This window comes from Mobula hypostoma, chromosome 4 (assembly GCF_963921235.1).
Source record: "Mobula hypostoma chromosome 4, sMobHyp1.1, whole genome shotgun sequence".
In the NCBI taxonomy this organism is placed as follows: Eukaryota; Metazoa; Chordata; class Chondrichthyes; order Myliobatiformes; family Myliobatidae; genus Mobula; species Mobula hypostoma.
Window position 1 is genome coordinate 188731411 of NC_086100.1, and position 72089 is coordinate 188803499.

The 72089-nt window shown below is 43.2% G+C and overlaps 1 protein-coding gene across 3 annotated transcripts; it reads left to right on the top strand.

The window, feature by feature from the left end:
- The first annotated feature begins 23798 nt into the window (after positions 1-23798).
- LOC134345003 (apolipoprotein L3-like) lies at positions 23799-50404 on the top strand. 3 transcript variants are annotated; one of them, XM_063045134.1, is made up of 5 exons: positions 23799-23936; positions 38051-38173; positions 38274-38386; positions 41362-41442; positions 47149-50404. In XM_063045134.1, exons 4-5 carry the CDS (start codon positions 41421-41423, stop codon positions 47898-47900), a joined length of 774 nt encoding a protein of 257 aa, XP_062901204.1. In that variant the 5' UTR covers positions 23799-23936; positions 38051-38173; positions 38274-38386; positions 41362-41420; the 3' UTR covers positions 47901-50404. The 3 variants fall into 3 exon arrangements, with proteins under 3 accessions (XP_062901204.1, XP_062901205.1, XP_062901203.1); XM_063045135.1 differs by lacking the exon at positions 23799-23936 and adding an exon at positions 24058-24321 and having other exon boundaries at positions 41367-41442; XM_063045133.1 differs by lacking the exon at positions 23799-23936 and adding an exon at positions 24060-24321.
- Positions 50405-72089: the final 21685 nt, after the last annotated feature.

Genomic DNA, 72089 nt, shown 5'->3' on the forward strand with positions numbered 1-72089 from the left:
TCAAAGCCTGAAAGTTGTTCAGTAGCCTGGAAGTCAAACATCAAATCGTAGCCTTGCCAGTGAGACCTCACCTCCCACCTCACCCATTTCCAAGATATAATTGACAAAAGAATGGCTGGTGGGCTTTCTCTGATAGAAGTTTCTAAATTTATTGCCTTACGTCAGTTTGGTGTTTTCATGAACACCATACCGACGAATCTTTTCAGTACAGATTTATGTTTCAATAACTTATCTGAATTGAAACAACACAACTTCCATTGTAGATTTAAATAATTTCTTCAAACCTATAACTACATATGCCCAGTAAATTAAAGTGTCCATGGGCTGCAAGTTTGTTTATTGGTGCATTCTAACTTCCAGTTCCATCCCTCCAGTTGTGAGTCTTCCTTTTTTTGTTCACATTTTTTATGTTATTGACTCTTACGTCTGATTAACAATAAAAGTCCAGTTTAGGTCATTGACATTATTTGTTTCTAATGTAAATGTCAGTACTTTTCAGTATTTTTTTTTCCTTTTGGTAGATGAAAACACCAAACTGACGTAAGGCAATAAATTTAGAAACTTCTATCAGAGAAAGCCCACCAGCCATTCTTTTGTCAATTATATCTTGGAAATGGGTGAGGTGGGAGGTGAGGTCTCACTGGCAAGGCTACAATTTGATGTTTGACTTCCAGGCTACTGAACAACTTTCAGGCTTTGATGTTCAGCTTTGACCTCCAGAGCTGAGACCAAGCTCTCAGCTTACAATATCGTATGATTGGCTAATTGAAGTCATCTGACAGAGGACTATATAAGTTGAGTCCTCATTATCTTCTTACACAGTTGGTCTTGTTATCATGTGCAAGGTCAGGTTTATTTCTATTGGACAATGAATTAAATTCATCAGTTAAAATTGGAAAAGTTTTATCAATTTAACCTGCAATTTATGTTTCCTGTAACCACCAGAATCTTGATCATTGATACCAGCCGACCACATTCGTTGTAAATTAGTTTCAATATCAGACAGTGTGCATTGATCGCGGAGTAAAGGCTGTGGTGAGTAAAAGGGTGATTTAATTTCTTTCTTAATTTTTCTTTTAGCTTTCATCTGTTTACTTTTGATTTTCTGTTGTCACCAGGAACTGGTGGTCTACAAAAGTCTCTGAGGTAATTCAATAAGCAACAGTATTGTTTATTTGATGCAAATGACAGAGAACCTGTGAAGTACAGACCCCACTGGTTTGCAGTGATGCCCAGTGGATGAGCTATAATGTTGGCACTCCCTGTCCTCTAGAGTCCTAAAACATGAACATAAATCAGGTCACATCTTCAGAAATAGAACAGTTAATGTTTCTCAGATTTCAGAAACAGAATCAGGTTTATTAGCTCTGACATATGCCTTAAGCAACCTTGGTTCCTTACGGTTGTCATTGCGGGGGGAGAAGGAGGGGTTAAGGTCCACCTTCCTATTAAATGTTTGCCTTGGCATGCATCTCAAGTATTCTCTGACAACGAAGTCCTGTTCCTACTGTTAACATCTCACTTAGCTATTAAGCCCAGTGTAATGGTTTCTACTGACAAGAGAAGGGGCAAAAGTGGGTTGCTGGCACCTTAAAGCCAGTTGCTTCAAGCAGATGGTGCTCATCAGCTGTGGTTCGCAGCTCGTCTAGGAGAAGAAAAACTCTGATCTCAAACCTCCACTGCTTTGCCGCTATACCCACTCATGGGGAAGGCTTCGGGAGTAAACCCTGAGGGAAAATTTTGGAGCTGGAGTCACTAAGGCAGTCCTATGTTGAGTTCAACACTGACTGAGAATGCTTGCATGGGCAACAGCTTGGTCTCCATATCCTGCTTCCCTGGCTTGCATACTGCCTTACGTATCATGTGGAAATCAAGGATGTAATATCCGTGGTTGATCCCCACCAATAGAGGGCCTCATTTGTGCCATGAAATTTGTTGTTTGTGGAAACACATAATAAGTATTCTGAATTACAATAAGATACATTTCCCCAGATATAATTCCCCAGACTGTCTCTGTAGCATTAACCGCATTTCATTTCCACATAACCATCTCATTTTACATGAAATGGTAAAGGAACTCAACAATTCAGATGACATAAATGGAGGGAAATAAACAGCCAACCTTATGGTCTGGGACCCTTCAACAGGACAGGAAACAGATCAGTCAGCTCCGTTATGGGTACTGACCTCTGTAGCATCCAGGACATCTTCAAGCAGCACTGCCTCAAAAAGGCGCTGAGCAACATTAAGAACCCCCACCACCCAGGCCATGCCCTCTTCTCAGTGTACCTCATCAGGGAGGAGTGTACAGGAGCCTGAAGTCACAACTCAATGATCCAGGAACAGCTTCTTCCCCTCCACCATCAATTTCTGCATGGACATAAAACCCATGACACTACCTCGCCAATGTTTTGCACTGCCTATTTAATTTAACTGTTTTATATATGTACTTACTATAATTTATATTTTTATTAAGTATTGCAATGTATTGCTGCCACAGAACAACAAATTTCATGACATACGCCAGTGCTATTAAACCTGATTCTGAATCTGATTTTGAAATTTTGTGGATAAGTGCAACTTGAAACCTTTTTAATATTACATTTTTGGAAGATTAGGGAAAGCTGTTGAAGACATTTGTGTCCAAATTGGAGCCCTACTTTCCTGAAAACATGGAATTAGATCAAGATTTAGGTAAGCATTTTTATATTTCAATTTAAATATGCTCCACTTTCAGCAGTATGTGAATTCAGTATTCAGCCATATTTGGTCTTTGCAGCACAGTGTGTTTATTAACATGCAGATTATTCAGAGTCAACCAACACGGTAATCTTCACATGACCTTCAACTCCATTAGAGTATTGAGTATTGGTTTATTGTTGTCACGTATTACCAGGTGAAAAGCTTGTCTTGCAGAGCATCACAGGAAAAGTCCTCCCAAACATTGAGCACATCCACAAGGAGCACTGCCACAGGAAAGCAGCATCCATCAAAGTTCAAAGTAACTTTATTGTCAAAGGACATACATACATGTCATCATATACAACCAAGAAATTCATTTTCTTGTGGGCATACACTAAGGAAAAAGAAACATTAGAATTAATGAAAAAACGCAGATGACAAACAAGCAAATAGCCAATGTGCAAACGGTGGAAATCTGCAAATGCAAAAAGAAAACAAACAAAATAATAATAATAGAAGGAAATCAATATCAAGAACATGAAATGAAGACTCACTGAAAGTGCATAGGTTGTGGGAACAGTTCAGTGATGGGTCAAGTGAACTTATCCCCTCTGGTTTAATAGCCTGATGGTTGTTGGGTAATAACTGTTCCTGAACTGGTATTGTGGGAATCTGGTGTCATTGCTGCCATCTGCAAGGGGTACAGGAGGTGTAGGTCCCACATCAACAGGTTCAGGAGCAGTTATTTACCCCTCCCCCATCTTCCTCCTTCCCTTCCAGCCTTGATGATGGGTCCAAACCAATGTGTCTGTGGCAATGAATTCCAGAAATGTAATTTCCCGGTGTAGTCTATGGTGACTGAGTTTAAAAAAAATTAACAATACAGATGCACGTATCTCAGAAAGTAGCAGGACAGATTGATAGAGTAGTGAAGAGACGTAGGTTATATGGCTTCCTTAGCCAGAACATAGAATACAAGAGCAACAAGATCTTGATGCAACATCATCAGCCTTCATTTCAGGTACAGGGTGGAATATTGCTCATTTTGAATACCCCAACCCTCCCCTCCTCTGATGTCAGAAACTATCCTCCCCCCCTTTGATTCCAGCTCTAATCCCTGCCAAGTCTTCACCATTCCATCTGAACGTTCCCTTCTCTGAGATGTAAAGTTCTATACTTGATAAGGCCCTTACCTTTGTTCCACTTTGCCCGGACCCCAGTGAGTTCTGCACCTGCCAGGATGCCGAGTATTTCTTCTGTTACCTTTCTCCGAGCCTACCTCTTTGCCAACTACTCCCCACCCATCAGTGACCCCTTCTCCAATTCTCTTCCTCTCCTTGGACACCCTGCTCTGTTCCTCTGCCTGCCTTGGGTCTTTACATCTCTAATGGCTGATGAGACATGAACTGCTTTGACTTCAGCACTCTGCTCTCCTCCTCGAACTTTACCCCCTCTGAACGCACTGTCCTCTGCTCTATCTGCACAAATCCCAACCTTACAATCAATCCCACAGACAAAGGGAGTGCTGCTATAGCATGGTGAACTGACCTCCACCTTTCTCAAGGAGGAGGACCCCACCATCAGAAAACTGTCTCATCATTGACCTCATCCACTCTGGAAATCTCCCAACCACTGCCTGCAAGCTTATAGTTCCCTTACCCCGCACTGCTTGTATCTACCTCCTACCCGAGATCCATAAAATGACTGTTCAACCAGGCCCATTGTCTCTGCTTGTTCCAGTCCCACAGAACTTGTGTTCATTTACCTCAACACTGTTCTATCCCCCTTGGTTCAGTCCCTTCCCAACTACATCCTTGACACGTCACATGCTGTCCATCTCTTCAACAGCTTTCAGTTACCCGGTCCTGATCACCTCATTTTTCTCTATGGATGTCCATGCCTTACACACTTCTATTCCCCAACAAGGCATTAATGCTCTCCACATTTTTCTTGACAAAAGATCAATCAGTTCCACTCTACCACCTCACTCCTCTGCCTGGCAGAACTGGTTCTGAAGTGGTAATCATGGGTACCTGCATGGGCCCCAGCAATGCCTGCCTTTCACTGTACACATGTAACAGTCCATGTTCCACACATTCCCCAGTAATGCTCGCAACTCTTCCTCTGCTACAATAGTAACTGCACTGGTGCTGCTTCATGTATCCATGTTCCACGCATTCCCCAGTAATGCTCGCAACTCTTCCTCTGCTACAGTAATAACTGCACTGGTGCTGCTTCATGCATCCATGCTGAGCTCATCAATTTCATCAACTTCCAACTTCCACCCTGCTCTTAAATTCACTTGGTCCATTTCTCACACCTCTCTCCCCTTCCTCGATCTCATTATCTCCATCTCTGAAGACAAACTTACTCCACTGCATCTGTTCCCTGGATATGGTTTACTTTCCAGAATATCAGAGATATCCTCCTTTTTCAAAGAACAGGGGTTTTCTTCCTCCACCATTGATGCTGTCCTGTCCTGCACCTCCTCCATTTCCTGGACATCTGCACTCTCACAATCTTCCAGCTGCCTTAACAGTGAGAGTTACTCCTGTCTTCACCAACCACGAGCCTTTGAATCTCGCCCATCCTTCTCCACAACCTGCAGTCTTCAACAGGATCCTACCACCAAATGCATTTTTACCTCCTTCCACTCTGCTAGCTGCAGAGATCCCTCCCTCCACAATTCCCTTGTCCATTTGTCCTTCCCACCAATCTTTCCTGGCATTTCGACCTGTAAGAAATACAGAAATGCTACACCTACCTATTCACTTCTTCCTTCACCTCTACTCAGGGCCCCAAACAGTCCTTCCAGGTAATGCAACACTTCAACTGTGAACATGTTAACGTTGTCTACTCTATTCAGTCCTCCCGATGTGGCCTCCTCCATAATGGTAAGACCTGACGTAAACTGGGGGACCACTTTGTTGAGTACCTCCATCCATCTGCAAAAAGTGGGATTTCCTGAAGGCTAACCACTTTAACTCCTATCCCCATTCCGACTTATGGGTCCATGTCCCCCTCATTTGCCATTATGAGGCCACTCTCAGATTGAAGGAGCAACACATTTCTGTCTATGCTGAATGAATATTGATATTTCGCCAACTCTGGTATTTTTTCTACCCCTTCCCATCCCTCTTCAATTCCCCACTCTGGTCTCTTAAACCTGTTCTCCCAACCTGCCCATCACCCCCAGCTGGTACCCCTCTTTCTTCACTTTCTCCCACAATTTACTCTTTTCTCCTGTCAGATTCTTTCTTCTCCAGCCCTTCACCTTTCCCATCAGCTGGCTTCACCTATCATCTTCCACCTTTTCCTCCTTCCTCTCTCCCCATGTTCTGGTATCTTTTCCATTCTGGAAAGGATCTCACCTGAAAGGATAACTGTTTATTCACTTCCGTAGATGCTGTCTGGCCTGCTGAGCCCCTTCAGCATTTTGTGTGTGTTGCCAGTGATCAGGGTGCAATTCCGCCACTGTCTTTTATAAAGAGTTTGTACATTCTTGACATCATTGTATGAGTTTAGAACCACAGAACACTACAGCACAGAAAACAGGCCATTCAGTCCTTCTAGTGTGTGCCAAAACATTATTCCACTAGTCCCATTGACCTGCATCCAGTCTATAACCCTCCAGACCTCTCCCATCCATGTACCTATCCAATTTATTCTTAAAGCTTAAGAGTGAGCCTGCATTTACCACGTCAGATGGCAGCTCGTTCCACACTCCCACCACTCTGAGTGAAGTTCCCCCTAAACCTTTTCCCTTTCTCCCTAAAGCCCTGTCCTCTCGTATTTACCTCTCCTAATCCAAGTGGAAAGAGCCTATTCACATTTACTCTGTCTATACCCCTCAATTTTGTAAACCTCTATCAAATCTCCCCCCATTCTTCTACACTCCAAGGAATAAATTAGGGTCTTGGAGCTTGGCTTGGGATCCTCGAGGCTTAGCGTCTTGAGCTTGGCTTGGGATCCTCGAGGCTTAGGGTCTTGGAGCTTGGCTTGGGATCCTCGAGGCTTAGCGTCTTGGAGCTTGGCTTGGGATCCTCGAGGCTTAGCGTCTTGGAGCTTGGCTTGGGATCCTCGAGGCTTAGGGTCTTGGAGCTTGGCTTGGGATCCTCGAGGCTTAGCGTCTTGAGCTTGGCTTGGGATCCTCGAGGCTTAGGGTCTTGGAGCTTGGCTTGGGATCCTCGAGGCTTAGGGTCTTGGAGCTTGGCTTGGGATCCTCGAGGCTTGGGGCCTTGGGTCTTGAGCTTGGCTTGGGATCCTCGAGGCTTGGGGCCTTGGGTCTTGAGCTTGGCTTGGGATCCTCGAGGTTTAGCGTCTTGGAGCTTGAGCTTGGCTTGGGATCCTCGAGGCTTAGGGTCTTGGAGCTTGAGCTTGGCTTGGGATCCTTGAGGCTTGGGGCCTTGGGTCTTGAGCTTGGCTTGGGATCCTCGAGGCTTGGGGCCTTGGGTCTTGAGCTTGGCTTGGGATCCTCGAGGCTTGGGGCCTTGGGTCTTGAGCTTGGCTTGGGATCCTCGAGGTTTAGCGTCTTGGAGCTTGAGCTTGGCTTGGGATCCTCGAGGCTTAGGGTCTTGGAGCTTGGCTTGGGATCCTCGAGGCTTAGGGCCTTGGAGCTTGAGCTTGGCTTGGGATCCTCGAGGCTTAGGGTCTTGGAGCTTGAGCTTGGCTTGGGATCCTCAAGGCTTAGGGTCTTGGAGCTTGAGCTTGGCTTGGGATCCTCGAGGCTTAGGGTCTTGGAGCTTGGCTTGGGATCCTCGAGGCTTAGGGTCTTGGAGCTTGAGCTTGGCTTGGGATCCTCGAGGCTTAGGGTCTTGGAGCTTGGCTTGGGATCCTCGAGGCTTAGGGTCTTGGAGCTTGGCTTGGGATCCTCGAGGCTTGGGGCCTTGGGTCTTGAGCTTGGCTTGGGATCCTCGAGGCTTGGGGCCTTGGGTCTTGAGCTTGGCTTGGGATCCTCGAGGTTTAGCGTCTTGGAGCTTGAGCTTGGCTTGGGATCCTCGAGGCTTAGGGTCTTGGAGCTTGAGCTTGGCTTGGGATCCTTGAGGCTTGGGGCCTTGGGTCTTGAGCTTGGCTTGGGATCCTCGAGGCTTGGGGCCTTGGGTCTTGAGCTTGGCTTGGGATCCTCGAGGCTTGGGGCCTTGGGTCTTGAGCTTGGCTTGGGATCCTCGAGGTTTAGCGTCTTGGAGCTTGAGCTTGGCTTGGGATCCTCGAGGCTTAGGGTCTTGGAGCTTGGCTTGGGATCCTCGAGGCTTAGGGCCTTGGAGCTTGAGCTTGGCTTGGGATCCTCGAGGCTTAGGGTCTTGGAGCTTGAGCTTGGCTTGGGATCCTCAAGGCTTAGGGTCTTGGAGCTTGAGCTTGGCTTGGGATCCTCGAGGCTTAGGGTCTTGGAGCTTGGCTTGGGATCCTCGAGGCTTAGGGTCTTGGAGCTTGAGCTTGGCTTGGGATCCTCAAGGCTTGGGGTCTTCATCTTCAAATGTGGAGGCTGATAACTTGGGGAGTAGAGCTGAGAGACAGACTGGGAACTATAAATCAACATAGAGCCGGGACTTATCCTTCGACAAGCCAGGACTCATCTTTAACACAACACAAACATGAGACAGGACAGAACATAGACATAGAGCTGGGACTTATCCTACAACAAGCCAGGACTCAACTTCATCTCCACACTAAGGTGGGACAGGTCCACCTGTTGGGTGACAGCAGGACAGCCAGACTTGCCCAACAGAGGCAAAGACATGTCCCCCCACAGGGCAACAGAAAGACAGCCTGACTTACCTCACAGAGGCGAGGACAAGACAAGACATGACCCCCTGCAGGACAACAGCAAAACAGCCTGACTTACCCCACAGAAGCAAGGACAACACAAGACAAGACATGACCCCCCATGGGGCAACAGTAGAACAGCATGACTTACCCCACAGAGGCAAGGACAAGACAAGACATGACCCCCCATGGGGCAACAGCAGAACAGCATGACTTACCCCACAGAAGCAAGGACAAGACAAGACAAGACATGACCCCCCCATGGGGCAACAGCAGAACAGCATGACTTACCCCACAGAGGCAAGGACAAGAAGAGACAAACACCAAAGAACAACAGACAGTTCCATCTCTGCTCCGGGGTAGCTCCAAGTCTCAGTTCAGCCAGCAACCTCAGCTGGCTACAGAAACAGCTGAATCCCTACCTAGCTCAGAGTGGCTGGCAGCCACTCAGCTGGCCTGGGAAACAGCCAAATCCATACCACAAAGACTAGTCCTACAAGTAGCAACAAGGCTCCATGAAGCAGTGGTCCTGCAACCAGGCCTAGAAATCACAAATGGTTTCACTAGCCTTCCATCAGCAGGTTGCTCCAAGGGGGACTGACAAGACAAACCAGCCACCCACACTTAATCCCAAGGCTACTTATATTGCAAGCCCAAAGATGGGAGTCAGGTGCCTTTGATTTAGTCAAACAAGGGACAGCTGGAAGTCCCGGAGTCCTGAGTCCATGGACCAGACCGTGAACCGGAATGCGGACTTCACGGACCGGACCATGACACCAATTTACCACATTACTATCTAGATCATTGATATAGACAACAAAGAACAATGGTCCCAGCACAGATACCTGAGGCACATGACTAGTCACAGGCCTCCAGTCTGATAAGCAATCATCCACTACCACTCTGTCTTCTCCCACACAGCCAATTTTGATTCCAGTTTACAACCTCTCCGTGGATACCTAGTGTCTGAACCTTCTGAATTAACGTCCCATGTGGGACCTTGTCAAAGGCCTTACTAAAGTCCATGCAGACAACATCCACAGCCTTTCCCTCGTCTACCTTCTTGGTAACCTCTTCGAAAAACTCTACAAGATTTCTTAAATATGATCTACCACGCACAAAGCCATGCTGACTATCCTTAATCAGCCCTTGGCTGTCCAAATACTTGTATGTCCGATCTCTCAGAAAACCTTCCAATAATTTACCTACTACTGATGTCAGGCTCACCGGCCTGTAATTATCTGATTTACTTTTGGAGCCTTTTTTAAACTACGGAACAACATGAGCTACCCTCCAATCCGGCACCATACCCGTGGCTAAGGACATTTTAAATATTTCTGCCAGGGCCCCTGCAATTTCTACACAGGTCTTTCTCAAGGTCTGATGAAATATCATGTTAGGCCCGGGGGATTTATCTACCTTTATTCGCTGTAAGGCAGCAAGCACCTCTTCCTCTTTAATCTCTATATGTTCCATGACACTGCTGCTTGTTTGCCTTCTTTCCATATATTGTACACTATGCCAGTTTCCTGAGTAAATACTGATGCAAAAGAATTGTTTAAGATCTCCCCCATCTCGTGAGGCTCCACACATAGAGGACCACTTTGATCTTCTAGCGGACCAATTTTGTCCCTTACTATCCTTTTATTCTTAATATACTTGTAGAAACCCTTTGGGTTTACCTTCCCATTATCTGTCAAAGCAACCTCATGTCTTGTTTTTGCCTTCCTGATTTCCTTCTTTAATATTTTCTTACATTTTCTATACTCTTCAAGTACATCATTTGTTCCTTGTCGCCTATACCTGCTATACACCTCTCTCTTTTTCTTAACCAGATCTCCAATATCCCTTGAAAACCAAGGTTCCCCATGCCTGTTAACTTTGCCTTGAATCCTGGCAGGAACATGCAAACTCTGCACTCTCAAAATTTTGCCTTTGAATGCCTTCCACATATTGAACACATCCTTGCCAGAAAACAACTTATCCCAATCTACTCTTCCTAGATCCTTTCTCATTTCTTCAAAATTGCCCCTTCTCCAATTTAGAACCTTTCTTTCTTTTTCAATCTTTTTATTAGTTTCATAAAATAAAAACATAACATAGCAATAATACAAATAGTAGGAGATACATTGTTGTACTTGAAATGAGTCATTATAAGACCAAATAGTATAAATTGACACAACTCCCAATCATGTAGAATAACAATGAATGATACAGGACAAAAAAAAACTGAAGAAAAATCATGAAAAAGAAAAAAAAATAAAAAAACAAACAAACCCCATCCCAAAAAAATCTAAACTAAACAGAATTAGTCAACTAAACTAAAGACTTGGGCAATTCTAACAACTTAAAAATGGAAAAGAAGAAAACCTTAGTGTCGACAACTCCATTCCTCTCAACCAACAGTACAGAGAAATAAAATAAGTTTGGAAATGGTCAAATTACATCATATGAAAATGCTCAATGAATGGCCTCCAAGTTTTTTCAAATTTAATGGAAGGGTCATAAACCACACTTCTAATTTTTTCCAAATTCAATCACACCATAGTTTGTGAAAACCAATGAAATACAGTAGGAGGGTTAATCTCTTTCCAATTCAGCAAAATGGATCTTCTAGCCACTAAAGTAAGAAATGCAATCATCCGGCGTGCTGAAGAGGTTAAATAATTTGAGTCTATCATTGGTAATCCAAAGATAGCAGTAATTGGATGAGGTTGTAAGTCTATATTCAAAACCGTTGAAATAATGTCAAAAATATCTTTCCAATATTTTTCCAACAAAGGACATGACCAAAACATGTGAGTTAAAGAAGCTATCTCGAAATGACATCTGTCACATATAGGATTAATATAAGAATAATAACGAGATAGTTTATCTTTGGACATATGAGCCCTGTGCACTACTTTAAACTGTATCAACACATGTTTAGCACATGTAGAGCATATTTAGAACCTTAACTTGAGGACCAGACCTATCCTTATCCATAACTAACTTGAAACTAATGATATTATGGTTCCTGGATCCAAAATGTTCACCTACACATACTTCTGTCACCTGACCTGTCTGGTTCCCTAATAGGAGATCAAGTATTGCATCCTCTCTCGTTGATACCTCTTTATATTGATTTAGAAAACTTTCCTGAACACATTTGACAAACTCCACGCCATCTAACCCTTTCACAGTGTGGGAGTCCCAGTCAATATGTGGAAGTTAAAATCCCCCACTATTACAACTTCTTGTTTCTTTCTTCTTTCTTTATTAATCTTTTTATTGATTTAAAAAAAGCATATATACAAACAAGAGGAGAATTATCTCAAATATATATATCAATAGCAATACAAACAGAAAGTGAAATAGACATTATCAAAGTCATACATAGTATTAAGCTAATATGTAGTATATAATAAAAAAGAAAACAGCTAATTCTCCTCTTATCAATTAATAAAGAGTTTCTTACATCGGTCTGCTATCTCTGTACAGATTTGCTCCTCCAATTCTCTCTGACTATTCCTCTAGGTATGCTGGTTTCCTCTCACATTCCAAAGATATACAGTACAGGTTACGGTTAGTAAGTTGTGGACATGCTATGTTAGTGCCAGAAGCATGTCGACACTTGTGGGCTGCCCCCAGCTCCTATGTGGACTGTGTCAGCTTTCAGTGCAAATAGCATATTTCACTATATATTCCAATGTGCAGTTATGGGGAAAAATGGATAGGCTGGGCCTGTTTTCATTGGACATGAAGAGGCTTAAGTCTGACCTGTTAGATGCATATAAAACAGAGGGCATATATTGGGTACATGGTAGGAAGCTTTTCCCAATGGGGAAAAGATCAGATAGTATAAGTTTAATTTGAGAAGCCAGAGGATTAGAGGTCTGTGGAAGATTATATTTTTACCCAGAGAATGCACTGACTGAGAAGGTGGAGCAAGCAGGTGCAGGTAAGAAATGTCTGGAGGAGCACTTGCACCAGCAAAGTATTCTAGACAATGGACCAAGTGTTGCTAAGTAGGATTAGTAGGTTAGAGAAACACAAGAGATTCTGCAGATGCTGGAAATCTTGAGCAACACACATGAACAAAATGCTGGAAGAACTCGGCAAGTCAGGCAGAATCTATGGAGAGGAATAAACAGTCGAAGCTTTGGGCTGAGACCCTTTATCAGAATTGGCCATTCAGGAGAACCAGTGGATGTGGTATATTTGGATTTTCAAAAGGCTTTTGACAAGGTCCCACACAGGTGATTAGTTTGCAAACTTAAAGCACACGGTATTGGGGGTAAGGTATTGGTGTGGGTGGAGAATTGGTTGGCAGACAGGAAGCAAAGAGTGGGAATAAACGGGACCTTTTCAGAATGGCAGGCGGTGACTAGTGGGGTACCGCAAGGCTCAGTGCTGGGACCCCAGTTGTTTACAATATATATTAATGACTTGGATGAGGGAATTAAATGCAGCATCTCCAAGTTTGCGGATGACACGAAGCTGGGTGGCAGTGTTAGCAGTGAGGAGGATGCTAAGAGGATGCAGGGTGACTTGGATAGGTTAGGTGAGTGGACAAATTCATGGCAGATGCAATTTAATGTGGATAAATGTGAAGTTATCCACTTTGGTGGCAAAAACAGGAAAACAGATTATTATCTGAATGGCGGCCGATTAGGAAAAGGGGAGGTGCAACGAGACCTGGGTGTCATTATACACCAGTCATTGAAAGTGGGCATGCAGATACAGCAGGCGGTGAGAAAGGCGAATGGTATGCTGGCATTTATAGCAAGAGGATTCGAGTACAGGAGCAGGGAGGTACTACTGCAGTTGTACAAGGCCTTGGTGAGACCATACCTGGAGTATTGTGTGCAGTTTTGGTCCCCTAATCTGAGGAAAGACATCCTTGCCATAGAGGGAGTACAAAGAAGGTTCACCAGATTGATTCCTGGGATGGCAGGATTTTCATATGAAGAAAGACTGGATGAACTAGGCTTATACTCGTTGGAGTTTAGAAGATTGAGGGGGGATCTGATTGAAACGTATAAAATCCTAAAGGGATTGGACAGGCTAGATGCAGGAGGATTGTTCCCGATGTTGGGGAAGTCCAGAACGAGGGGTCACAATTTGAGGATAAAGGGGAAGCCTTTTAGGACCGAGATTAGGAAAAACTTCTTCACACAGAGAGTGGTGAATCTGTGGAATTTTCTGTCACAGGAAACAGTTGAGGCCAGTTCATTGGCTATATTTGAGAGGGAGTTAGATATGGCCCTTGTGGCTACAGGGATCAGGGGATATGGAGGGAAGGCTGGTGCAGGGTTCTGAGCTGGATGATCAGCCATGATCATACTGAATGGCGGTGCAGGCTCGAAGGGCCGAATGGCCTACTCCTGCACTTATTTTCTATGTTTCTATGTTTCTATGCCCTGTAAACCTGGCAGAATCCGGGTAAACCTCTTCTGCACCCTCTCAAAGCCTCAACATTCATTCCATAGGGAGGCGACCAGAACTGTATGTAATACTCCCAGTGTGACCTCAGGAGAGTTTTATAAATTTAAGGTGGGGGGTTATATGGGAGGCAGGGTTTGAGGGTCGGCACAACAATGTTGGCCGAAGGGCCTGTACTGTGCTGTACCATTCCATGTTCTATAAAACTGAACATAAGCATAAGACCATAAAATATAGGAGCTGAATTAGGCCATTTGGCCCATCGAGTCTGCTCCGACATTCAAGCATGGCTGATCATTTTTTTCCCTCTCAGCCCCACTCCCTACCCTTCTCCCTATAAATTTTGATACCTTGTCCATTCAAAAACCTATCAATCTCTGCCTTAAAAACTCCCAATGACCTGGCATCCACAACTGCCCACGGTAATAAATTCCACAAATTTACCACTCTTTGTCTCAGGATATTTCTCCGCATCTCCGTTTTAAATGGACCACCCTCTATCCTGAGGCTGCGCCCTCTTGTCCTAGACTCCCCCACCATGGTAAACAATCCTTCCACATCTACTCTGTCTAGGTCTTTCAGTATTGGAAAGGTTTCAATGAGATCCCTCCTCATTCTTCTAAATTCTAGCAAGTTCAGACCCTGAGCTATCAAACGATCATCATATGTTAACCCTGTCAATCCTGGAATCATCCTTGTGAACCTCCTCTGAACCCTCTCCAATCAGCCAACGCTCTAACCATGCCAGTAACTTTCCTATAATGACATGGGCGCTTAATTTGGTAAGCAGCTCTTAACTAGGTATGGCATGTTGTCAAAGGCTTTCTGAAAGTTGAAATATACAATATCCACTGCATCCACTTTATCTATCCTACTTGTAATCTGCTCAAAGAATTCCAACAAGTTTATCATGCAAGAATATTTATGAAGGAAACCATTCTGATTTTCTCCTATCTTGTCCTGTGTCACCAAGTAATCCTTAGCCTCATCCTTAACAACTGACTCCAACATCATCCCAACCACTGAGGTTAAGCTAACTGGTCCATAATTTCCTTTCTGCTGCCTTCTTCCTTTCTTAAAGACTGGAGTGACATTTGCAATTTTCCAGTTCTCTGGCACCATGCCAGAGTCCAATGATTTTTGAAAGATCATTACTAATGACTCCACAATCTCTGTTGCTACCTCTTTCAGAACCCAAGAGTGCAGTTCACCTGGTCCGGGTGACTTATGTATCCTTAGGTCTTTCGGCTTTTTGAGCTCCTTCTCCCTTGTAATAGTAACAAACTCTTCTAAGAAGTCATCTTGTAGGCATTCAACAAACACACTCTCTTGAGATCCATTTCCAACCTAATTTTCCCAATTGATCTGCATGTTGAAATCTCCTATGACTATCTTAACATTGCCCTTTTGGCACGCCTTTTCTATTTCCTGTTGTAATCTGTGGTCCATGTCCCAGCTGCTGTTGGGAGGCTGGTATATAATTGCAATCAAACCCCTTTTATCCTTGCAGTTTCCTAAATCAACAAACAAGCATTCAACATCTTCTAATCATTCTTTCTACTGATTTGATGCCATTCTTTACCAGCAGAGCCATGCCAACCTCTTTGCCAACCTTCCTATCCTTCTGAAGCAATGTGTCGCCTTGGGCATTCAGCTCCCCATTAGAACCATTCGTCAGCCAAGATCCCCTCTTGACTTTTGAACTCACTGCCTTTAATTGTGCACTGTCTCCTTGCATTTGGCCTCGCAAGGTGCAAAACTTCATGTTTATCTGGGTTAAGCTCTACCTGCCATTTCTCTGCCCATATCTGCAACTGATATACATAATGTTGTATTTTTTGCCAGTCTTCTACACTATCCATACTACCACCAATCTTGGTATCTTCTGGAAACTTATTAATGCTCGGCCATCTACATTTTCATCCAGGTCATTTTTATACATCATAAACAGCAGAGGTACCAGCACAGATCCCTGTGGAACTCCATTATTTACAGACCTCTAGCTTGATCACCACTACCTTCTGATTTCTATGCGCAAGCCAATTTGCTGCAACCCCATGCATCTTAATCTTCTGGATTAGCCTCCCATGAACGACTTTGTCAAATGCCTTACTAAAATCCATGTAGACAATACCCACAGCCCCAATTCTCTCCTTAAGCAAAATAAATTTGCTGTAACATTAACAAAGTCATTTTGGAGATGCATCTGGTAGATATAGTCTTTTATTCGACGGAATGAGACAGTCTCTGAAGGAAGAGGCCTGTTCAGCCCAATGTTACGTGACAGCCTACAAACTGATGATCAAAGTACAATTCTGTATTTACAATGGATCTACAATACTTCCTTTGGATTACATATAACTTTCCACTTCCTTCTTTGCACCCATACACCCATCATCCAAAATTACTGTTGATCAGCATTGTCTGGTTTTTCAATTAATTGTGGTTTATAGATCTAGGGACTTATTGTCCAGGACTGCATTTTGAATTTAATTTACTGTCCACATTCAGGTCTAAAGTTTGGTTGCTGAAGATAGTTGCTGTGGTTATACACCCTAAGTCCAGAGTATGCCCTAACATTTCCTCCTTTTCCTTCTCCTGGACAAAAATAAAATTGTACCAAGAAAGGCCAACATTAAGGAGGATCTACTCCAATGGAGCAGCAGAAATGCCCTGCTTCAGAACCCCTCCCAATGACTCTTTGTGCATTTACATCTATGCTATCATCCCTCATGGCTATCTCCAAGATGCTAAGCAGACAGATTGTTCCAGAAATTTTACCAGGAGTCTTTAAAATGTAGCTTCATCATTTGTATGTCTGTTGCATTGTTCCCTGCTGGCTGATTGCAGTTTAATCGAATTCTTTATCTTCGCCCCTTCATTTTCTGATGGATAAAACTCTGCAATGGCTATCAGTGGTTACACTGCTCAGGAACACCAGCAAGGTAAATATATCAGGCTCAGAGGCCCTCTCATCGACACACAGGAGGAATTGGGGTGGTCTCTAAATGAATGACTGTAAGGACCTCACCCTGGTGGCATCGTATTCCAGCAGTCCGTTCAGTCACTGGCCCAACCGCTGTAAAGGCCCAGCTCGTTTCTATTCACTCTCAGGTTGGGGTGTCTGGCCTCAGATGCCATGTTCGATTTCTTCTCTTACTCAGTCTGCCATGCCATTGAAGTTGTGGAACCTGATGTCTCTGCTGTAGTTCAGATCCCTTCCCATCCACTTCCCCCAGTATTTTTTTTCTACTCTACGCTGAATCACCTGCCTTCAGAAACCAGCCTTCATTGTAGAGTACTGTTACCATTATAAATGTACATGTTATTCACACTTTTCTGTCACACTCCTGTTGTCCTCTGCCTTCGCGTTTGCATTGAGTCTGCTTCTATCAGGTGTGTTCAGGTGTGATGCAGCCAGCTGGTGTCTATCACTGGGGTTCTCTGTAATGATTCTCTAACTGGGTACTCTTGGTCTCCCGCTCTGTCTGTGAGGGCGACAAGAAGGTGAGTCTTCGCTTTGACCTGAGTCCAAAGTTTCCACTGGCTAACTCGCCAAGTCTGCACACAGACACAAGTGTCATTTCTCTAAAGTACCATCCATGGTCCTATCCATCTGGGAGCAATCCTTGCCTTTCCAGGCAGCAGTCTTGCCCTGACTTGGTCTCCCAATCATGGGAGGACTATCTCTTTTCCCTCTTGCTCTCTCTGATCAGCAATATGTTGCTGTCCTTTTACTTGGTCCTTCAACAGTTAAAGTTGGTTACAAAGGTCCTTTTCATCTCCATGTAATCTTACAAAATTAGTAGCGGTAGTTTCTTCTTGTCCTTCCACTGCCCTCCATTGATGTTTGTCCGCTTATTGCCTTTCTACTCCTTCTATCCCCTTTCTGGCAGCTCAATATTCGGAAGTTCTGTTGTTTTAAGATACGAAAGGGTGGGTGGTTTAAAGCAGGAGGGGTATCATTACTAGTCAGGGAAATTGTCACAGCAGTGCTGAATCAGGAAAGTCTGGAGAACTCATCTAGTGAGGCATTATGAGTGGAACAGAAATAAGAAAGGTAATTCCAGCGGCCCAATCAGCAGCAGGAGCAGGCCACAGCAACGAGGTTTCTCGCAGGTCAGTGACTCTTGTTTAAAAGTACAGAAGAGACAAGCGGAGTGGCCGTTGTTAGGGCGGCCATTGCTGGGAGTAGGCAAATGGTGAGAGTAAGAATGTCAGGCTTTGGCCCAAAGAAGGCTTCGGCTCAAAAGAGGCACTGTCTTTCGATAAGTTTCTGTTAAGGTTCCTTTTTTTCTCTTACTGTACCTAGTGTAGTAAACAGCTGTTGTGTGTTCCTCATGCTGAATGTTGGAGTCCTGGGAGATCCAGACTCTCCCAGGGAACCAAATCTGCATGAAGTGCATACAGCTGCAGCTCCTTGAAGACCATGTTAGGGATCTGGAGCAGCAGCAGGATGACCTTTGGTTTGTATAGGAGAGTGAGGAGATCATCGATCAGAGTTACAGGGAAGTAGTCACCCCTAAGTTGCAGGAGGTAAGTAGCTGGGTGACCGTCAGGAGAAATGGAAATGTGAATAGGCAGTTAGCGCAGAGCACCCCTGTCGCCATTCCCCTCAATAATAAGTATATTGTTTTGGATACTGTTGTGGGGCACGACGTCCTAGCGGAATGCCATGGAGACTGGGAACCTGGCACTGATCATTGGTCTGTGGTGCAGAAGGTAAAGAGAGATAAGAGAGGACAGGTAGTGATAGGGGACTCAATAGTCAGGGGAACAGCCAAGAGATCTGTGGACATGAACGGGCCACCCGAATGGTATATTGCCTCCGAGGGGCTAGGGTCAGGGACAGCGTGGACTGCATCCACAGCATTTTGGAGAGGGAGGGAGAGCAGCCAGATGTCTTGGTGCATATTGGTACCAATGACATAGGAAGGAAAAACAAAGAGGTCCTGAAAAAGAACTTAGAGAGCTAGATAGAAAACTGACTTGGTCTCCCGATCACAGGAGGACTATCTCATTTCCATCCGACTCTCTCTGATCAGCAATATGCTGCTGTTGTTTTGCTTAGTCCTTCAACACTTGCTTTTCCACTGTCCTCCACACACTGATGTCTGCGCACTCATTCTTTCTGCTCCTTCCATGCCCTTTCTGGTGAGCCTTTACTGTAATTAATGTTCCCTCCTCAGGCAGCTGCACCACTTCTAACAGCTCCTGACCGTGCTTGGCCTCAAACCTTGGGACCTCCTGACAAAGTTTCTACACATGGTCCTGTCTCTCCTCCCTGCTTGGGGCTGCTGTCTCTCAGTGGGGCATGTTGGCTGCTTTGTGAGTTACACAAGATGGCTGTCCCTGTCTTGTCCATGTTATTTCTCTTTTTCCTGAGTCTATGATAGCACCTGCCTTACTCAGTGTGTCCAGCCCCAGGACAGTACCTTCATTGTTTGGGCACACCCAAAAATGTACAGGAAGCTGCACTCCCTCTATCTCAAGTACCTGGGGCTGACTTCTCTCCACCATCATAGTTCCACCTCCTGGACTGGTAATGTAACTCACCTCTGCACTCATGGGCAAGGGTAGATTAGTTATCGATACCGACAACCCTGTCTCCACTGACATTTCACATTGCTGGCCCCCTAATAAACTTCTTGTGTACATCCATGGACAACTGCCACTGGCAACAGAGGTGACCATCAACAGTTTCTCTGACCTCACCTGCTCTATAATCTGTTCAGCAGCCAAATCGGAAAGAATAGATTCAGAGGAATGGAAAATTCAAGAAGAGCGAGAGGCAGATGAAAGGAAATAATAGGCCTGTTCGTCTGACCACAGTGGAAGGGAAGATGTTGGAGTCAATTGTTAAGGATGTGGTTTTGGGGTACTTGGAGGCACATGATGAAATAGGCTGTAGTAGGCATGGTTTCCTCAAGAAAAAATCTTGCCTAACAAATTCTTTGGAATTTTTGAAGAAATAACAATCAAGATAGACAAAGGAGAATTGGTGGATGTTGTGTACTTGGATTTTCACAAGGCTAGGGCATCTGATGAGGTGTCGCACATGAGGCTGCTTAACAACTTAAGTGATCATGGTTTTACAGGGAAGATACTAGCATAGATAGACCATTCGCTATTTGGCAGGAGGCTAAGAGTGAGGATAGAGGGAGGATTTTCTACTTGGCAGCTGGTGACTAGTGGTGTTCCTTGGGGGTCTGTGTTGGGAGCATTTCTTGTTACATTGTAAGTTGATGATTTAGACGACAGAATTGATGGCTTTGTAGCCAAGGTTGTGGGTGAAACGGATATAGCTGGAAAGGCAGGTACTTTCGAGGAATTAGAAAGGTTACAAAAGGATTTAGACAGATTAGGAGAATGGGCAAAGAAGTGGCAGATGGAATACAGTGTTGTGGAGTGTATTGTCATGCGCTTTGGTGGAAGAAATAAAAGGAGACAATTTTCTAAATGGAGAGAAAATTAAAAAACGAGGTGCAAAAGGACTTGGGAGCCCTCGTGCAGGATTTTCTAAGGTTAATTTACAGGTTGAGTCAGTAATGAGGAATGAAATGCCATGTTAGCACTCATTTCAAGAGGACGAGAATATAAAAGCAAGGCTGTAATGTTGAGGCTTTATGAAGTACTGGTGATGCATAATTTGGAGTACTGTGAGTAGTTTTGGCCCCCTTATCTGAGAATGGATGTGCTGACATTCTAAGGGTTAAGAGGGGACTCACATATGAGATTTTGGGATTGAAATGCTTGTCATATGCAGAGCGTTTGATGGCTCAGGGCCTGTATTCACTGGAATTCAGAGGAATGAGGGGTGACCTCATTGGAACCTATTGAATTTTGAAAGGCCTGGATAGAGCAGATGTGGAGAGTATTTTTCTATGGTGGAGGAGCCCATGATCGGAGGAAACTGCCTCAAAATAAAAGGGTGACCTTTTGGAACAAAAGCGAGAAGGAATTTCTTCAGCTAGAGAGTGGTGAATCTGTGGAATTTGTTTGCAGAGGCAGCTGTGGAGGTCAAGTCATTGGGCTTATTGAAGGCGGAGGTTGATAGATTCTTGATTAGCCAGGGCATGAAAGTATACAGGGAGAAGATGGGAATTGAGGCTGAGGGGGAAATGGATCAGCCATGATGAAAGCCATTCTACAGTGGGCAGCGGAGTTTGCGGGCAGCAGAGTGAGCCGGGAGCAGAGTGACGGCTTAAGGGCTTTGGCTCAACGGGCTTAGGCGGAAACGGGCGAGGTGAGGAAGGTTTGGTATTCATTTTTTGTTGCTATTTGAGGAGAGGGGGAAGTATGAATGTGAGGGCAGCTTGTTGTTCTTGGCGTCGGATGTGGGAGGTCGTGGGGTCTCCCAGCCTCCCGGACGTCCACATCTGCGCCGGGTGCGCCGAGCTGCAGCTCCTAAGGGATCGTGTTAGGGAACTGGAGCTGCAGGTCGATGACTTTCGTCTAGTCAGGGAGAGTGAGGAGGTGATAGAGAGGAGTTACAGGCAGGTGGTCACACTGGGGCCACGGGAGGCAGACAAGTGGGTCACGGTTAGGAGGGGGAAGAGGAAGAGTCAGGTAATAGAGAGTACCCCAGTGACTGTGCCCCTTGACAATAAGTACTCCTGTTTGAGTACTGTTGGGGGGGGACAGCTTACCTGGGGGAAGCAACAGTGGCCGTGCCTCCGGCACAGAGTCTGGCCCTGTAGCTCAGAAGGGTAGGGAAAGGAAGAGGAGGGCAGTAGTAATAGGGGACTTGGTAGTTAGGGGTCAGATAGGCGATTTTGTGGACGCAGTCCGGAGACCCCGATGGTAGTTTGCCTCCCTGGTGCCAGGGTCCGGGATGTTTTTGATCGTGTCCAAGATATCCTGAAATGGGAGGGAGAGGAGCCAGAGGTCATGGTACATATAGGTACCAATGACATAGGTAGGAAAAGGTGAGAGATCCTGAAAGGAGAATATAGAGAGTTAGGAAGGGAGTTGAGAAAAAGGACCGCAAAGGTAGTAATCTCGGGATTACTGCCTGTGCTACGCGACAGTGAGAGTAGGAACACAATGAGGCAGAGGATAAATGCGTGGCTGAGGGATTGGAGTAGGGGGCAGAGATTCAAGTTTTTGGATCATTGGGACCTCCTTTGGCGCAGGTGTGACCTGTACAAAAAGGGCGGGTTACACTTGAACCCTAGGGGGACCAACATCCTGGCGGGGAGATTTGCGAGGGCGCTGAAGCGACTTTAAACTAGAATGGTTGGGGGGTGGGAATCAAATTAAAGAGACTAGGAGAGAGGAGGTTAGTTCATAAATAGAGAGAACTAGTAGACAGTGTGTGAGGGAGGATAGGCAGGGGACAGAGATCAGGAGCACTGAGACCAAAGATATAGGGGACAAGGAAGAAAAAGATAACAAAGTTGTTTGCTCCATTAAGGATAAAGAAAGTGTAAGAGGTGGAGAGTTTCTTAAATGCATCTATTTTAATGCTAGGAGCATTGTAAGAAAGGTGGATGAGCTTAGAGCATGGATTGATACCTGGAAATACGATGTTGTAGCTATTAGTGAAATGTGGTTGCAGGAGGGGTGTGATTGGCAACTAAATATTCTAGGATTTTGTGGCTTCAGGTGTGATAGAATAGGAGGGGCAAGAGGGAAGGTGTTGCATTGCTTGACAGAGAAAATATAACAGCGGTGCTCTGGCAGGATAGATTAGTGGACTCGTCCAGGGAGGTTATTTGGGTGGAATTGAGGAATGGGAAAGGTGCAGTGATGCTTATAGGGGTGTATTATAGACCACCTAATAGGGACTGAGAACTGGAGGAGCAAATTTGTAAGGAGATAGCAGATATTTGTAGTAAGCACAAGGTTGTGATTGTGGGAGATTTTAATTTTCCACACATAGAGTGGGAAGCCCATTCTGTAAAAGGGCTTGGAGTTTGTCAAATGTGTGCAAGATAGTTTTTTGCAGCAATACATAGAGGTACCAACTAGAGAAGGGGCAATGTTGGATCTCCTGTTAGGGAATGAGATAGGGCAGGTGACAGAGGTATGTGTCGGGGTGCACTTCGGGTCCAGTAATCACAATACCATTAGTTTCAATATAATTATCGAGAAGGATAGGACTGGACCCAAGGTTGAGATTTATGATTGGTGAAAGGCTAACTTTGAGGAGATGCGAAAGGATTTAGAAGGAGTGGATTGGGACAATTTGTTTTATGGGAAGGATGTAATAGAGAAATGGAGGTCATTTAAAGGTGAAATTTTGAGGGTACAGGATCTTTACGTTCCTGTTAGGTTGAAAGGAAAGGTTAAAGGTTTGAGAGAGCTATGGTTTTCAAGGGATATAGGAAACTTGGTTCGGAAAAAGAGAGGGATTTACAATAAATATAGGCAGCTTGGAGTTAACGAGGTGCTCAAGGAGGCGGAACGCAGCTGGTGGAGGAGGCAGAGTGACATAGTGACTCCCGGTGCAGCCTCCTCTACAGCGGTGAAACCTGACGCAGATTGGGGGACTGCTTCGTTAAGCACCTCCGCTCCGTCCGCCAAGACAGACAGGATCTCCCAGTAGCCACCCACTTCAACTCTGCTTCCCACTCCCATTTAGATATGTCCATACATGGCCTCCTCTACTGCCATGATGAGGCTAAACTCAGGTTGGAGCAGCAACACCTCATATACCGTCTAGGTAGTCTCCAGCCTCTTGATATGAACATAGAATTCTCCAACTTCCGGTAATTCCCCCCCCCCTCCCTTCCCCTATCCCTATTTCACTCTGCCCCCTACCCCAGCTGCCTACCTCCTCCCTCTTGGTTCTGCCTCCTTTTACTACCCATTGTGTTTTCCCCTATTCTTTCTTCAGTTTTCCTGCCTATCACCTCCCTGCCTTCCTTCCCCCACCCGTTTATCTTTCCCCTTACTGGTTTTTCACCTGGAACCTACCAGCCTTCTCCTTCCCACCCTCCCCCATCTTCTTTATAGGGCCTCTGCCCCTTCCCTCTACAGTCCTGACGAAGGGTTCCGGCCCGAAACGTCGACTGATCGTTTCCACGGATGCTGCCCGACCTGCTGAGTTCCTCCAGCGTGTTGTGAGTGTTGCTTTGACCCCAGTATCTGCAGATTATTTTGTCAATCATGTGATTTCCAAGCATACCTGTGTTCAATGCATTCAGAACTGCTGTGCAGCAGGCAACAGTCACTTGATTTCCTATAAATATAGACCTGGAGAGAATGTGAAAGTGAAAGCGGTTTTTGGATCCGGACAAGAAGTGCGGCGAGAGAGTTTTTTTTTAACTTCGAGTACAAGGAGGACGAGACTGCGCAGGCGCGGAGCGATTTAAAAGGCGACCCGCCGACAGTGACAAGAGCGACGCGCCGACTGTTTTTTAACCCCTTAGGGAATCGGCCCGGACAGACAGAGGAACAGCAAGGCTCTCACAGCTAACGGTTTAAAAAGTTAGTGTGTTTGGCGAGGTAAGTGAGTGAGTAGACTTATCTTTCTTGTTTCATTCCTGTAGAATTAGATAGCATGCCTGCAGGGTTAGTGCTTTGTTCAGGGTGTCAGATGTGGGAATCCTGGGAGACCTCCAGCCTCCCTGATGGCCACATCTGCGCCAGGTGCACCGAGATGCAGCTCCTCAGAGACCGTGTTAGGGATCTGGAGCTGCAGCTTGATGACCTACTGCTTACCAGGGAAAGTGAAGAGGTGATAGACAGGAGCTACAGGAGTCAATAGTCATCCCTAGGCTACAGGGGTCAGAAAACTGGGTCAGTGTCAAGAGAGGGAAGGGAAATGCCCGGATAGTGGAGAGCACCCCTGTGGCTGTCCCCCTCAGCAACAAATATCTTGTTCTGGATGCTGTTGAGGGGGATGACCTGACAGGGGACGCCCACGGTGACCGGGTCTCTGGCACTGAGCCTGGTGCTGTTGTGCAGGAGAGAAGGAGGGAGAAGAGGAATGCGGTAGTCGTGGGGGATTCCATAGTCAGGGGAACAGACAGGAGATTCTGTGAGCCTGATAGAGATACCCGCATGGTGTGTTGCCCCCGAGGTGCCAGGGTACGGGCTGTCTCGGATTGGGTCCTGAATATTCTAAAGGGAGAGGGCGAGCAGCCAGTTGTCTTGGTACATGTTGGTATCAATGACATAGATAGGATAAGGGAGGAGGTCCTGAAAGTGGGTTCTGTGGCGACCCACTTTCTTCGCAGGCGAACCGGCTCACAAAATGGTGCGTGCGTCGGCAGAGAGGCCGGCCGCAAAATGGTACTGGGTCCCCTTCACCAGTGACGGGAGAAAGCCCGCAAGCCGCCAGAGACTGTGGTGCTGCGCCTCTGACGTCATTTCCGCCTGGGAGAGAGCAGGAACGGAACTGCGTAAAAGCCAGTGCCGCGAAGTTTGAATAAACTAGTCTCGAGTGCCACTTGCAGACTGCATGTCATTATTTTTAGCTCTGTGTGTAGCACATCGCTACAGTATAATTAATGAAGAAAAACCTTATAAAATTCTCCAGAAAATCCATCTGGACCTAGAGCCTTCCCCGAGTATAATGAACGTGTAGCCTTGGCGATTTCAGAGTCATCGTCATATTCATACTTTATTGATCCCGGGGGAAATTGGTTTTCGTTACAGTTGCACCATAAATAATAAATAGTAATAGAACCATGAATAGTTAAATAGTAATATGTAAATTATGCCAGTAAATTATGAAATAAGTCCAGGACCAGCCTATTGGCTCAGGGTGTCTGACCCTCCAAGGGAGGAGTTGTAAAGTTTGACGGCCACAGGCAGGAATGACTTCCTATGACGCTCTGTGTTGCATCTCGGTGGAATGAGTTTCTGGCTGAATGTACTCCTGTGCCCACCCAGTACATTATGTAGTGGATGGGAGACATTGACCAAGATGGTATGCAACTTAGACAGCATCCTCTTTTCAGACACCACCGTGAGAGAGTCCAGTTCCATCCCCACAACATCACTGGCCTTTTGAATGAGTTTGTTGATCCTGTTGGTGTCTGCTACCCTCAGCCTGCTGCCCCAGCACACAACAGCAAACATGATAGCACTGGCCACCACAGACTCGTAGAACATCCTCAGCATCGTCCGGCAGATGTTAAGGGACCTCAGTTTCCTCAAGAAATAGAGACGGCTCTGACCCTTCTTGTAGACAGCCTCAGTGTTCCTCATAAGAAATAGGTTGATCCATCTGTTTGCAATTATCTGTAGAAAGTGCAGGGATATTTAATTGATCCAAGAAATTGTTCATTACAGTATTATCTTTAGGGGAGTCAGAACTATGAAGTTTAGAATAGAATTCTCTAAAGGTATCATTTATTTCAGAGTAATCATTTGTCCTATCACCATTAGTTTTGCAAATTTCTTTAATTTGTTGTTTAACTGCAGAAGTTTTTAATTGGTTGGCCAATACTTTGGCTGATTTATCTCTGTGAATGTAAAATTGAGTTTTATCTTTAAGAAGTTGAGTTTCAATTGGATATGTTAACAGAAGATCATATTTAGCTTTAACTTCAACATATCTTTTATATAAAACAGGGTCTGGAGCTATAGCATATTTTTGATCTAATTGTTTTAATTGATTGGCTAATTCACTTCTTTCTTTATTAGCTTTATTCTTAACACTTGCAGTATAAGAAATAATTCGTCCTCTAATATAGGCTTTAAAGTATCCCATACAAAAGGATTAGAAGTCTCTTCCTCTTTATTCACTTCAAAAAACAAAATAATATGCTTCTCTAGAAATTTTTAAAATTCCTTATCAGATAACAAAGTTGTATTAAGACACCAGAATCTGTTGGTTTGAAGAAGACCAAGGAGTTTTAAAGATAAAAATATAGGAGCGTGATCTGAAACAGCAATCTTTTTATATTCACAGGAACGAACTGATGAGATTATTTGACTATCGATTTAAAGAAAATAATCAATCCTAGAATATTTGTGATGAACATGAGGGAAAAGAAATTCCCTATCTGAGGGATATAGGAAACACCAAACATCAACTATACCACACTTCAATAAAAAGGATTGAATGAACAAAGCTGATTTATTAAGAAACACTGGTTTAGAAGATGATCGGTCTAAGCTTGGGTCTAGCCAACAGTTTAAAATCTCCTCCCATCACCAAAGAGGAAAGATTCAGATCTGGTAAAATTGGAAAAAAGTGTTCAAAGAATCCTGGGTCATCTACATTTGGGGCATACACATTGGCAAATACTATTAACATTATCTAGTTTTCCTGAGATGATAACAAAATGTCCATTAGTATCGGACACTACTTTATGTTGGACAAAGGAAAGTGTATTACCTATAAGAATCGAAACTCCTCTAGATTTGGCCTGAAGAGTCCATTCCAATGGCTAAAAAAAACGTAGATTATCACATTTGCGTATGAGTTACTTGTTTAAAAAAATTATAGAGACCTTAAATTTCTTAATATAAGCAAAACTCTTATTCTGTTTAACAGGGTGATTTAACCCTTTCATGTTAAAACTGAGTAAATTAATAGTTTGGTCCATTTTTAATATTAATTAAAGGAAGGGTTAAAATGCAAGTTAAAAACCAAGGCATAAACATTGGGAAATGGTAACCATGCAATAAGTTGGCTAAAAATTAAAAAACAGCCTCGAGGAGGAAAAAAAACATAACCCCGCCCACCTCCCAAAGGAAGAAAACCGACCAATAGAAAGTCGGCATCTACAAACTACTGACAATCCCCTTTTTAAAAAAAACCTGGTGATTGCTCCAATTAGTTTCAAGGTTATTTATGTTACAGCCTAGACTAAGCAATACCCAAACCAGAGATTCAGCTCTCATATATCAAAAATTCAGTTTTAAAAATATGAAAAGAATTTAGTTGCAAAGGTTTATCAAAAGTAAAAGATACAATTATTGGTACAGATAGACATTGAACATTAATCTTATATCTTCATGGAAAAACAGACTAAGCAATTAGCTTTCACATTTAAAAAATCTTTGTGCTTCAACATTCAAACAAAGCCATTCGAAGGATCCATCTTTAATGAGATTCTCAGTCAAACTGGGTAGCCAAGAGATGGGTTTAAAAAAAAAATTCCAGCAGAGCTTGTTTAAACTTAGCACACTCCTGCATAACCTCAAGCGAATAACCTTTGAGAGTCTTAATATTCCACCCTATAACAAGACATGCCACTTCGACGGGATTTACGAATTAAAAGTTTCTCATTTAATCTTGTGTCGTCTTGCAAGTAGAAACTAAACTGTTAGCCTTCGGATTTAACCTTCAGATTTAAAAAAACTTTTGTACTTCATAGTCGAGCGGAATCGTTCGGAAGAACCGGTTTTAAGTGTGATTCTGAGATGGGCTGGGTAGCAAAGGGAAGGGTTGAAACCCATATTAAAAAGCTCTGATATAACTTCTTTGAATTTAACATGTTCCTGCATAACCTCAGGCGAATAATCTTCAACAATTCTAATCTTGTGACCATTATAGTCAATCATGCCTCTTCGACGAGATTTGCAAATTAAGAGTTCCTTTGTTTTAAATTCATGAAAGCAGGTTATTACTGATCTTGGTTTCTGAGTGTTAGGAGGTGTAAACGCAGGAGACCTGTGAACTCATTCGATCACAGGCACAGATGTCAAAATCTCCGGAAATAATTCTTGCAAGAAGTTTGCAAAAAAACTCCATTGGATGGTTATCTTCGATTAATTCCTCTAGACCCAGAACCCGTAGGTTGTTCCTTCTACTATTTTCTAGGTCAATGTTCTTCTGTCTTAACTTTTCGTTAGACTTTGATTGCTTTTCACAAATCTTATGCAATTCATCCGCTTCCGTTTCCAGAGCCAACAAATTTTCCTCATTATTTTTAATACGTTTAATGTGTTCATTAAGAGTTTGTTGCATAGAGTCCAATTTACCATCTATTTGTTTAAATTCAGTGCTGAATTGTTAAAACTTCTCAGAGGCTTCTCGTGTATGGCTTTTCAGCAATTCTATAATAGAATCCAAAGGTGCAGGAAAATCATCCTTTTTAGTACCTCTGGTCCTCCTTCCAGCCATAATGAAAGAATATCACACTTTAATAATAAAAAATTTAAAAAAAAGTTTCAAGACAGGTTGGAAATAGTAAGATAATTAAAGTTGGAGCAATGGCAGATTGCTGTTACTCCATCAGCCACCACCAGGAAATCCCACCCAGGTCATTTTTATACATTATAAACAGCAGAGGTACCAGCACAGATCCCTGTGGAACTCCATTATTTACAGACCTCTAGCTTGATCACCGCTACCCTCTGTCTTCTATGTGCAAGCTAATTTGCTGTGACCCCATGCATCTTAATCTTCTGGATCAAATGCCTTACTAAAATCCATGTGGACAACACCCACTGCCCCAATTCTATCCTTAATCAAAATGACTTTGTTGTAACATGAACAGTCATTTTGGAGACGCATCTGGTAGATATAAAGTCATCTTTTATTCGACAGAATGAGACAATCTCTGAAGGAAGAGGATGTGGAGAGTCTGCAAAGGGATATAGATAGGTTAAGTGAGTGGGCCAAGGTCTAGCAGATGGAATCAAGCATTGGTAAATATGAGATCATCCACTTTGGAAGGATGAGCAGATTATTATTTAAATGGTGAAAGATTGCAGCATGCTGTTGTGCAGAGGGACTTGGGAGTGCTTGTGCATGAATCGCAAAAAGATGGCTTGCAGGTACAACAGGTTATTAAGAAGGCAAACGGAATGTTGGCCTTCATTGCTAGAGGGATTGAATTCAAGAGCAGGGAGGTCATGCTGCAACTATACAGGGTACTGGTGAAGCCGCACCTGGAGTACTGCGTGCAGTTCTGGTCTCCATACTTGAGGAAGGATATACTGGCTTTGGAGGCAGTGCAGAGAAGGTTCACCAGGTTGATTCCAGAGATGAAGGGGTTAACTTATGAGGCGAGATCGAGTCGCCTGGGACTATGCTCTCTGGAATTCAGAAGAAAGAGAGGGGATCTTATAGAAACGTACAAAATTTTGAAAGGGCTAGATAAGATAGAAGTAGGAAAGTTGTTTCCATTGGTAGGTGAGACTAGAAATAGGGGACATTGCCTCACTATTCAGGGGAGCAGATTTAGGATGGAGATGAGGCGAAACTGTTTTTCCCAGAGAATGTTGAATCTGTGGAATTTTCTTCCCAGGGAAGCAGTTGAGGCTTCTATAAGTATATTTAAGATACAGTTGGATAGATTTTTACATAGTAGGGGAATTAAGGGTTATGGGGGAAAGGCAGGTTGATGGAGCTGAGTTTACGGACAGATCAGCCATGATCTTATTGAACGGCGGGGCAGGCTTGATGGGTCGATTGGCCTACTCCTGCTCCTATTTCTTGTGTTTCTTATCTCCCTTTATGTCCCTTTAGCATTGACAATAGCTGCAGATATGGCTCGGGTGTTCATCAGCGACTGGGTTGATATTTCCTCTGACTGCAGGCTCCAATTCATCTCAGACCTCTGGGCTGCGATGGCGCAGAACAATAGACAATAGGTGGAGGAGTAGGCCATTTGGCCCTTCGAGCCAGCACTGCCATTCACTGTGATCATGGCTGATCATCCACAATCAGTATCCGGTTCCTGCCTTATCCCCATAACCTTTGATTCCACTATCTTCAAGAGCTCTATCCATCTCTTTCTTGAAAGCATCCAGAGACTTGGCCTCCACAGCCTTCTGGGGCAGAGCATTCCATACATCCACCACTCTGGGTGAAAAAGTTTTTCCTCAACTCCATTCTAAATGGCCTAACCCCTAATTTTTAAACTGTGGCCTGTGGTTCTGGACTCACCCATCAGCGGGAACATGCTTTCTGCCTCCAGCGTGTCCAATCCCTTAATGATCTTAAATGTTTCAATCAGATCCCCTCTCAGCCTTCTAAATTCCAGAGTATACAAGCCCAGTTGCTCCAATCTTTCGACATATGACAGTCCCGTCATCCCGGGAATTAACCTTGTGAACCTACGCTGCACTCCCTCAATAGCAAGAATGTCGTAACTCAAATTTGAAGACCAAAACTGCACACAGTACTCCAGGTGTGGTCTCACCAGGGCCCTGTAGAGCTGCAGAAGGACCTCTTTGCTCTTATACTCAATTCCCCTTGTTATGAAGGCCAGCATGCCATTAGCTTTCTTCACTGCCTGCTATGCTTGCTTTCAGTGACTGATGTACAAGAACACCTAGATCTCGTTGTGCTTCCCCTTTTCCTAACTTGACTCCATTTAGATAATAATCTGCCTTCCCGTTCTTACCACCAAAGTAGATAACCTCACATTTATCCACATTAAACTGCATCTGCCATGCATCTGCCCACTCACCCAGCCTGTCCAAGTCACCCTGCATTCTCATAACATCCTCCTCACATTTCACACTGCCACCCAGCTTTGTGTCATCAACAAATTTGCTAATGTTGCTTTTAATTCCCTCATCTAAATCATTAATATATATTGTAAACAGCTGCGGTCCCAGCACTGAACCCTGCGGTAGCCCACTGGTCACCGCCTGCCATTCCGAAAGGGACCCGTTAATCGCTACTCTTTGTTTTCTGTCAACCAGCCAATCTTCAATCCATGTCAGTACTCTGCCCCCAATACCATGTGCCCTAAGTTTGCCCATTAATCTCCTATGTGGGACTTTATCAAAGGCTTTCTGAAAGTCCAGGTACACTACATCGACTAGCTCTCCCTTGTCCATTTTCATAGTTACATCCTCAAAAAATTCCAGAAGATTAGTCAAGCACGATTTCCCCTTCATAAATCCATGCTGACTCGGACCAATCCTGTTACTGCTATCCAAATGTGTTGTAATTTCATCTTTTATAATTGACTCCAGCATCTTTCCCACCACTGACATCAGGCTAACCGGTCTATAATTCCCTGTTTTCTCTCTTTCTCTCTTCCTCCCTTCTTGAAGAGAGGGACAACATTAGCCACCCTCCAATCCACAGGAACTGATCCTGAATCTATAGAACTTTGGAAAATGATCACCAGTGCATCCATGATTTCTAAAGGCACCTCCTTAAGTACCCTGGGATGCAGACCATCAGGTCCCGGGGACTTATCAGCCTTCAGACCCAACAGCCTATCCAACATCATTTCCTGCCTAATATAAATTTCCTTCAATTCATCCATTACCCTAGGTCCTTTGGCCACTATTACATCTGGGAGATTGTTTGTGTCTTCCCTAGTGAAGACAGATCCAAAGTGCCTGTTCAACTCATCTGCCATTTCCTTGTTCCCCATAATAAATTCACCTGCTTCTGTCCTCGAGGGCCCAATTTTAGTCTTAACTTTTTTTTTCCTTGTCACATACCTAAAGAAGCTTTTACTATCCTCCTTTATATTCTTGGCTAGTTTACCTTCATACCTCATTTTTTCTCCGCGTATTGCCTTTTTAGTTGCCTTCTGTTGCTCTTTAAAAGTTTCCCAATCCTGCGTCTTCCCACTCGTCTTTGCTATGTTATACTTCTTCTCTTTTATTTTTATACTGTCCATTACTTCCTTTGTCAGCCACGGCCTCCCCTTACTCCCCTTAAGATCTTTCTTCCTCTTTGGAACGAACTAATCCTGCATCTTCCGCATTATTCCCAGAAACACTTGCCATTGCTGTTCCACTGTCATCCCTGCTAGGGTATTGTTCCACTGAACTTTGGCCAGCTCCTCCCTCATAGCACCATAGAACTGTAATACTGACACTTCCGAGTTTCCCTTCTCCCTCTCAAATTGTAGATTAAAACTTATTATATTATGGTCACTACCTCCTAATGGCTCCTTTACCTCGAGGTCCCTGATCAAATCCGGTTGATTGTACAACACAATCTAGAATTGCGTTCTCTGTGGTAGGCTCCAGTACAAGCTGTTCTAAGAATCTATCTCGAAGGGACTCCACATACTCCCTTTCTTGGGGTCCAGTACCAACCTGATTCCTCCAGTCTACCTGCATGTTGAAGTCCCCCATAACACCTGTAGCATTACCTTTGCGACATGCCGATTTTAACTCTTGATTCAACTTCACACTACATCCAGACTACTGTTTGGGGGCCTGTAGATAACTTCCATTAGGGTCTTTCTACCCTTAGAATTTCTCAGTTCTGTCCATACTGACTCTACGTCTCCTGATTCTATGTCCCCCCTCGCAAGGGACTGAATATCCTTCCTCACCAACAGAGCCACCCCACCCTCTCTGCCCATCAGTCTGCCCTTTCGATAGGATGTATGCCCTTGAATATTCATTTCCCAGGCCCTGTCCACTTGAAGCCATGCCTCTGTTAGTCCCACAACATCATACTTACCAATTTCCAACTGTGCCTCAAGCCCATCCACTTTATTTCTTATACTCCGTGCATTCATATATAATACTTTTAGTTCATTACTCCCCTCACCTCCCATACCAATTCCTATATCACTTGGCCATACTGTACGATCCCTTCTTGAGCTTTCTGCTCTGTTGATTCTGCTGTTATTCTTAACTTTTCTTATTCTCACTTTCCCTTTATCTCCATCCTTATGTTTCCAGTTCATCCCCCCCCCCCACCCACTACTTAGTTTAAACTCACCCGTGTTGCAGAGGCGAACCTGCCTGCCAGAATGCTGGTGCCCCGCTTATTAAGGTGCAACCCGTCCCTTTTGTACAATTCATCCTTACCCCAAAACATACCCCAGTGGTCCAAGAATGTAAATCCTTGCTTCCTGCACCAGTTCCTCAGCCACACATTCAGATCCATTATCTCCCTGTTCCTGCCCACTCCAGCACGAGGAACTGGAAGCAAACCGGAGATAACCACCCTGGAAGTCCTGCTTTTCAGCCTTCTTCCAAGTTCTCTGAAGTCACGCTGCAGAATGTCTTTCCTCTTCTTCCCCACGTCATTTGTGCCGACATGCACCACCACTTCTGGATGTTCACCTTCACTCTTGAGGATTCCCTGCAATCGGTCCGTGACATCCTGGATCCCGGCACCAGGGAGGCAACACACCATCCTTAAATCTCGCCTGTTGCCACAGAAACCCCTTTCTGTACCTCTCACTATGGAGTCCCCTACTACCACGGCTCTGCCTGATGTCTGTCTCCTCGGCTTTGCTTCAGCGCCAATTGTTGACTCACAGACCTCAGCATTAGGCTACATCACACCACAGCGTATCACCAGCAGTCCTATTGCCTCTGAGCAGTTTCACTGCTCCTTAAAGAATGGTCTGAGGGGTTCCCTGACCATTGAGTGTTGGCATGATCATCTCCAGTGAGTCCTGCAGGGGTGCAGAACTGTTCCAAAAGAGGACCTGCTGTCGTCCGTGACAGAGTTGGTATACAGGCAGCCATTACGAATGCCAAATGATTTCATTCCTGATGCCATGACCACCTGGTCGGCTTCTTGACGGTATTCAACCCTCACCAGTAAATTCCATTCCTTCTCACCTATTCCTAACTCCCATCATTGTGTACAGCACACTTGGGTACCTGTTGACCTACGTTCCGTCTTGTTTGTTTTTGTCCACTATGACGCCCACCAACATGCCTTAGACTTTTATCTTTGGTAAGAGGGTAAACCTGAAGATTTTATGTTAGATCACCTTAAGCTGGCTGACCAAGCTTTAGAGTATTCTGCTGCCATGCCCCTGCCATCACAACATGTCCATGAACATGACAATGCACCTCTGGGTGAGTCATAGTCACCCCCTGCCCTTGGAACACAGGACCAGAGCCAGGCAGCTTGTCCGAGCTCCAGATAGGCTCACTATGCTGGTTTTAGTGAATCATGGGTGGGCTGCGTACACATAATTCACAGCCACTGACTTAGCTGGGGTTTTGCTTTAAAAGGCTGGTCCAACGTGATGACATTGTTGTGTAAAGATTACTAGTTGTGCTTTTGTGCTTCGGTTTTGCAGTTCACTAAAATGTGTTACAGCTTTCATTAAGCATAAATTGCCTCATTTGTTTTATTTGCAAAAACCTACAAAGGCAATCCAGTTTTCTTCCAGAAAGGGTTTAAAACAAACAGTTGCAGTATTTGTTGGACACAGAGACGCTGCTGTGACGAAGCACTCTGTCATCCTACTGGAATGTGCTACCATCTACCATCTGCCCCTTTTCAGCTTGGTTTGACCTGTCTATAACCTGTTGTAACCTAGGACAACCATCTACACCATCCACAAAACCTTCAAATTTTGTGTCATCTGCTGACTTACTAACCCAACTTTTATCAGGGCTGCCTTATTGTGGCCTCCATTCCCCATGGTTTACAGCTCTGTTGACCGAATAGAAAGGGAACAGAAGCCAGTATAGAGATCCTGATGAAGGGTCTAGGCTCAATAGATTGACTCTCTATTCCCCTCCATAGACACAACCTGCCTGCAGATCTCATCCAGCATTTTGAATGTATTGCTGAAGGATTCCAGCATCTGCAGAATCTCTTGTGCTAATTTTAGGGTCCTGATTGGTGAAACTTAAGTAGTCAGGTATTTACCTCCCAGGACTTCCATGCCTCTGCTGCAAATCCCATCTCCTGATTCCAGAACAAAGTTGCTGACCCAAAGACCAACAACACCCCAGAGGGATATTAGAAAACTGAAAGTAAATTCTTCTTTCAGCTGGAAAACAGGCCTATTCCACATACCAATGATAAAACTGTCTAAACTAATTTAAATTAATTTGAGAGATTGAGAAATTCACCTTAAATAATCTGATCACTTAAAAATGTATAATTTAGATCCTTCCTCTGCCTGTGGTTTAACTTTAAATGATCTGAATTGGTTTTGAAATTTCTCAATGTTTCCATTGCTGTAATGTGCCCTCATAATATCACTGTCCGCAAGCCTGAAGTTTGAATCTGGTGTCCGGAATCCCGTTAATCAGGGGGTTGATACTGAAATTCAAATTCAAATGGCCGATTGGAAGTCTGAAGCTGGATGTTGGAGGTCTGTCCTAGAGTTGGAGGACTGTCCATGTGTGTGGGTTGGTGGGAGGGAGGAAATGGGCTTGCTTTCTAGTAGTTTTTAATTGCTCTTTGTGCTCTGTGCTGTTCTGCTGAGCATTGTGAGTATGATATGTTGGAGCCTGAAAGTGTGGCGACACTTGCCCGCTGCCCCCAGCACAGGGAGATGATAGATGAGACTAGGTGATTATCTCTCCACTGTTTCCAATTGAATGATATCTTTCCAACACAGTGTGACCAAGACTAGACACAATCCAGGTACAATGTTCCAAATGTCTTATGCAAGAGTCGCATAATGTCTCGGCTCCAATACTTCGTGCCCTGACTGATGAAGGGCAGCGGGTCGAATGTGGGTCCGGTGATCTGCCTCTGACCATTCCTGCAAACTATGTACTTGTCTGTATCAGAAGTCAAGTTCAAGTTTATTGTTGTCATAGGCATAAATTCATTCAGAATAAATTGCAGAAAAATTAGCATTTTAGAACAGCAGTATAGGACAAGACACAGGCAAGCATCAGTTAATATTATATTAACAACAAAAATTATACATAAGTGTGCAAAATTTTCAACAAAATAAACAACAAACAACCCGTCAGGCCCAACAAAACGCACTGTCCAGCAATCTGCCTATTTAACGCATGTGGTTCAAGGAGACAACGTACAAACTCCTGATACACGGGGCTGGATTGAACTCCAAACTCTGGAACATCCTGAGCACTAATAGCTTCATGCTAACTGCTATACTATCACGGCACCTGAGGTAGAGAAAATATTTCCTGGGGCTTAGTTTTAAATTATTTGAACTGGTTACAAGCTTTCTAATGTTTCCATTTCTGTATTGTGCTAAATTCATATCTAATATATGATGTAAATATGGCATGAAGAGGCACATGGGCCGATCAGTCACAAACCTAGAGTTTGGGGTCCGATCATCAGCTTGTCTGGGGGTCAATACTGAATATCAATGCCTGAAGATTGATCGGACGTGTGGACATTAAAGCCCAAGCATCAAATTCTAGCCTTGCCCATGAAACCTCACCTCCCACGTCACCCAATTCCAAGATATAATTGACAAAAGAATGGCTGGTGTGTTTTCTCAGATAGAGGTTTCTGAATTAATGGTTTTATGCCAATTTAGTGTTTTCAAAGATTCAAAAAACTTTATTGTCATTCTAACCATACATCAACTCTGCAGGGCAGAATGAGACAGCGTTTCTCAGGGGCAGTGCAATCATACCATAACAAACGCAACACTAAATAATAAACATAACAATAAATAGTAAAACACAACAGCCACATGTCAGTTAAAATCAGTTATAAATGTCCAGTGCAAGTTAAAGGTGTCCAAAGCAGAGTCAGGTAGAGCAGCTATTTAGCAGTCTGACTGCCTGTGGGAGGAAGCTGTTTAGTAGCCTAGTGGTTTTAGTTTTGATGCTCCTGTAACGTTTGCCTGATGGCAGAAGAACAAACAGTTCATGGAGAGGGTGTGAGGGGTCTTTAATGATGTATCGTGTCTTCTGGAGGCATTGACTCTGAAAGAGGTCTTGGACAGAAGGTAGGGAGACCCCAATAACCTTCTCAGCTCCCCTAACCACCCTCTGCAAGGCTGTTTTGTGGACAGCACTGCAGCTGGAGTACCAGGTTGTGATGCAAAAGGTCAGCACACTCTCAACCACGCCTCTGTAGAATGTAGTTAAGATGTTAGTGGGGAGTGATGCTTGTTTAAGCTTCCTCAGAAAGTGCAATCTCTGCTGGGCCCGTTTCACAATCCCAGTGGTGTTCCTGGACCAGGTGAGATTGTCCGAGATCTGCACCCCAAGGAACTTGATATTTTCCACTCTCTCCACTGTGGTGCCGCTGATGCTGAGGGGTGTGTGCTCAGGCTGAGACCGTTTGAAATTCATGGACGCTATACCAACAATATCTTTTTATTACAGATTTATTTTTCAGTAACTTATCTGAATTGAAACCACCCAACTCTCATTGTGGGTTTGAATAATTACTTCAAACCTTTATCTACATAATTGTTTGCCCGGTAACTTAAACCGTACCTGGGTTCCAAATTCAACTACTGGCACATTCTGACTTTCAGTTCCATCCCTCCAGTAGTGACTCTTTCTTGTTAGTTTACATTTTTGATGTTATTGACTCCTTTATCTGATAAAAGATAGAAGTCAAGACTAGGTCACTGATGTTATATGTTTCTAATGCAAATGTCAGTATTTTTCAATATTTTATTTCCTCTAGGAGATGGACCAAGCTCTCAGCTTACAATATCCTATTATTGGCTAATTGATGTCATCTAATAGCTGGCTAATAATTGAGTCCTCATTGTCTTCTGACACAGTTGGTCTTGTTATCTTGTGCAAGGTCAGTTTTATTTCTATTGGATGATAAACTAAAGTCATCAAATAAAATTGGAGAAATTTTATCCATTTAACCTGCAATTTACGTTTCCTTTAACCACCAGAAACTGGATCGTTGAGACCAGCCAACCACAGTCGCAGTAAATTAGTTTATTGTTTCTGCTAAAGCTCAGTTCCATATCGGACAGTCTGCATTGATCACAGAGTGAAGGCTTTGGTGAGTAAAAGTGTGATTTACTTTTTTCCTTCCTTTTTCTTTTAGCTTTCCTCATCTGCTTACTTTTGACTATCAGTGGTCACCAGGAGCTGGTGGTCTACAAAAATCCATAAGACCATATAGGAGCAGAAGTAGGCAATTTGGCCCATCAAGTCTGCTCTGCCATTCAATTGGGGGCTGATCCGATTCTTCTAGTCGTCCCCACGCCCCTGCCTGCACCCCATACCCTTTAATGCCTCGGTTAATCAAGAACCTATCTAACCCTGCCTTAAATTCACCCAATGACTTGACCTCAGCAGCCGCTATGGCAACAAATTCCACAGATTTACCACCCTCTGACAAAAGTAATTTCTCCGCATCTCAGTTCTAAAAGACCTGAAGTCGTGCTCTCTTGTCCTGGAACCCCCTACCATGGGAAATAACTTTGCCATATCTAATCTGTTCAGGCATTTTAACATTCGGAATGTTTCTATGAATCCTCCTGAACTCCAGGGAATACAGCCCAAGAGCTGCCGGATGTTCCTTATACAGTAAACCTTTCAATCCTGCAATCATTCTTGTGAAACTTCTCTGAATCCTCTCCAATGTCAATATATCCTTTCTAAATTAAGGAGCCCAAAACTGCACACAGTAATCCAAGTGTGGTCTCACGAGTGCCTTATAGAGCCTCAACATCACATCCTTGCTCTTATATTCTATACTTCTAGAAATGAATGCCAACATTGCATTCGCCTTCTTCACAACCGACTTAACCTGGAGGTTAACCTTTAGGGTATCTTGCACAAGGACTCCCAATTCCCTTTTCATCTCTGCATTTTGAATTCTCTTCCCATCTAAATAATAGTCTGCCTGTTTATTTCTACCACCAAAGTGTATGACCATACACTTTCCAACATTGTATTTCATTTGCCACTTCTTTGCCCGTTCCCCTAAACGACCTAAGTCTCTGTTTCCTCAACACCACCCACTCCTCCACCTACCTTTGTATCATTGGCAAATATAGCCACAAATCCGTTAATACTATAGTCCAAATCATTGACATACATTGTAAAAAGCAGTGGTCACAACACCGACCCCTGTGGTACTTCACTGGTAACTGGCAGCCAGCCAGAATAGGATCCCTTTATTCCCATTCTCTGCTTTTTGCCGAGCAGGCAATGCTCCACCCATGCTAGTAACTTCCCTGTAATTCCATGGGCTCTTATCTTGCTAAGCTGCCTCATGTGCGGCACCTTGTCAAAGGCCTTCTGAAAATCCAAGTTCACCACGTCTACTGCATCTCCTTTGTCTACCCTGCTTGTAATTTTGTCAAAGAATCACAGTATTTTTGTCAAGCAGGATTTTCCTTGCAGGAAACCATGCTGGCTGTGGCCTACCTTGTTATGTGCCTCCAAGTACTCCATAATCTTATCCCTAACAATCGATGCCAACAACTTCCCAACCACTGATGTGAGGCTAACAGGTCTATAGTTTCCTTTCTGCTGCCTCCCGCCCTTCTTAAGTCTCTGATAATTCAATAAGCAATCAGCACTCTTTATTTGATGCGACAATAACTGAGAAGTTGTGAGTATGGAGACAGAACCTGTGATGAGGAGACCCCACTGGTTTGCAGCGATGCTCAGTGGATGCTCTCAGTTGGTACTCCCTATTCTCCAGAGTCCAAAAACATGAACAGAAATCACGCTACATCTTTGGAAATGGAACAGTTAGTGTTTCTCAGATTTCAGAAACAGAATCGGGTTTATTATCATTGATATATTCCTTATGCAACCTTGGTTCCTTAAGGTTATCATTGCGGGGGAGCTGGTGGGGATATGCTCCCACTACATATTAAATGTTCGCTATGGCATCCATCTCAAGTACTGTCTGACACCCAAGTCCTGTTCCTGGCCTTAACATGGTGCTTAGCTACTCAGCCCAGTGTAGCTGTTTCTGCAGACAAGAGAAGGTACAAAGATGGGTTGCTGGCATCATAAAACCAGTCACTTTGGGCAGATGGTGCTGAATGGCCGTAGTTCACAGCTCATCTAGGAGAAGGAAAACTCTGATCTCAAGCCTCCACTGCCTTGTGGCTATACCCACTGATGGGGAAGGCTTCAGGAGTAAACCTTGAGGGAGTACTGGATTCTCTAAGGCAGGCCTATATTGAGTTCAACACTGACTGACAACGCCTGCATGGGCAACAGCTTGGTCTCCAAATCTTACTTCCCTGGTTTGCGTACAAATCATGTAGAAATCTCGGTTGCAATATCCATGGTTGGCCACCACCAACAGATGGCCACATTTGTGCTGTGAAATTTGTTGTTTTGTGGCAATACATAAAAAGTACTTTGCATTACAATAAGATATATTTCCCCAGACTGTCTCAGTAGCATTATCACATTATCTGCATTTCATTTCCACATAACCCTCTCATTTTACACAAAATGCTAGAGGAACTCTGCAATTCAGATGACATCAATGGAGGGAAATAAACAGCCAACCTTGTGGTCTGGGACCCTTCAGCAGGACAGGAAACATATCAGTCAGCTCTGTCATGGGTACTGGCCTCTGTAGCATCCAGGACATCTTCAAGCAGCACTGCCTCAAAAAGGCGCTGAGCAACATTAAGAACCCCCACCACCCAGGCCATGCCCTCTTCTCAGTGTACCTCATCAGGGAGGAGTGTACAGGAAGCCTGAAGTCACAACTCAATGATTCAGGAACAGCTTCTTCCCCTCCACCATCAATTTCTGCATGGACATAAAACCCATGACACAACCTCGCCAATTTTTTGCATGACTTCTTTAATTTAACTGTTTTATATATGTACTTACTATAATTTATATTTTTATTAAGTATTGCAATGTGTTGCTGCCACAGAACAACAAATTTCATGACATACGCCAGTGATATTAAACCTGATTCTGAATCTGATTTTGAAGTTTCGTGGATAAGTGCAACTTGAAACCTTTTTAATATTACATTTTTGGAAGATTAGGGAAAGCTGTTGAAGACATTTGTGTCCAAATTGGAGCCCTACTTTCCTGAAAACATGGAATTAGATCAAGATTTAGGTAAGCATTTTTATATTTCAATTTAAATATGCTCCACTTTCAGCAGTATGTGAATTCAGTATTCAGCCATATTTGGTCTTTGCAGCACAGTGTGTTTATTAACATGCAGATTATTCAGAGTCAACTGACACGGTAATCTTCACATGACCTTCAACTCCATTAGAGTATTGAGTATTGGTTTATTGTTGTCACGTATTACCAGGTGAAAAGCTTGTCTTGCAGAGCATCACAGGAAAAGTCCTCCCAAACATTGAGCACATCCACAAGGAGCACTGCCACAGGAAAGCAGCATCCATCAAAGTTCAAAGTAACTTTTATTGTCAAAGGACATACATACATGTCATATACAACCAAGAAATTCATTTTCTTGTGGGCATACACTGTAAGGAGAAAGAAACATTAGAATTAATGAAAAAACGCAGATGACAAACAAGCAAATAGCCAATGTGCAAACGGTGGCAATTTGCAAATGCAAAAAGAAGAAAATAAACAAAATAATAATAATAGAAGGAAATCAATATCAAGAACATGAAATGAAGACTCATGGAAAGTGCATAGGTTGTGGGAACAGTTCAGTGATGGGTTGAGTGAACTTATCCCCTCTGGTTTAATAGCCTGATGGTTGTTGGGTAATAACTGTTCCTGAACTGGTATTGTGGGAATCTGGTGTCATTGCTGCCATCTGCAAGGGGTACAGGAGGTGTAGGTCCCACATCAACAGGTTCAGGAGCAGTTATTTACCCCTCCCCCATCTTCCTCCTTCCCTTCCAGCCTTGATGATGGGTCCAAACCAATATGTCTGTGGCAATGAATTCCAGAGATTTAATTTCCCGGTGTAGACTATTGTGACTTGAGTTTAAAAAAAAATTAACAATACAGATGCACGTATCTCAGAAAGTAGCAGGACAGGTTGATAGAGTAGTGAAGAAGAGACGTAGGTTATATGGCTTCCTTAGCCAGAACATAGAATACAAGAGCAACAAGATCTTGATGCTGCAACATCAGCCTTCATTTCAGGTACAGGGTGGAATATTGCTCATTTTTAATACCCCAACCCTCCCCTCCTCTGATGTCAGAAACTCTCCTCCCCCCCCTTTGATACCAGCTCTAATCCTTGCCAAGTCTTCACCATTCCATCTGAACGTTCCCTTCTCTGAGATGTAAAGTTCTATACTTGATAAGGCCCTTACCTTTGTTCCACTTTGCCCGGACCCCAGTGAGTTCTGCACCTGCCATTTCTTCTGTTACCTTTCTCCAAGCCCACTTCTTTGCCAAGAGTTCCCCACCCCTCATCAATGACCCCTCTCCAAATCTCTTCCCTCTCCTTGGATACCCTGCTCTGTTTCTCTGCCTGCCTTGGGTCTTTACATCTCTAATGGCTGATGAGACATGAACTGCTTTGACTTCAGCACTCCGCTCTCCTCCTTGAACTTTACCCCCTCTGAACGCACTGTCCTCTGCTCTATCTGCACAAATCCCAACCTTACAATCAAGCCCACAGACAAAGGGAGTGCTGCTCCAGCATGGTGAACCGACCTCCACCTTTCTCAAGGAAGAGGACCCCACCATCAGAAAACTGTCTCTCATCATTGACCTCATCCACTCTGGAAATCTCCCAACCACTACCTGCAAGCTTATAGTTCCCTTACCCCGCACTGCTTGTTTCTACCTCCTACCCGAGATCCATAAAATGACTGTTCAGCCAGGCCCATTGTCTCTGCTTGTTCCAGTCCCACAGAACTTGTGTTCATTTACCTCAACACTGTTCTATCCCCCTTGGTTCAGTCCCTTCCCAACTACATCCTTGACACGTCACATGCTGTCCATCTCTTCAACAGCTTTCAGTTACCCGGTCCTGATTGCCTCATTTTTCTCCATGGATGTCCATGCCTTACACACTTCTATTCCCCATCAAGAAGGCATTAATGCTCTCCACGTTTTTCTTGACAAAAGATCAATCAGTTCCACTCTACCACCACACTCCTCTGCCTGGCAGAACTGGTTCTCATCCTCAATTTCTTCAGCTCCTCCCACTTTCTCCCAACTGAAGTGGTAACCATGGGGACCTGCATGGGCCCCAGTAATGCCTGCCTTTCACTGTACACATGTAACAGTCCATGTTCCACGCATTCCCCAGTAATGCTCCCAACTCTTCCTCTGCTACAATAGTAACTGCATTGGTGCTGCTTCATGCATCCATGCTGAGCTCGTCAATTTCATCAACTTCCAACTTCCACCCTGCTCTTAAATTGACTTGGTCCATTTCTCACACCTCTCTCCCCTTTCTCGATCTCATTATCTCCATCTCTGAAGACAAACTTACTCCACTGCATCTGTTCCCAGGATGTGGCTTTACTTTCCAGAATATCAGAGATATCCTCCTTTTTCAAAGAACGGGGGTTCTCTTTCTCCACCATTGATGCTGTCCTGTCCTGCATCTCCTCGATTTCCTGGACATCTGCGCTCACACAATGTTCCCGCTGCCTTAACAGTGATAGAGTTCCTCCTGTCTTCACCGACCATGAGCCTTTGTATCTCGCCCTTCCTTCTCCACAACCTGCACTGTCTTCAACAGGATCCTACCACCAAATGCATTTTTACCTCCTTCCACTCTCTGCTAGCTGCAGGGACCCCTCCCTCCATAATTCCCTGGTCCATTTGTCCTTCCCACCAATCTATCCTGGCATATAGACCTGTAAGAAATACAGAAATGCTGCACCTACCCATTCACCTCTTCCTTCACCTCTACTCAGGGCCCCAAACAGTCCTTCCAGGTAATGCAACACTTCAACTGTGAACATGTTAACGTTGTCTACTCTATTCAGTCCTCCCGATGTGGCCTCCTCCATAATGGTAAGACCTGACGTAAACTGGGGGACCACTTTGTTGAGTACCTCCAGTCCATCTGCAAAAAGTGGGATTTCCTGAAGGCTAACCATTTTAACTCCTATCCCCATTCCCATTTGACTTATCGGTTCATGGCCTCCTCTTCTGCCATTATGAGGCCACTCTCAGATTGAATGAGTAACACATTTCTGTCTAGGCTGAATGAATATTGATATTTCGCCAACTCTGGTATTTTTTCTACCCCTTCCCATCCCTCTTCTTCAATTCCCCACTCTGGTCTCTTAAACGTGGTCTCCTAACTTGCCCATTTACTCTTCTCTCCTGTCAGATTCTTTCTTCTTCAGCCCTTCACCTTTCCTATCAGCTGGCTTCACCTATTATCTTCCACTTTTTCCTCCTCCCTCTCCCTCTCCCTCTCCCTCTCCCTCTCCCTCTCCCTCTCCCTCTCCCTCTCCCTCTTCCATTCTGAAGAAGGATCTCACCTGAAAGGATAACTGTTTATTCACTTCCGTAGATGCTGTCTGGCCCACGGAGGCTCTTCAGCTTCTAGTGTGTGTTGCCAGTGATCAGGGTTCAATTCCGCCACTGTCTTTTTTTTTTAAAGAGTTTGTACATTCTTGACATTGCTATACAGGTTACTCCCGCTATCTGAAGGTAGAGCGTTCCTATGAAATGGTTCGTAAGCCGGAATGTCGTAAAGTGAATAAGCAGTTACCATTTATTAATATGGGAAAAATTTTTGAGCGTTCCCAGACCCAAAAAATAACCTACAAAATCATGCCAAATAACACACAAAACCTAAAATAACAGTAACATATAGTAAAAGCAGGAATGATATGATAAATACAGCCTATATAAAGTAGAAATACTTTTCTGCAGCACTGTCTAGCGCAGCGAAAATCTCGCGGAAGCGCTCTTGGCAGAAACACTCTCTCCAGTAACCTTTAAGCTGTGAAGCTGCCAAATCATACCAAATAACAATTAAAAATACACAGCCTACATAAAGTAGAAATAATGTATGTACAGTGTAGTTTCACTTACTGGAATCAGGATTTTTCAGTTTTGTCACAGTTAAACACTTACTTATACGAATAACCACCTGACTCAATCGGCAATCGCCTCTGATCTGGGCCGACATTTACATGCCGGGCGGCACTTAAATTAATTGGCTTGTTTATTTTAGCTTTTTTTCTTGAAGATGTGCTGGGTGCATTCTGACTACTGCTGCACCACTGCATTCTTCGCGGCAATGTATTGGTCCGTGGCCTTGAGGTTGGGGACCATTGCTTAAACTATGAGGCTGCCTTCGCCTCAGAAACCGATCAAACCACCCATGACTACCTTTAACTTCCACTTTCACAACACTTTCTTCACCATTGTCCAGTGCTTTCTGCTTCAGCTTATTAAAAAGACTGACTGATTTCTCCATAAGTATAAGAAAACTTAACAGAACACCATGCTTTGTACACCCATCAATTCACTCAAGCAACAGACTTTCCATTTTATCCATTATTGGTTGCCGACTAAGAGAGACCACTTTGTTACGAGCAGAACCAACAGTAACATTGGCAGCTTTCAAAATTCTTTCTCTCTGCGTATAAATAGTGTGAATGGGGGACAATGTCCTTACTTCGTTCACCACGATTGAAACACTTAATTATGTCTAGTTTTACGCTAAGTGTAACACCCTTACGAGCTCTATTAGGCCTTTCCGATACCTTAGAACTCACCTTGCTAACGGATGCACAAAATAAATCGACATAAAGCACAGATGCTCACAGGCACGTGTTTAAGCAATGCCGGCTAGAATGCAGTTCCGGGGGAGGAGCTTGGCTGTTCGGGCGTGTGCTGCTTTTTTTCGTAACAGTGAAAACACCTTCTGTTAGCGAAAACAGGTAACAAATGTAGGTCTTTTGTAACAGTGAGGTGTCGTAAAGCGAATGTTCGGAAAACGGGGTCCACCTGTATTGTTTCCTCTAGGTATGCTGGTTTCCACTCCTATTCCAAAGATATACAGTGTTAAGGTTAATAAGTTGTGGACATGCTATGTTGGTGCCAGAAGGATGTCGACACTTGCAGGCTGCCCCAGTTTTTAGTGCAAATAGCATATTTCACTATATATTCCAATGTGTAGTTATGGGGAAGAATGGATAGGCTGGGCCTGTTTTCATTGGATATGAAGAGGCTTAAGGGTGACCTGTTAGATGCATATAAAACTGAGGGCATATATTGGGTAGATGGTAGGAAGCTTTTCCCCATGTATAGGTTTAATTTGAGAAGCCAGAGGATTAGAGGTCTGTGGAAGATTATATTTTTACCCAGAGAATGCACTGACTGAGAAGGTGGAGCAAGCAGGTACAGGTAAGAAATGTCTGGAGGAGCACTTGCCCCACCAAAGTATTCTAGACAATGGACCAAGTGTTGCTAAGTAGGATTAGTAGGTTAGAGAAACACAAGAGATTCCGCAGATGCTGGAAATCTTGAGCAAAACACATGAACGAAGTGCTGGAGGAACTCGGCAAGTCAGGCAGAATCTATGGAGAGGAATAAACAGTCGAAGCTTTGGGCTGAGACCCTTTATCAGAATTGGCCATTCAGGTGCTTAATGATTGACATGGATCTGAGGTCAGGGGGCAGGAAATGAGGCCGATGGTCTGGTTATTGTGTTATATGTTCATATCCTATTAACGGCTGAAGTTTTGATGTGATTGGAATCCACCTCCAATCTGGGCCACTACCTTTTCGCCGCAACTTGGAATTATGTGAAGCAACAGTTTTATTTCTATTTGTGCAACACATGTGTTTTGCTAGTATGTGTTCTCAGATGTTTAATAATTAACTCTCTTTGCAATTTTCCAGCCAAAAAAATGAATGAATTGCAGACGGAAATTCAGCAGTGGACAGAACAATCATTGAAGTACATCACTGAATTGCGAGTAATCGCTGATTCCATTGATAAATCTCATGCAGATGCTACCGAGACAAACATTGCAGGCTCTGCTATAGGAGCTGTGGGAGGAATGCTAAGTATTGCAGGATTGATTGCTTCTCCTTTCACATTGGGAAGCTCATTAGTGCTTACTGGTTTGGGGACGATAGTTGGTTCTGCTGGTGGGGTCACCAACATTGTAGCCAGTGTTTCTGAGACAAGCTATCAAAGAAGAAACCAGAAAAGAGTAGATGAAATTATACAGCAATATCTCAAGCAACAGCAAGATATGATAAACAAACTAGAGCTACTCAACAAAGCAATTGAATTTTTCATTAAAATTGAGACAAGAAATGTACCAAATGCAGTATTTGTTGGCACAACTCGGGGTATCACGAAGAGCTTAAATAGTATATCTACAGTTACTTCAGCAGTGACTAAAAAGGCCTTTAAAGTATTCAAAGGTGTTTCAGGAGTTTTGGTAGGTCTTGCTGTGGTATGGGATATTTATTCTGTATGGAAGGATAACAAAGAACTGAAAGACAAAGAGACAGAAATTTCTCATATGATCCGGGAGGTAGCTAAGAGTATGGAGGAAGAAAGGGGCAATTTTGAGAAAATTCCATCAGTGTTGAAGAACTGCACTAAGCTGCAGAAATTTCAGGAACAATTGGGAAGATAATGAAGAAATTCAAGAGGTCAGGCAACATTTGGCTGACGTGTTGAGTTCTTCCAAGATTTGCTGTGTTGTTGCAAATTCCAGCATAGGTAATCTTTGGAGACTCAATAAATATCTGGTTGATTACTGATCATGAAGAGAGCACATAAAAATGTTTTTTGATATACTGAATTAATTCTCCCTAAATTAGTAGCAGTTCTATATTGCTTATAAACTATCCACCCTTTAAAATCTAAGTTTTCTTTTGCTTCCAAATTCAAATTCGTTATTGACCTGACAACTGCTTACAGGACCATAAGACATCAGTGTAGAATTCGCCCATTGAGTTTTCTCTGCGATTTCATTGTGGCTGATTTATTATCCCTCCCAATCCCATTCTCTTCCCTTCTCTTCATAACCCCAGATGCCCTAGTTACTAATCAAGAAACTATCGACCTCTACTTTAAAAATACCCAATGACTTGGCCTCCACTGAGTCTGTGGCCATGAATTCCACAGGTTCACCACCCTCTGGCTAAAGAAATTTCTCCTCATCTCTGTTCCAAAGAGATGTCCATCATGTCCTGAGGTTGTGCTCTGTGGTCCTAGTTTTGCCACAAATGGAAACATTCTCTCCACATCCACTCTATCTAGGCCTTTCACTATTCAACTGGTTTCAATGAGATCTCCCTCTCCCTCATCCTTCTAAACTCCAGTGAGTACAAGCAGAAAGCCATGAAATGGCCCTCGTATGTTGATCTTTTCATTCCTGGGATCACTCTTGTGAGCCTCCTGTAGACCATTTCCAAAACCAGCACATCCTTATCTATTATCTGCTTCTTACGTTGGCCCAGGCTCAATCTATTTAAACTTCCGATTTGACAGCCATCCTGATTTGCACTATTTGAGTTCAGTGTTAATGTTCTCTCTTGCTTTTGGCTCATTGACTACCACTCAGTCCATTCTGTTCGGCCCATTAATCTGGCCCCAAAGTATTAGCATTGACCGAAGCCTCAAATGCAGGATGTGCCTGAGGGACGTGAGGTGTCTGTGGAATACCAGCTGCCCTGAGACCCAACACAACTGGCACCTGCAAATGTTCTTGGCTTCTTTACCAGAAAGAAGCAGGCCAGTTCAGACGAGAGTGCCCTGGTAACTGGAAGTAATTAATGGAAAGATTAAGCATTCCAGGATTGGAAAATGCATTATTCCTCAGGAGGATAGAATCAGTTTTACAGGGACACAAAGAGAAAGTGTCTGACTGAGAACCCATGACGAAAAGAACAGCTGTCAATGTTGGTTTAGGAAGCTCCCTGACATTCATTGGTTGTCATCGGGGCCATACCGGAAAGTAGCAGTTAGTCAGATCTCTTTACCGCACCAGTAATCAGATTTTCAACTAATTAAAAAATAACAATCAATAATACTTTAAAAAGATTTATTTTCATGTGATTATAAAATAATCTGATTTGTTTGTGAAGCATGCAAATATAAAAAAAGTTATTCCATTTGCTGAAGAGGACTTGCATTATGTCAACAAAACAAAATTTTCTTTCAATTCGAATTGAAGTCCTCACTTTTCGATGTATTGTGTGAAATTATTAAATATGTCTAATGATACATTCATTACATTCAGATTATTTTAACTCATTTAGTTTATTACCACTGAGGTTTTTCTGTCTGAATAATATCTAATTGTAATGCTTTGCATTTGATTGAGAATTAAATCAAACACAAAGCAGAGGAGCCAAAGGAATATCTGTCATGAGAAGCACAGAGGAACAGCTGGAGTAACTTCTGAAATGCCTGCTTCGCTGCTGCTGCTACTGTGTGATTGAGAATCCCCGGAGACGAAGGCCCCAAATCCTCGGCTTTGCCTATTGCCTGTTGCCGGGGCTGGGGTTGAAGCGCTAGGCAGAGATGGTGCTCGGTGCTCGGTGTCAAATATGTGGTCAGAGGCTTGGAGTTTTTGGACAGACTCTGAGTCGGACTGTGGTCGGATGCTTCCGGGATGCTGCATCGGCAAGTTGGCAGCGCTGGAGGTTCACCATCTGCGTGAGATGACGGGACTTTCGAGAGACATTGAGATTTTTACTGTACCGTGGTCTGTTCTTATCAAATTATGGTATTGCTTTGCACTGTTGTAACTATATGTTATAATTATGTGGTTTTTGTTAGTTTTTCAGTCGGTTTGTCATGTGTTTTGGTGATATTCTGGAAAAACGTTGTATCATTTCTTAGTGCATGCATTACTAAATGACAATAAAAGGGGACTGCATGTCCTCATAATCATAAATGAGCTACCTATGCTGTACTTGATTCACTTCAAAAGTAATACAAACACTTAAATTGAGTGTGCAGAATATTTTTTAAAGGAACAAGTTCTTTGCAGAAGGTGATTGGGGTCTGATCTCTCCTGTAGAGAGATTAATAATTTCTCCCTTTAGGGAATGATTTGCTGTTAACAACAGCAACCTATATATTGACATTGAAAATCATCCCATGGCTCTCCACAAAAGCATAATTCTCCCCTTAAGCAGGAATGATTTCATCCCGGATTGTTTTTGTGGGTTTTGAGATGTCTGAAAGAGTCGGTGGGCAACCATACACTCTTCCACAGATAAGACATGAAATGTCTTTTGGGGTTTACTCTCGGTTTTCTCTTTTCCACAGGTGCTGCCTGGCTCACAGAGTTCCTCCAGCATTTTGCATGTGTTACTTTGTCTTTTGGGGTTGTCGGCTTCAGACGGTGGGTATTTTCTGCCACTTACTCTGGGCTCCTCTGCTCAGGATACGTGAACCAGAGCTTCTCACTGTCATGCAGAATAATGCATCTCCACTTGAGCAGACATGGGCCAGGGTTGCCGGGGCAATGTAGCATTTCTTTCAGGGGCTTTGAGCACATTCAGGCCCACTGTACCACTGAAGAATTCTACCTTTCAGATGTGATTTTAATTCAAGTCATGATCTACTCTTAGATGAGTGGAGAAATGCTGGAGAACTGGAAAATGTTACATATATTTAGCATTTAATGACCCAAACAAAAATGGATCCATTATTATTTTATCCTGACGAAGGATCTTGGCCTGAAACGTCGACTGCGCCTCTTCCTATAGATGCTGCTTGGCCTGCTGCGTTCACCAGCAACTTTGATGTATGTTGCTTGAATTTCCAGCATCTGCAGAATTCCTGTTGTTTCCATTATTATTTTGGTTGTTCTGGAAGCCTGCAATATACACCAGATGTTTCACATCCAGATTATATATTGGGTGGGAATTGTGTTGAAATGTCCTAGGTTTATAAACAATGTAACTGAATTGTCATATGGTTCTTTCTTAAATATACTTCCTGGAATGGTTATCATATCAGTACATATCACTATATATCTATGGGAAGATAGCTTGGAAGAGACCTTTCAAAGGAAGCTCTCCAAGTACGCAGGACTGGTCAGCAACTGTCAGAAGGATGGATGGAGAGCGAGGTGTCTCCCAGTGGAGCTTGGTTGTAGGGGATTCGTAGCCCGTTCTTTAGTTAAGAGCCTTCAGCATTTTGGGCATCGAGGTAGAGAGGAAGAGGAGAGCCATCCGCAGTACCACCGATGCGGCAGAGAGGGCCTCAAGATGGCTGTGGCTCAAAAGAGGGGAGCCATGGAGTCATAAGTAGCCAGCCATCTGGACACAAGCTGGGGTCTGATCAGCCCCGGCAGGGTCACCTGGAGGAGGTTGTATGATGTTGAAAGACCCGAAACACCCGATGATTCCAGGAATATCACTGAAGATGTGTCCAGAAGCATCAATAGATGTATGTACACAGACATAACCTTTGCTAAGATGAAGAGGGAGATATTTAGAAAGTTGACCTAGAGTTATTCAGAGTTTAATTTTAAGGAAGGCAATACACTGGCATAGAAATATGTTTTTGTAATAACCTTTTCTTTCATATCTTAACCAGAAAGCTGGTAAGTTTCGAGGTCATGGATGATTCAGATTTTATATTGTCTCAATTTTGTTATAATGAGTTGACTTGAACTCTTCCCAGTGCTTATGCTTAGCCAGTGTTGTGGCAGGAACTTAAAGGTGAGAATATAGCACAGAACTGCAGATGCTGAAAACCCGAGTAAAAACAGAAAAATGTGCTAGAAATATTCAGCAAATCAGACAGCCTCTGTGGAGAGAGAGAGGGCGCTAGCTCACGCTTCATGTCTAGGAACATTGAGTCATTTCTGTCCTGAAACATTAGCTCTGTTTCTCTTTTCACGAATGCTTCCTTCCCTGCTGAGGTTTTTCCAATATATAGTTAGATTTTCCAAGCTGCCTCTGTTCATCCACTTGATTCACAATCTTACTTATTTCCCACCTTCTGAAATTCATTTCTTTGCATTTCTTCCTTGTATTGAATTCCATTTTCTGCCCAAAATTACAAATAGCTTTTCGACACCTGAAGCATTCCTTCCCTCTGTCAACTACATAGTCTTTTCTTTGTTCTTTCTACAAGCGACATATCATATCACTACATTAAAGTCTAAGATGATTATACGTGAACTGATTGTGGACTTCAGAAAGGGTAAGATGAGGGAAAACACACCAGTCCTCATCAAGGGATCAGAAGTGGAGAGAGTGAGCAATTTCAAGCTCTTTGGTGTTAATATTGATACAGGATATTGATGGAGCTGCAAAAGAAGGCAAGGCAGTGGCTATATTGCATTTGGAGTTTGAGGAGATTTGGTCTGTCATCCAAACACACTCGCTGATTTCCACAGATGTACTACAGGGAGCATTCTAACTGGCTGCATCACCTGGTATGGATTGGGAGGGTTGCTGCTGCACAGGATCGAAGCATGCTGCAGAGAGCTGTAAAATTAGTCAGCTCCTTCATGGGCACTGATCTCCGTAGTATCCCGGACATCTTCAAGGAGTGATGCCTCAAAAAGGCGGCATCCATCATTAAGGACCCCCACCACTCTGTTCTTCAAGAAGGAGGTACAGAAACGCAAAGGCATGCACTCAAGGGTTCAGGAACATCTTCTTCCCATCTGCCATTCATTTTCTGAATGGATATTGAACCCATAAACACTACCTCACTACTTTTTTATTTCAATTTTTGCATTTTGCACTATTTATTTAATTTAACAACATAAATAAATATATACTTACTGTAGTTCAGTTTTATTTCTCTATTGTTATATATTGTATTGTACTGCTGCTGGTAAGGCAAAAAAATTCACAACATACAGCAGTGATTCTGACTCTGATGAGAAGGTAAGGGTCAGGTGTAGAACATGGAACACAAAAGAATACAAAACAGGAACAGGCAATTTGGGCAAACCATTTCTGTACCAAGCATAGGGCCAATTTAATTAATCCCATCTATCAGCATATGGTCTACATCCCTCTTTACCCTGCCTCCGAAAAACAGTCTAAGTTTGTCCAAACTCCTTTTTAGAATCCTAATGCATCCCAAACCAGACAACATCCTGGTTAACCTTTTATGCACTTACTCCTAAGCCTCCAAGTCCTTCCTGTATTAGGGCACAGAGTAATTAATCACAAAATAATAGAAGAGTAAATCAAGTTAATTGTCATCTAAATGTAAATATATACAACGAAACTACCGACAATCCCATTCCCAAGTCTCTCTCCTTCACATCTCTCCTGGAATCTTTGGACTCCCTCTCAGTTTTATGATTCCCCAAAAAAGGTTGAGCCCATTTGCAAGTGAACCTACTTCTCAGAATATGGAATTGTTCCACTTGGCTGAAGACATAAGACATTGGAGCAGAATTAGGCCATATGGCCCATCGAGTCCCCTCTTCCATTTGATCATGACTGCTTTATTGTCCCTTTCAACTGCATTTTTCAGCTTTCTTCCCAAGGACTGAAAATGCAAACCGTACTTCAAGTCAAATCGAATGTGACAGGAGTTCAGTGATGTCCCGAATGCAAAGGGAGAGGCACGGACACAGAGTGAAGAGTTCACTGAGTTGTAATAAGAACTATTCAGAACAAAGGAAAATAATCATTGTTAGACCAAATGAGCCACTAACTAAAAACGCTCAAACTAAATAAAAACTAATGCTAACACGAGGAGATCTGCAGATGCTGGAAATTCAAGCAACGCACATCAAAGTTGCCGGTGAACGCAACAGACCAGGCAGCATCTCTAGGAAAGGGTACAGTCGACGTTTCGGACCGAGACCCTTCATCAGGACTAACTGAAAGAAGAGCTAGCAAGAGATTTGAAAGTAGGAGGGGGAGGGGGAAGTCTGAAATGATAGGAGAAGACAGGGGGGGGGGAGGAGGGATGGAGCCAAGAGCTGGACAGTTGATTGGCAAAAGGGATATGGGACAGGAGGTCCAGGGAGAAAGAAAAGGTGGAGGGGGGGGAGATCTCAGAGGATGGGCAAGGGGTTTAGTGAGAGGGACAGAGGGAGAAAAAGGAGAGAGCGAAAAAGAATGTGTGTATATAAATAAATAACGGATGGGGTACGAGGGGGAGGTGGGGCATTAGCGGAAGTTTGAGAAGTCAATGTTCATGCCCTCAGGTTGGAGGCTACCCAGACGGAATATAAGGTGTTGTTCCTCCAACCTGAGTGTGGCTTCATCTTTACAGTAGAGGAGGCCGTGGATAGACATGTCAGAATGGGAATGGGACATGGAATTAAAATGGTTTTTCCTCCCCTCCACCTTTTCTTTCTCCCTTTTATGCCATAAAAAAGTTAGGAGCCTCTACTTTAGATTTTCAAAGACCCTCAGTGCAAAAACAGCTGAAGCCCCATGACAATGAGAGCCAAGAACACAAACTAACTCATTGAGCATAGAGGCAACTCTACTCAAGGGAACTCTTAGGTGCTTCTAAACAATGTCTGTCCTTGACATGGTCTCTCTTGACTGTCCCACGCCAGTATATATCAGTTGGTCACGCCAGCATTCCCACTTTTCTCAGTTTTACTTGCTATTAGACAAATTATATAGATTCAGTGACCACTTTATCAGGGACCTTCTGAACATAATAAGGAGTGTATGTTCATGGTTTTCTGCAGCTGTAGGGCATCTACTTCAAGGTTGGACATGTGTGTTCAGAGATACTCCTTGCACACCACTGTTGTAATGTGTGGTTATTTGAGTTACTGACACCTTCCTGTTAGTATTAACCAGTCTGGCCATTCTCCTCCAACCTCTCTCATTAACAAGGCATTTTTCCCACAGAACTGCTGCTCACTGGATGTTTTTTTTTCGTTTTTCACACCATTCTCTGTAAACTCTGTTGTGCGTAAAAATCCCAGCAGATCAGCAGTTTCTGGCACCAACAATCATTCCATGGTCAAAGTCACTTAGAACATATTTCTTCCCCATTCTGATGTTTGGTCAGAACAACAATTGAACCTCTTGGCCTCTTGACCACGTCTGCATGCTCTTATGTATTGAGTTGCCGTCAGATGATTGGCGGATTAGATATTTGCATCAATGAGCAGCTGTGCAGGTGTACCAAATAAAGTGGCCACTGTGTATAATTCGAATTACAATTTATACTATACTTTCTGTATTGCACTGTACTGCTGACAACAAATTTCACAACATACAGTATGTCAGTGATAAGAAACTTGTTTCTGATTCTGATTCACAATGTTCAGTTATAAGAATTAATCTTTCAAACTAATGGGGAGTAGTTTAACCTATGGTTCTGCATCCAGAGTTAAGGTCACCCTAATATCATAGTTGATCTGCATTATAAAGGCAACTTTTGTGTTTGTGTCTGTGTTTGGAATCTAAACTGTTGATCTTCAACTGATGAAAAATACCATTTAATAAAACTTTTTAATGATTTTTCCCTTGATTAAAATATGATTTGTTGTTCATAAAATTTGTAAATATAAAGCATTTATTCTATTTGTCGACCAAAACTTACATTATGTCAACAAAACAAGATCCTCTTTCAAATCCATTGAGGTGTTCTAGCCTTTCAGTGTACAATGTGTAATGATGAAATATGTCTAATGATGCATTCTTTTTCTTAGTACATTGTAGATCGTTTTAACCTGGTCAATGTATTATAGAATTTTCCCGCCTATCACAAATAATTGTAATGCTTTGTGCTTCTTGGAGAATTGAATAAGTTAGCTACCATGTAGAGACCTCACTACTGAAATAAAACAAATATTGAACTTGGTTGTGAAAAAGATTTTTTAAAGATTAGATTTCTTGCATAAGCTAATGATATGTCTCGTCTTAGAGACAAATTATATTTTTCCCTTTCAGAACATGATTTACTATATTAACAACAGCATTTTACTTTCCTGGGGTCCACGGACCCCTTGCTTAATGGTATTGGTCCATGGCATAAGAAAGGCTGGGGACCCTTGGGTAAGCGTTATTAAGTTATGGGTATGTTATTTTGGTGCCAGAAGCATGAAGACACTTACGGCTGCCCCAGCATATTCTCAGATGGTGTTAGTCCTTGACACCATTGGTGCATTTCACAGTATGTTTTGATGTTTCGATGTACATGTGTCAAAGGAAGCTACTCTTTCAAATTGACATCCTCCGTTGCTATCATCGGGGAGCTACTTTAGTTCAACAGTTTGTAAATATTGAACCTGAATATTTTCAACCACTTAACCTTCAAAATTTGAGAATTTCAAAGCTTCATAACCTCTAGAGAGAGAAATAAAATCTTCCATATCTCCATTTCAAATGGGTGACATCATATTCTGAAACTAAGTACTCTATCCTCACCACAAGTGAAAGCCTCTTCTCAGCATCTATCCTGTCAACTTCTCTCAGATTCTTCCACCAGTTAAGGAGATTGTGTCCCATTCTCTGAAACTTCAATGAACATTCACCCAGGCTGAAGTCCAATTCCTCCCGACTTCTTCACCCAGATATCAATCAACAGAACCATTTCTGACATGTTCAAGTTCAGCTATTTTGAAAGGGTGGCACAGGTATTCGAGGAACTGTCACTCAGCTCCAATGTTCTGGGTTCAATCATGATCATGGATGTTATCCCTATGCAGTTTGCAGTTTCTCCCTGTGACTGCATGCTCCAGTTTCTGCCCATGTGCAGATTGACCATAAGATCAAGATATAGAAGCAGAATTAGGTCATTTGGCCTATCTTATCATGGCTGATCCATTTCCCTCTCAGCACCAATCTCCTGCCTTCCCCCTGTATCTCTTCATGCCCTGACCAATCAAGAATCTATAAACCCCTGCCTTACATATACCCAATGACTTAGCCTCCACAGTCGCCCAAGGCAGTGAATTCCACAGATTCACCACTCTCTGGCTAAAGAAATTCCTCCTCATCTCTGTTCTAAATGGATGTCCCTTTATTATGAGGCTGTGTCTTGGCTGATAAATGGACAACTGTAAATCACTCCCAGTCTGCTAGTGAATGATAGAATCTATGCGGAAGTGATCAAGTATCAAAGGTCACCTTTATTCGCCATATACATTTATATTTATTTGGGATTGTTGTGTAATGTTGGCCAGTGCGTGACATGTAACGACAAACAACATTCAACAATTATAAAGTACAAAGAATAAACTTAGAGGTTAAAGTATGGATACGAAATAAAAGGTACACAAATATATAAATGCCAGTATGCATCTACAATGTAAAAAGCATTTTAAAAAGTGGTCCTGAAGAAGGCTTTTGGCCTGAAACATCCACTGTTTACTCTTTTCCATAGATGCTGCCTGGCCTGCTGAGTTCCTCCAGCATTTTGCGTGTGTTGCTTTGGATTTCCAGCATCTGCAGATTTTCTCATGTTTATAATATGCTACTCCAATTTGTGCCATATCCCTCTAAACCAGTGGTTCCCAACCTTTTTATGCGATAGAGCCCTACCATTAACCAAGGGGTCCATGGACCCCAAGTTGGGAACACCTCCTCTAATACATTCCTGTGTGTGCTGGACCATGACAGAAATTTAATTAACCACTCCATATTTTAAATTCATTAGAACACGAACAAGATGATAGACTACTTTATGCTCTGGAAGCAGAGATATTACAGGGAAGATAGTAGCATGGTAGAGCATTGGCTGATCGGCAGGAGCAAACAGTGGGATCCTTTTCGGATCTGATGCTGGTGACTAGTGGTGTTCCACGGGGGTCTATGTTGGGACTGCTTCTTCTTACGTTGTATGCTAACAATTTGGATGATAAAATTCATGGCTTTGTGACCATGAATTTGTGTACCTAAAAAAACCAAGGTAACATGTCTGAATGACTGGCGTCCTGTTGCACTCATCTCAACAATAAGCAAATGTTTTGAGAGGCTGGTCAAGGACTACATCTGCAGCATGCTGCCACCCACACTGGACCCCTACAATCTGCCTACCCACACAACCGATTGACAGATGACACAATATCCACAGCTCTACACACTGTCCTCACACATCTGGAGAAGAGGGATGCTTATGTGAGAATGCTGTTCTTGGACTACAGTTCAGCATTCAACACCATAACTCCCTCCAGGCACGACAAGAAGGCCAAAGAACTTGACCTTCACCTTGCCTTGTGTAGTTGGATCCTGGACTTCCTGTCAGATCGCTGGCAGGTGGTAAGAGTGGGCTCCCTCACCTCTGCCCCTCTGACCCTCAACGCAAGTGCCCCTCAGGGCTGTGTACTAAGCCCCTCCTTTACTCTCTGTATACCCATGACTGTATCACCACCCACAGCTCCAATCTGCTAATTAAATTTGTTGATGATACTACACTGATTGGCCTAATCTCAGATAATAATGAGGCAGCCTACAGAGAGTAAGTCATCACCCTGACACAGTGGTGTCAAGAAAACAACCTCTCCTTCAATGTCGCAAAAACAAAGGAGTTGGTTGTGGATTACAGGAGAAATGGAGGCGGGCTAACCCCTATTGACATCAACAGATCTGGGGTTGAGAGGGTGAACAGCTTTAAATTCCTCGGCATAAGCATCACTGAGGATCTCACGTGGTCTGTATGTACTGGCTGTGGGGTGAAAAAGTCACAGCAGCGCCTCTTTCACCTCAGACGGTTGAAGGAGTTTGGTGTGGGCCCCCAAATCCTAAGAACTTTCTACAGGGGCCCAATTGAGAGCATCCTGACTGGCTGTATCACTGCCTGGTATGGGAACTGTATTTCCCTCAATCGCAGGACTCTTCAGAGAGTGGTGCGGACAGCCCAGCACACCTGTAGATGTGAACTTCCCACAATTCGGAATATTTACAAAGACAGGTGTGTAAAAAGCGCCTGAAAGATCACTGGGGACCCGAGTCACCCCAGCGACCAGATGCTACCATCCTGGAAACGGTATCGCAGCATAAAAGCCAGGACCAACAGGCTCTGGGACAGCTTCTTCCACCAGGCCATCAGACTGCTTAACTCATGCGGACACAACTGTATTTGTATGTTATATTGACTATCCTGTTGTGCACACCTATCTATTATAAATTACTATAAATTGCATGTTGCTCATTTAGACGGATATATAAAGTAAAGAGTTTTACTTCTCATGTATATGAAGGAAGTAAAAGTCAATTCAACTCAATTCAATTCAATTCAATTTGTGTTTATGGATGATATGAAGATTGGTCAAGGGGCAGAAGGACTTGGATATATGAGGAGAATGGGCAAAGAGGTGGCAGATGGAATAGAGTGTAGGGAAGTTTATGGTCATGCAGTTTGATAGAAGAAAGAAAAACACAGGCTCTTTTCTAAACGGGGAAAAAACTCAAAGATCTGAAGCACACAGGGACTTGGGATTCCTCATGAAAGATTTCCCAAAGGTTAATTTGCAGCTTGAGTATGTGGTAGGAATACGAATGCAATGTTAGCACTCATTTCAAGCAGACATAAAGCAAGGACATAATGTGCAGACTGTAAAATGCACTTGTGAGGCCTCAGTGGAACATTGTGAGCAGTTTTGGGTACCTTATTGAAGAAAGGATGTGATGACATTGGAGAGGGTTCAGAAGAGGTTGACGGGAATGATTCTGTGAATGCAAGTGTTATTATATAAGGGATTGAAAGGGAAATGGATCAGCCATGATGAAATGATGAAGCAGACTTGATGGGCTGAATGGTCTAATTCTGCTTTCATGTCTTAAAGTCTTATGGTCTAAGAACTGAGAATAGCATAGGGTGGGAGGACAATTTAACAGTATAAGGCTGTGGTGAGAAATGTATTTGTTTGAAGGGTTTGGAATATTCAACATTCTTTCCCACAGGGCTTGTTGGATAATGAACTGCTGTTCATGGTCAAGGCAAAGAGGATAAGGCAGGGGACTTGTACCTGTGGCAGACAGGATCTCTTAGGATCTGATTGTTCTTATTGCATTCAATTCAGTTTGCCCCATAATAGTAAGGATGCGGAATCCTTGAAGAGGATGCAGAACAGGTTTACCAGGATGCTGCCTCGAGGAGCAGGAATCGGCCATCTGGCCCGTCGAGCCTATTCCACCATTCAATAAGATCATGGCTGATCTGGCCATGGACTCATCTCCACCTACGTGCCTTTCCCCCACAACTCTTAAATCCCCTACTATGCAAAAATCTATCCAACCTTGTCTTAAATATATTTACTGAGGTAGCCTCCACTGCTTCATTGAGCAGAGAATTCCACAGATTCACCACTCTCTGGGAAAAGCAGTTCCTCCTCATCTCCATCCTAAATCTACTCCCCCGAATCTTGAGGCTATGCCCCCTCGTTCTAGTCTCACCTACCAGTGGAAACAACTTTCCTGCCTCTATCTTATTTATCCCTTTCATAATTTTATATGTTTCTATAAAATCTCCCCCTATTTTTCTGAATTCCAGTGAGTACTGTCCCAGGTGACTCAATCTCTCCTCATAGTCTAACCCCCTCATCTTTGGAATCAACCTGGTGAACCTCCTCTGCAACGCCTCCAAAGCCAGTATATCCTTCCTCAAGTAAGGAGACCAGGACTGCACGCAGTACTGCAGGTGCAGCCTCACCAGCACCCTGTAGGGTTGCAACATAACCTCCCTGACTTAAATTCAATCCCTCTGGCAATGAAGGCCAACATTCCATTTGCTTTCCTGATACCTGCTGCACCTGCAAACCAACCTTTTGTGATTCATGCACAAGCACTCCCAAGTCCCTTTGCACAGCAGCGTGCTGCAATCTTTTACCATTTAAATAATTATCTGCTCTTCCATTTTTCTTTCCAAAGTGGATGACTTTGCATTTACCAGCATTGCATTTCATCTGCCAGACCCTTGCCCAGTCATTAAATCTATCTATATATCTCTGCAGACTCTCTGTATCTTCTGCACAATTTGCCTTTCCACTCAATTTAGTATCATCAGCAAACTTAGATACACTACATTCAGTCCCCTCTTCCAGAATGTTAATGTATATTGTGAATAGTTGCGTGCCCAGCACCGGCCCCTTTGGCACATCGTTCACCACTGATTGCCAACCAGAATAACACCCACGTATCCCAACTCTTTGCTTTTTATTAGTTCAGCAATCCTCTATACACGCTAATACATCACTCCCAACTCTATGCATCCTTATCTTATGGATAAGTCTTTTATGTGGCACCTTTGATAGGAGGAGTTATGGATAATGAAGTAGGTTTTCAAAGCTTGCAGAGAGATTTAGGCCAGCTGGAAGAGTGGGCTGAAAGATGGCAGATGGAGTTTAATGCTGATTAATGTGAGGTGCTACACTTTGGTAGGACTAAACAAACTAGGACATACATGGTAAATGGTAGGGCATTGAAGAATGCAGTAGAACAGAGGGATCTAGGAATAATGGTGCATAGTTCTCTGAAGGTGGAATCTCATGTGTGGATAGGGTGGTGAAGAAAGCTTTTGGTATGCTGGCCTTTATAAATCAGAGCATTGAGTATAGGAGTTGGGATGTAATGTTGAAATTGTACAAGGCATTGGTGAGACCAAATTTGGAGTATTGTGTACAGTTTTGGTCACCAAATTATAGGAAAGATGTAAACAAAATAGAGAGAGTACAGAGAAGGTTTACTAGAATGTTACCTGGGTTTCATCCCCTAAGTTACAGAGAAAGGTTGAACAAGTTGGGTCTTTATTCTTTGGAACGTAGAAGGTTAAGGGGGGGACTTGATAGAGGTATTTAAAATTATGAGGGGTATAGATAGAGTTGACGTGGATAGGCTTTTTCCATTGAGAGTGGGAGAGATTCAAACAAGAGGACATAAGTTGAGAGTTAAAGGGCAAAAGTTTAGGGGTAACATGAGGGGGAGCTTTTTTACTCAGAGAGTGGTAGCTGTGTGGAACGAGCTTCCAGCAGAAGTGGTTGAAGCAGGTTGCATGTTGTTGTTTAAAGTTAAACTGGACAGCTATATGGACAGGAAAGGAATGGAGGGTTATGGGCTGAGTGCAGGTCGGTGGGACTAGGTAAGAGTAAGAGTTCGGCATGGACTAGAAGGGCCGAGATGGCCTGTTTCCGTGCTGTAATTGTTATATGGTTACATGGTTATCGACCTTGGAAAAACTTGTGTTGTTTTCTCTGGAGCAATGATGGCTGAGGGAAGACCTGACAGAAGTTTGTTGGTTTATGAGAGGTATAGATAGACTAGACAACGAGCAGGTTTTTTTTCACCCCTATGGCTGCAGCATTTAATATCAGAAGATACCAATTTAAGATGAGAGGGGTAATTTCAAAGGAGATGGGCAAGATTTTTTTTCACAGAAATGCGTTGCCATGGGTGGTAATGGGATCAAATACAGTAGAAGCATTTAAGTGGCACATGAATGTTCAGAAAATAGACAGATATGGGCATTGTATAGGAATTAATTTAGTTAAACTGTTATTTACTTCAGCACAACAGATGGAAACTGAAACTACTCTGCTTCAGTGAGTCGCGTGATCACCAACCATATCTGTGTTCCACGCACTCAAAACTATGCTGTTGAACTTTGTATAACCATCTGATTTCCAGTAAGTAGAGGCTTGGAGAGAGAAGTGAAAGTAACAAAGGTGTGTATGGTGTTATGGGTGTACATTTGTCCTTTCTGTGGTCAGAACTGATTCTGTATCAGAATCAGAATCAGCCCCAGAGCCATCAAACACTCCATAAGACTATAAGACAAAGGAGCAAAGTAGGCCATTCGGCCCATCGAGTCTGCTCCGTCATTTTATCATGAGCTGATCCATTCTCCTATTTAGTCCCACTGCCCCGCCTTCTCACCATAACCTTTGATGCCCTGGCTACTCAGACACCTATCAATCTCTGCCTTAAATACACCCAATGACTTGTCCTCCACTGCTGCCCGTGGCAACAAATGCCATAGATTCACCACCCTGCACCAAAAAAAATTTCTTCGCATTTCTGTTCTGAATGGGCGCCCTTCAATCCTGAAGTCATGCCCTCTCGTATTAGACTCCCCCATCATGGGAAACAACTTTGCCACATCCACTCTGTCCATGCCTTTTAACATTCAAAATGTTTCTATGAGGTCTCCCCTCATTCTTCTGAACTCCAAGGAATACAGTCCAAGAGCGGACAAACGTTCCTCATATGTTAACCCTATCATTCCCGGAACCATTCTAGTGAATCTTCTCTGTACCCTCTCCAACGTCAGCACATCCTTTCTTAAATAAGGAGACCAAAACTGCCCACAGTACTCCAAGTGAGGTCTCACCAGCGCCTTATAGAGCCCCAACATCACATCCCTGCTCCTATACTCTATTCCCCTACAAATGAATGCCAACATTGTATTCGCCTTCTTCAGTACTGACTCAACCTGGAGGTTAACTTTAAGGGTTTCCTGTACAAGGACTCTCAAGACCTGTTGCATCTCAGAACTTTGAATTCTTTCCCCATTTAAATAATAGTCTGCCGGTTTATTTTTTCTGCCAAAGTGCATAACCATACACTTTCCAACATTGTACTTCATTTGCCACTTCTCTGTCCATTCTTCCAATCTATCCAAGTCTCTCTGCAGACTCTCCGTTTCCTCAGCGCTACCGGCCCCTCCACCTATCTTCGTATCGTCAGCAAACTTAGCCACAAAGCTATCTATTCCATAATCCAAATCATTGATGTACAATGTAAAAAGAAGCGGCCCCAACACTGATCCCTGCGGAACACCACTGGTAACCAGCAGCCAACCAGAATAGGATCCCTTTATTCCCACTCTCTGTTTCCTGCCAATCAGCCAATGCTCTATCCACGTATGTAACTTTCCCATAATTCCATGGGCTCTTATCTTGTTAAGTAGCCTCATGTGTGGCACCTTGTCAAAGGCCTTCTGAAAATCCAAATATACAACATCCACTGCATCTCCCTTGTCTAGCTGACTGGTAATTTCCTCAAAAAATTGTATTAGGTTTGTCAGGCAGGATTTTCCTTTAAGGAATCCATGCTGAGTTCTGCCTATCTTGTCATATGCCTCCAGGTACTCTGTAACCTCATCCTTGACAATCGACTCCAACAACTTCCCAACCACCGATGTCAAGCTAACAGGTCTATAATTTCCTTTTTGCTTCCTTGCCCCCTTCTTAAATAGCGGAGTGACATTTGCAATCTTCCAGTCTTCCGGAACCATGCCAGAATCTATTGACTTTTGAAAGATCATCGCTAATGCCTTTGCAATCTCCACAGCTACTTCCTTCAGATTTATCTACCTTTAGCCTATTCAGCTTCCTGAGTACTTTCTCTGTTGTAATTGTGAGTGCGCACACTTCTCTTTCCTGCCACCCTTGAGTGTCCGCTATATTGCTGATGTCTTCCTCAGTGAAGACTGATGCAAAATACTTGTTCAGTTCCTCTGCCATCTCCTTATCTCCCATTACAATTTCTCCAGCATCATTTTCTATTGGTCCTCTATCTACTCTTACCTGTCTTTTACTCTTTATATACTTGAAAAAGCTTTTAGTATCCTCTTTGATATTATTTGCTAGCTTCCTTTCATAGTTAATCTTTTCTCTCTTAATGACCTTCTTGGTTTCCTTTTGTAAGGTTTTAAAAACTTCCCAATCCTCTGTCTTCCCACTAATTTTTGCTTCCTTGTATGCCCTTTCCTTTGCTTTAACTTTGGCTTTGACTTCTCTGGTCAACCACGGTTGCATTCTTTTTCCACTCGAAAATTTCGTCTTTTTTGGAATAATACCTGTCTTGCACATTCCTCATTTCTTGCATAAACACTGCTGCTCTGCCGTCTTTCCCGCCAGTGTCCCTTTCCAGTCAACTTTGGCCAGTTCCTCTCTCATGCCACTGTAATTTCCTTTACTCCACTGAAATACCAACACATCAGATTTCGGCTTCTCTTTTTCTAATTTCACAGTGAACTCAATCATGTTATGATCACTGCCTCCTAAGGGTTCCTTCACCTGAATCTCTCCAATCACCTCCGGTTCATTACACAATACCCAATCCAGTACAGCCAATCCCCTAGTGGGCTCAACAACAAGCTGTTCTAAAAAGCCATCTCGCAGACATTCTACAAATTCTCTCTCTTGAGATCCAGTGCCGACCTGATTTTTCCAATCTACTCGCATGTTAAAATCCCCTACAATTATCATAACACTGCCCTTCTGACAAGCCTTTAAAATTTCCAGTTGTAATTTGTATTCCACATCCCTGCAGCTGTTTGGAGGCCTATAAATAACTGCCATCAGGGTCCTTTTACCCCTGCGATTTCTTAGTTCAACCCATAAAGATTCTGCACCTTCCGATCCTATATCACCTCTTTCGAATGATTTAATATCATTTCTTACCAATAAAGCCACACCTCCCCCTCTGCCTACCTTCCTATCCTTCCGATGCACTGTGTATCCTTGGATGTTCAGCTCCCAGAGACATGCATCCTTTAGCCAGGTCTCAGTGATGGCCACAATATCATACCTGCCAATCGGTAGCTGTACAACAAGATCATCCACCTTATTCCTTATGCTGCGTGCATTTAAGTTGAACACCTTAAGACCAGTACTTGATACTTCTTGCTTTGATATTAACCCTTTAATCTCCAGGATCATTCTCATGAACCTCTTTTGGATGCTCCCCAGAGTCTGCACCTCCTCTCTAAGATAAGGGGCCCAAAATAGATCACGATACTCCAAATGCTATGTCATGGTTGAACTGGCCTCTGCCTTACAGAGGCTAAAAGTAAGCTCTCTGATAACTCAAACAACAGGAATTCTGCAGATGCTGGAAATTCAAGCAACACACATCAAAGTTGCTGGTGAACGCAGCAGGCCAAGCAGCATCTATAGGAAGAGGCGCAGCCGACGTTTCAGGCCGAGACCCTTCGTCAGGACTAACTGAAGTCCTGACGAAGGGTCTCGGTCTGAAACGTCGACTGCGCCTCTTCCTATAGATGCTGCTTGGCCTGCTGGGTTCACCAGCAACTTTGATGTGTGTTGCTCTCTGATAACTCCTCAGACTTCTCTTTGTTTTAAGACCCATTACTGAACATTTGACCATTAATTTCAGTCCAAGCTTACAACTTCACAGTCATCTAATCGTGGCCGCATCTCCTCTGTAAGAACCACAAGCAGTATATTCTTACAAAACCTTTGAATCAGTCTGTTCCTGTACCATGATTCTCTCACATCCCTTTTGCCAATCACCTGTCCAGCTCTTGGCTCCATCCCTCCCCCTCCTGTCTTCTCTGATCATTTTGGATCTCCCCCTCCCCCTTTCAAATCTCTTACTAGCTCTTCCTTCAGTTAGTCCTGACGAAGGGTCTCGGCCCGAAACGTCGACTGTACCTCTTCCTAGAGATGCTGCCTGGCCTGCTGTGTTCACCAGCAAATTTGATGTGTGTTGCTTGAATTTCCAGCATCTGCAGATTTCCTCGTGTTTGTGTTTTAAAATTCTATTTCCTTCTTCTTTTCTCTATACTGTTGTCCAATCTTCTGAGGATGTTGAGCCTCTCACAACATTTTAGAAGAATTTGAATCATTAAGCCAATGTAGGCTATGTAGGCTATGTATGAAGTTCAAAGTTCAAAAAGATCAAACGTTCAATGTAAAATCTATTTTCAAGGTACATACAAGTCATCACATACAACCCTGAGATTATTTTTTCCCACAGGGATACTCAGCAAATCTCTAACTGAGTCAGCAACTGTAAACAGGATCGATGAAAGAGCAAGGGCACAGAAGACAGCAAACTGTGCAAGTGCAAATATAAATAAATAATGAGGCAAGAAATAACAAGATAAAGAGTTCTTAAAGTGAGATCATTTGTTGTGGGAACATTTCAATAGATGAGTGTAGTTATCCTCTTTTGTTCAAGAGCTTGATGATTGAGGGTAGTAATTGTTCTTGAACCTGGTGGTGTGAGTCCCGAGACACTTGTACCTTCTACCTGATGGCAGCAATGAGAAAAGAGCATGACCTGGGTGGTGAGCATCTTTGCTGATGGATACTGCTTTTCACGACAGTGGTTCATGTAGATATGCTCAATAATTGGGAGGGATTTACTCTTGATGTTCTTGGCCAAATCCCCTACCTTTTGCAGGATTTTCCATTCAAAGGCATTGGTGTTCCCATACCAGGCCGTAATGCAGACTGTCAGTACACTTTCCACAAATCATTTGTAGAAGTTTGTCAAAGTTTTTGATGGCAAACGGAATCTCCTGATCAGGTGGAGGTGCCATCATGCTTTCTTTGCAACTACGTTTAGATGTAGAGTCAGGACAGGTCTTCTGAGATAGAGACGCACAGGAATTTAAAGTTGCTGACCCTCTCCAACTCTGACCCTCCGATACGGACTGGCTTATAGACCTCTGATTTCTCTCTCCTGAAGTCTACACCTTGCCCAAGGGTGACTTGCAGGCTAGTGGAGCGAAGGACTGCCTTACACCTCCTTTGGTAGAGACGTTTCTCCAATCTGCCACTTGAGAGATAACTATTATGGAGTTAAATTCCTTCAGTTAAAATTCCTTAGCCCTCTGTTGTCGATGCACTACAGTGATTTATTATTTAACAGTCCTAGTTCTGTAGTGATTGGATAATATCTTTTCCATGTTGGGCATTCACCAGTAGCCTGCCCAGTAACTTAAGTGTACTAACAATGTTCTTGGGCTTTCTTCCTATCTACTGGCATACTTTGACTTTTACCTCAGTCCCTCAGGCAATGAATCCTTAGTGTTACTTTACAATCTCGTTAGCAAATGAACCTTGTCAGAAAACAGAAGTTAGACGTAGATTACTGACGAATATTTGTTTTGTATTTAAAGGTCAGTTTGCTTCTTCCTATTAAGAGATGAACTAAACACTTCAGATTATAATGGAGAAGTTTAATGCATTTACCGCCATTCTCCCAGTTAATTATCTTTACTCCTTGAGCTGGCTGATTGATGTCAGCAGACACTGGCAGCAGATTACATTACATTTATACGTTCTGCTAAAGCACAGTTCATTTTAGCTCAGCACGCAGTGCCCACATGGCACAATATCTTTGGAGTGCAGATATTGGTGAGTGAGAGGATGACTTAATTATAAACATTTTCAAAGTTTTGCGTTGCCAATAAGTTTCCTCTTCCTTTCATTTACAGTAGTCAGAAAAAAAATGGTCCTCTGTAAGTCTCAGAAGTAATTAGATACATAGCTAGAATGATTAACAAATGTTTCAAAATGACTGGAAAATTGCTAATGTCACTGCACTCCTTAAGAAGGGAGAAAGGTAATAGACAGAAAATTATAGGCCAATTAGCCTGACTTCAGTGTTTGGCAAGATGTTGGAGTCCGTTATTGAGGATAAGGTTTTGTGGTACTTGGAGCTACATGAAGAAATGGACTGATGTAATCCTGGTTTCCTTAAGGGGTAATCTTGCCTGACAGATCTGTGGAACTGCTTGTGGTAAATAACAGGTAGGATAGACAAAGGAGAGTCAGTGAATGTTGCTTACTTGGATTTTCAGAAGGCCTTTGACAAGGTGATGCACATGAGGCTGCCAAGCAAAAAGACAACCCATGTTACTACAGGAAAGATACTAGCCTGAATAGAGGTTTCACTGACTGGCAGGAGGCAGAGGTACCAGGACACCTGCTTTTTACGTTGCATGTCAGTTACCAGGGTGACAGGATTGATGGCTTTGTAGCCAAGCTTGCAGACAATATGAAGATGGGAGGAGGGGCAGGTAGTTTAGAGGAAGCAGGGAGGCTGCAGAAGGACTTGGAGAAACTATGAGAATGGGCAAAAAAGTGGCAGGTGGAACATAGTGTATTGTGAGCAGTTCTGAGCCCCCAGAAAGGACACGCAACCAGTGGAGAGGGTCCAGTGGAAATTCATGAGGATAATCCTGGGAATGAAAGGGTTAATGTACAAGGAGCATTTAATGGCTGTGCGCCTGTACTCATTGGAGTATAGAAGAATGAAGGTGGACTCTATTAAAACCTATTGGATATTGATAGGCCTAAGTAGAATGGATGTGCAGAGGATGTTTCCTACAGTTGGGGAGTCTCGGACCAGAGGACACAGCCACAGAATACAAGAATGCTCCTTTAGAATAGAAATGAGGAGGAATTGCTTAAGCTAGAGGTGGATTTCATTGTCACAGAAGTCTGTGGAGGCTACGTCATTGGTATATTTAAAGCAGAGGTTGATGAGTTCTTGATTAGTAAGGGTATTATACATTACAGGGTGAAGGCAAGAAATTGGGTTGAGTTTTTAATGTTGGATTTCGAGTTCTGTTTCTTTTTCTTTTTCATACAGGAGGGGGGCCTCTTTTTCGTACGGGAGGGGGGACGTCCATGGTTTTTCTGTATTTTATGGCTATCTGGAGAAGACGAATCTCAGACTTGTGTTCTGTGTACACACTTTGATAATAAAATGAATGTTTGAACCTTTGAGAGGGATAATAAATCAACCATTATGGAATAACGGAGTGGACTTGAAGGGCTGAATAGCATAATTCTGCTCTTATGTCCTATGGACTTATGGTCTCTTGTTATTTGCAAGCCTGATTACTCGTTTGATGTGGTCTTAAACATAAAAATAGGGGCAGCACAGTAGTGTGATGGCTTGTGCATCACTATTACGGCACCAGTGACCTGAGTTTATAATTCCCGTTGCTGTTTGTAAGGAATTTATATTTTTCCGGATGCTCCAGTTTTCTTCCACATGACAAAAATGCACAGGTTAATAGGTTAATAGGTCAATTGGTCATGTGGGTGTAATTGGTTGGTGTAAACTCATTGGATCGGAAGGGCCTGTTACCATGGTGTATCTCAGTAAAAATAAAATTAAATACTAGATAAGCACTTGAAATGATCAGTCTTAGAAGGTTATGGCCTAACTGTGGGGAAATGGAATCAATATGGAAGAGTGCCCATTGACCAGCATATAATCATATAACCATATAACAGTTACAGCACAGAAACAGGCCATCTCAGCCCTTCTAGTCTGTGCCGAACTCTTACTCTCACCTTGTCCCACCAACCTGCACCCAGCCCATAACCCTCCATTCCTTTCCTGTCCATATAGCTGTCCAATTTAACTTTAAACAACAACATCGAACCTGCCTCAACCACTTCTGCCGGAAGCTCATTCCACACAGCTACCACTTTCTGAATAAAGAAGTTCCCCCTCATGTTACCCCTAAACTTTTGCCCTTTAACTCTCAACTTATGTCCTCTTGTTTAAATCTCCCCCACTCTCAATGGAAAAAGCCTATCCACGTTAACTCTATCTATCCCCCTCATAATTTTAAATACCTTTATCAAGTCCCCCCTCAACCTTCTACGTTCCAAAGAATAAAGACCCAACTTGTTCAACCTTTCTCTGTAACTTAGGTGATGAAACCCAGGTAACATTCTAATAAATCTTCTCTGTACTCTCTCTATTTTGTTTACATCTTTCCTATAATTCGGTGACCAAAACTGTACACAATACTCCAAATCTGGCCTCACCAATGCCTTGTACAATTTCAACATTACATCCCAGCTCCTATACTCAATGCTCTGATTTATAAAGGCCAGCATACCAAAAGCTTTCTTCACCACCCTATCCACATGAGATTCCACCTTCAGGGAACTATGCACTATTATTCGTAGATCCCTCTGTTCTACTGCATTCTTCAATGCCCTACCATTTACCATGTATGTCCTATTTTGATTAGTCCTACCAAAACGTAGCACCTCACATTTATCAGCATTAAACTCCATCTGCCATCTTTCAGCCCACTCTTCTAACCTACCTAAATCTCTCTGCAATCTTTGAAAACCTACTTCATTATCCACAACTTCACCTATCTTAGTATCATCTGCATACTTACTCACCCAATTTACCACTCCATCATCCAGATCATTAATATGACAAATAACATTGGACCCAGTACAGTCCCTGAGGCGCACCACTAGTCACCGACCTCCAATCTGACAAATAATTATCCACCACCACTCTCTGGCATCTCCCATCCAGCCACTGCTGAATCCATTTTACTACTTCAATATTAATACCTAACAATTGAACCTTCCTAACCAACCTTCCGTGTAGGACCTTGTCAAAGGCCTTACTGAAGTCCATATAGACATCATCCACCACCTTACCCTCATCAACTTTCCTAGTAACCTCTTCAAAAAATTCAATAAGATTTGTCAAACATGACCTTCCACGCACAAATCCATATTGACTGTTCCTAATCAGACCCTGTCTATCCAGATAATTATATATACCATCCCTAAGAATACTTTCCATCAATTTACCCACCACTGATGTCAAACTCACAGTCTGATAATTGCTAGGTTTACTCTTAAAACCCTTATTAAACAATGGAACAACATGAGCAATATGTCAATCCTCTGGCACCATCCCCGTTTCTAATGACATTTGAAATATTTCTGTCAGAGCCTCTGCTCTTTCCACACTAACTTCCCCCAAGGTCCTAGGGAATATCCTGTCAGGACCCAGAGACTTATCCACTTTTAAATTCCTTAAAAGCTCCAGTCCTTCCTCTTCTTTAATCATAGTTTCCATAACTTCCCTACCTGTTTCCCTTATCTTACCCAATTCAATATCCTTCTCCTTAGTGAATACCAAAAAAAATTGTTCAGAATCTCCCCCATCTCTTTTGGCTCCACACATAGCTGTCCACTCTGATTCTCTAGGGGATGAATTTTATCATTCACTATCTTTTTGCTATTAATAGGAGAAACCCTTGGGATTTATTTTCACTTTACTTGCCAAAGCAACCTCATATTTTCTTTTAGCTTTTCTAATTTCTTTCTTAAGATTCTTTTTACATTCTTTATATTCCTCGAGCACCTCATATTCTC

Excerpts from the sequence above, each read along its gene's own strand:
- LOC134345003 (XM_063045134.1), top strand. The coding sequence starts at position 41,421 with ATGGAATTAGATCAAGATTTAG. Across the intron at positions 41,443-47,148 it reads GGAATTAGATCAAGATTTAG|CCAAAAAAATGAATGAATTG; the intron begins GTAAGCATTTTT and ends GCAATTTTCCAG.